The sequence below is a fragment of the Hyposmocoma kahamanoa genome, unplaced genomic scaffold (genome assembly GCF_003589595.1).
Source record: "Hyposmocoma kahamanoa isolate Upper Pololo Valley unplaced genomic scaffold, ASM358959v1 62, whole genome shotgun sequence".
NCBI lineage: Eukaryota > Metazoa > Arthropoda > Insecta > Lepidoptera > Cosmopterigidae > Hyposmocoma > Hyposmocoma kahamanoa.
Genome location: NW_020653850.1, coordinates 13,318,054 through 13,390,142, shown reverse-complemented (window position 1 = coordinate 13,390,142; position 72,089 = coordinate 13,318,054). Strand labels below are relative to the sequence as shown.

The 72,089-nt window shown below is 37.7% G+C and overlaps 2 protein-coding genes across 3 annotated transcripts in view; one reads left to right on the top strand and one right to left on the bottom strand.

Annotated features, from left to right (window-relative positions):
* LOC113229491 (protein TAPT1 homolog) overlaps positions 1 to 13,140 on the top strand; it is a 16,763-nt gene extending 3,623 nt beyond the window's left edge. Inside the window, exons 5-10 of the mRNA XM_026463095.1 lie at positions 557 to 795; positions 3,714 to 3,902; positions 4,123 to 4,272; positions 4,499 to 4,619; positions 9,333 to 9,482; positions 11,969 to 13,140. Coding sequence (XP_026318880.1) covers positions 557 to 795; positions 3,714 to 3,902; positions 4,123 to 4,272; positions 4,499 to 4,619; positions 9,333 to 9,482; positions 11,969 to 12,133 — 1,014 coding nt within the window. The 3' untranslated portion in view covers positions 12,134 to 13,140. The remainder of the gene's footprint in view (positions 1 to 556; positions 796 to 3,713; positions 3,903 to 4,122; positions 4,273 to 4,498; positions 4,620 to 9,332; positions 9,483 to 11,968) is intronic.
* Positions 13,141 to 14,664: 1,524 nt separating this feature from the next.
* On the bottom strand, positions 14,665 to 64,637 carry LOC113229544 (early growth response protein 2-like). 2 transcript variants are annotated; one of them, XM_026463176.1, is made up of 2 exons: positions 64,353 to 64,637; positions 14,665 to 18,396 (listed from the first exon to the last, which is right to left on the bottom strand). In XM_026463176.1, the coding sequence occupies exons 1-2, from the start codon at positions 64,615 to 64,617 to the stop codon at positions 17,480 to 17,482; spliced, it is 1,182 nt and encodes a 393-aa protein (XP_026318961.1). In that variant the 5' UTR covers positions 64,618 to 64,637; the 3' UTR covers positions 14,665 to 17,479. The 2 variants fall into 2 exon arrangements, with proteins under 2 accessions (XP_026318961.1, XP_026318962.1); XM_026463177.1 differs by lacking the exon at positions 64,353 to 64,637 and adding an exon at positions 19,700 to 20,121 and having other exon boundaries at positions 14,668 to 18,396.
* Between the last annotated feature and the right edge of the window lie 7,452 nt (positions 64,638 to 72,089).

Genomic DNA, 72,089 nt, shown 5'->3' with positions numbered 1-72,089 from the left:
TCCGCTTTAGTCTTCATTTGTTCTACGGACAGCGCGATACTGCGATGACATAACAATTTGAATTTCGAATAGGTTGACTTGGGACATTTTTTTCGTGGTTTTTGTATTAGACCCGTCGTCCATTTATTTGTAAGTCAATGATGATAACACAATATATTTGTTTAGTGAAAATATGATACAAAATCCTGTTTTCACACTTTACTGCAGTAATTTTTACAAGTTATTATTTGTACTGCATATATTGGTACTACATGATTGACAACCGCGCTGTCACTCGAACAAACGAAGACTATTGCGCAATTGACGCTCTGTATGCGATTTTAACGCCCTACAGGTGTGGACACTTTTTAGCGCGAACCCGACGTCCATTTATTGGTAGGTCAATGGCAAAATGTTAAAAAAAGTTATTATAGATTATTGACAGTACCCCATTATGAACAAATGATAGCTATATTTTGAATGTCTTTTTTTGTAATATTCATTAAGTTATGGTATAAATTACCTTGTACCCTGATTAAATAATAAAATTGTTCAAAAACTGATCTGTATATTGCAGTTCGTGGAACTCAAAGGCAGTGTGTTCAAGAAATTTGACAAGAACAATCTGTTCCAAGTATCTTGCAGTGACGTAAGGGAGAGACTCCACCTTTCTGTTCTGTTGTTCATAGTTGTTCTACAGACTATGAAAGAGTTCACTTGGAGAGAGGAGCGTTTCTGGATTCTAGCACCAGATTGCGTGCTTGTACTTACTTTTGAGGTCATCATTGATTGGGTTAAGCATGCTTTTATTACTAGGTAAATTATATATAATTATATTTTTTAATTTGCCCAACATCTAGCACAGTTAAGTTTTAATGAAGTTTTGAACATCCAATGATGCTGATAAAGCATATACTGAGTTCTTTAATTTATTCAAACTAATGTACGATTTATGCTTCCCTTTTATGAGAAGAAGAATTAGTACTCAATTAAAACCCAAGTGGATTTCGGAGGGCATAAATAAATGCAGTAAGCGTAGAAGAAATTTGTTATGGAAATATCGAATTTCAAAAATCAAACATGACTTGGAATTATTTCGTAACTAGGTACTCTTCTAAATTTAAAAGAATTTTAAAATTAACGCAAGCATCTCAAAATAACTATTATATACTTAATTCTAAAAATAAACCAAAGGCAACATGGACCGTTATTCACTTCACTTTTTATTTTTATGGCTCCATCAATATGAGAACTGATGATTTTGCCAATGTCACAGTTGAAAGAAAAAAAACGAAACAAAAAAAAAATTTTCGCTAAGCTCTAATAGGACATTAACCGGTGTTGGTAAGTTGGACTACGGGAGTACTCAGTTGAGAATGTAAAACAAAACAACAAAACAATATTTATAAATATATGTTATTTAAGTGGATAAATTTACATAATAGTACTAAGCAGCAGATGCCAAAGTATGACATTACGAAAATAACTGTAAATAGATCAAATATTACAAACCCTACTTAGATTGCTCAAAATTTCAATGATTATTTTATAGATCAGGTACAACCAGTGAATCGTTGCTCACATGATAGTGTAAAACTTTGTAAATATGATGGATACAAATAATTTTTTTTTAAGACCTGTTAGCCCGGAAGAGGTCAGTAAAATTATAAGAGATCTTAAGAGCACAAACAGTACAGGATATGATGGGTTAAGTACAAAGATAATTAAATTTGTATCTGAATTAATTTCACCTATTTTAAGTCACATTATTAACTTAAGCATAGAACAAGGGGTATTTCCATCTAAACTAAAAACAACCATTATTCAACCAATTCTTAAAAAAGACGAACCTAATAATATGAAAAACTATAGACCTGTAGCGTTAACACCTGTATTCTCAAGGTTATTGAAAAGGTTATTTCTAAAAGTATTTATGACTACCTTGAAACAAATAATATATTCTGTAACGAACAAAAAGGATTTCGTAAGAATAAATCCATTGATCTTGCAATATATGAATTTTTTAACATTATTTACAGTAGAATGGACAAAAGAAAACCTGTAATGGCACTGTACATGGACATGTCAAAAGCTTTTGACTATGTGGATCATGATATATTAATGCAAAAATTGGGAATTTATGGTATACGCGGAAATACTCAAAACTTATTAAAATCATATCTGAGTGACAGAACACAAATAACACAAATCAGTCGAATTTCTTTAACTACAAAAACAGAAACTATTTACGAATCTTCTCCTAGACCAGTAAAATATGGGGTTCCACAAGGTAGTGTTCTAGGTCCATTGCTGTTTATTATTTATATTAATGAATTGCCTAAATCAATTCCAAATCACATAACTTTATTCGCTGATGACTGTACTATTTTATTTGAAAATGAGACTGAAATAAAAAAATCCCTAACAAATGTAATGACATGGCTTAAATTTAATAATTTATTACTAAATCTTGACAAAACGACATTTATGAATTTCAAGCAAAGGGGCAATAACTCTTTGACAAACAAATTAATTTATAATTCTCGTGTTATCGGTGAAACATCGGGAACGACTTCACATTGATAGGAAAATGCAATGGGAGGAACAACTTCAAATAATATGTAACAAGCTATCGAAACAATTATACGCTCTCTTTAAATTGTCTAAGGTGGTAAACAAAAACGCTTTACTTGTAACTTACCACAGCTACGTAGCTGCAACACTCAGATATGGTATCTTATTTTGGGGTAATAGTAGCAACATAATACAAGTTTTTCGAGCTCAAAAGAGATGCATAAGGGACATCTGTGGACTGAAACAGACCGACAGTTGCAGAAACTATTTTCGAGAACTAAAAATTTTACCCTTGCCTTCATTATATATCTATGAAACAGCCTTATTTATACGACGACACCCACAACTTTTTCCTGTAGTTACAAGAGCGGCGCGACGTCCTAACCAACTACGCCAAATAAATTGTAAAACGTCACTATTTGAGAAGAGTGTAATTGCAATGGCACCATAAATCTATAATAAATTGCCATTACAGGTAAGGCAGAATGAAAATTTCGCGGAATTTAAACGCACATTATTTGAATATTTAATTGAAAAATCATTAAAGGAATTTAAAGGAATTTTGCTAACTAATTTCACATTAATTAATTTATTATTTATTATTGAGACGAACGTGACTGTATGACATTGATTTATTTACATTGATTATTATCTTAATTAAATTACTTTTGTTTTGATGTCCTAACTGTTGTAGATTTTAAGACTAGGTCCTGTGAAGGTGGAAGCCTATAATCAGTGGTTTATGACTATTTAATGATAATTATTAGTGTTATTTTATTATTATTATTATTATTTGGAAGTATTGGATAAGTATAATTAATAATAATAGTATCATTCGTATGCCTTAATGGTACGTCACCATAAAACGGCGACCATAAAATAAATGTTATCATCTCTATTGCACCCATGATAACGAATAAAATGATTTGATTTGATATTATTTATTAGCTTCATGTTATGTACATATTTGCCTTAAATAAGTGTAGTATTATTATACCATATTTTTAAAGTCAAAATAAAAATGCTGATGATTCTTTAAACAAATTAACGAGTCACGTACTTAGAAATAAATGCAGTTCAATCAGACATATAATAAAGTCCAAAATAGCTATTCTTTCGTCGCTTATTAAGCAAGACATGTATTATATAACAAATTGCAGATTTAATGAAATTCCGTATGGAGTATACAGAGAGTATACAGTTAGTTTAGCATATGACGTCGCACAAACTAGACAGAAATATGCCTTCAGTGACCATTCGGATCTTGTGGCTAGAAGGATGGGATTCATACCACTACCTTTGGGAGTTGTTATCACAAGGGTATTAGTCCATGCTGTTAAAATTGATGGGTGAGTTGAATATGCAGTTTTCATTGTACTTTGAATACATTGCTTCTGTCTGTTAAATGTAGTAAAAACAAAAGTATATTTTAATTAAAATGTCATATTGTGTTTTTAATTGTAGACTAAACTTTTGGTGAGATATTGATTGATTTAGTAAATATTTTTAAATTATCAAATATCACGTAACATTTAAGTGTGTCTGACAGAACAAACAATTTTTTTACAGTTTTGCTGCTGTGTTTTTAATATTCATAGCTTATATATGTCTAATTTCAATAAGAGTTTTGGTGTCGATCGTTATACTCGGCAAAGCTTGTGACTTGATATCTCAACACCAGACAGAGAAGAATGAAAGTCATCATACTACACCCAAAAAGTAACTATGGATTGAAAATATTATATTGTAATAAATAATATGTACTTGTAATAATTATAAGTAATTGGTAAATCTCTTCTACTAATGTGGTTTTTAATAATTTCGATGTTGCATAAATTAGGTTGATAACACTTATATTTGTAGTCTTTTAAATGGAAATAGTTAATTTTGTCAATAATAATATATACCGGATGGATTATATAATATAGCTCTGATTTAATTTCAGAGAATCGAAAGAATTAAGCACAAAGGAAATTCTGTATCCTCACAAAACTCTAGAAGCGAACTCTACACCAGTAAAAAAATCCGTTCAGTTGAAGTTCAATATACCTGAAGATGTTGTGTTGGTAAGTGTCTTATTAACCATGTTACACGATCATGTTAAAACTGCAATTATAGAATTTGATAATATGAGATAAAGCATTCATTTTCGAGCCGAGCTGTTGTCCAACTTGGGAGCATAAATTCTTGATCCCCAAAATTAATTCATTTACGTAAAAGTGATTTATTCGGTGTTAATTAGTATATAATTTTATACATACTACTTTCATACACAGTGACATTACAAAGTGCCAGTGAAGTCCCTTGAATACACAATAATATCTAAAAGTGCAATACTTATGCATAAAGATACCTACATCAAAAGCGCTTCACAATAAAGCGTTTCAAGTCAACGCGCAAGCGCCGCGTATTCCACGGCGCTTACGACCTTCTCACGGCAATTGCACTACGACAGCGTCGGGGTCTTTTTTAGTGTGCGCATCATTTATTTAACGCGAGAAACATTAGTGGGAAGACATTTATTAGTGTGCCCAGAAATATTATTTATTGCAGATATATTTTGACTTTGTCAATATGATCTGCGCAGGTTGTGAAGAGCGATTACTTGATAATAATCGTTTAAAGTGCAATGCCTGCAATATTAAATATTGCTTGGCCTGTCTTAGTATTGAGCAAAAAAGTGTCACGGAAATGGATTCCAAACAATTGGTGAAATGAAAGTGTCCATCTTGCGTTAATGTGACTAAGAGAAGAAATGATGACTGCTCCTCTGTACGTCAAGCACATACCGCCGGAATGCTCAAATCAATAAGTAAATCCCAACCATCTCCGCAAGGAATTAATGACGCGATCTTGGAGGAGATTCGGCACCTGAGGTCGGATATGATCAAGCAGTTTGAACCGCCAAAAGTCAGCCTCGAAAAGACTAATTCTAGTCTTTCAAAAATGCAAACAGAAGTTGCAGACCTTAGTACCAAGAGTTCTTCAATTGGAGTTGATCTTGACGGGGCAATCGATTCCGTACAGTTAGTGGCATGATGATCAGGTCAAATTGAACAAAGAGACGAAAGGTACAGTTCAAAAGTTGGTTAAGGACAATATTCTTCTAAGTGCCCAGGTAGCAGACTTAAGTCTAAAACTAGGACAAATGGAACAGCAGTATAGAGAATGTAATATTGAAATACAATCTGTACCTGAATTTAAGAATAAAAACTTGCTCAACTTCATTCAACAACTTTTAAGGACTGTAACGTGCAATTTTCCTGATGATGAAATTTTGTCTTCACCATGTGGCCAAACAGAATTCGAAATTGGATCGACCCAGAAATATCATAGCGAAGTTATCCATTACACGTACACGCGGTACAGTCTTGACTGCGACTAAGGTCTTTAATGAGCATAACAAACAAGACAAATTGTACACATCGCATCTTGGAATAGCTTCCAGCAAGAAGCCGGTGTGCCGGAACATTTATCGCCAGTAAACAATCTACTTCATGCAGCAACACGATCACTAGCAAAAGAAAAGAGCTATGAGTTTGTATGGGTAAAAAATGGTCGTATATTCATTCGCAAAGACCAGAAAGACTGCTAAGCTAGTTAAAAATATGGATTTCCTAAAAACCTATAACACATTATTTTTAGTATTAATATGAAATTTTTAGTCGATGCATGTTTTTATACTTTTTTCGTTACTATGTCTTGAGAAATATATTAGGCCAATGTTAGGGGATTAAGAACCAAGACCGAGGACGCAACAACTACGACGACATAGCGTTGACCGAGTCTTGGCTTAATGATACCGTTTTTGACCGTAAACTTCTCGACGATAGATATAATATATTCAGAAGGGACCGGTGCACCACTTCCTCTCACAAAACTAAAAAGGACGGTAGAGGTATCGTTTTGGCTATATGTAAGTAATATAAGTCTCTTAGACGAACAAACTGGGAATTAATGTGTGAAGAATTGTGGGTTACTTTGAAATGTTACCATGGTCGTGATTTGCATATTTGTGTAGTTTACGTTCCTCCGCCTCCTAAAGTCGACTACCTAGAGGAGTTGCTTAGTAATATAACCCATAACATTCAAAACAATATATGCCAGACTTCTTCAACATTAGTGTTGGGAGACCTCAACTTACCCGGTTTGGAACGGGTGGAGAATGCGGATGTTAGTCACTTGTCTTGTTGTTTTGTTTTAATAACACTTTTCAGTATAAAGCTATTAAGAACAAAAACGAGAGAACACTTGACTTGATATTTTTTTAATAAACCTGACCATCTGACCACCGTTACAGCCTCTGATACTTTACTTGACAAAGTAGATGAACATCTCACCCTTAGTAATTAACATTCATTTTTCTAACCGTAACACATGGATGAAGCCCAAACACAATACTAGTTTAAAGTTTAGAGCAAGTAACTTCGAAGCCATTAATCATGAGTTAAGTCTGCTAGATTGGAACGTAATCTGGAGTGACAATAAAGACGTGAATGATATGGTGGACAAATTCTATAAATCCATTATGTCAATAATACATAAATTTACACCTAATAAAGTCAGGAGAGACACTGGATATCCCATATGGTGCCACAGCCGGCCGCTTATTAAGGTTATTAAAGAAAAGGCAAAGTATCACTCCAGATATAAAAAATATTATAATCCATTAGATAAACTTCGTACTAGTAAGTACTGCGATGCGATGTTTTAATTAAGGAGTGCTATGCTAAATTCTAAGAGCAGGCTAAAGAACACCTACGTGACAGTCCAAAGTACTTTTGGCAATTCATTAACAACAATTGGATGTCTATTCTTAACGAAGTAAGATTGATAAATGTGACTGCTACTGGAGGACAACAGATGTGCTACTTATTCTCACATTATTTCCAGACTAATAAGAAAACGATGTTACAGCTTGAATTGTTCTTAGTCGTGGCATTCTCGATGGCAATAATATCCCTGCGTTGAGTAGTTTTTCGGTATCCGAAAACGAAGTATTAGAATATTTATCCTCTCTAGATTGCTATAAGGGAGTAGGGCCCGATTTGTTACCACCAATTTTGTTCAAGTACTGTGCAAAACAATTATGTGAACCCTTATGTGTGATATTTAATGTCTCTCTTAGTTCGGGAACATATCCCACGGTTTGGAAGACTACGTGTCTTACTCCGATTTATAAAGGCGGTGCTCTTGACGAAGTAAGTAATTATAGGCCAATATCTCTTTTATCAACAGTTGGGAAAGTCCTCGAGTTCTTTGCACATAGGTGTATTTATAACCATGTTAAGGGTCTTCTAAATGCAAACGACCATGGATTTCTGCTTCTGCTGCTTCCAATTTAGATGCATACGTTGACTATGTCTGTGATGTGGTTGATAAGCGGGCAGAGGTACATGCAGTGTATAATGATTTTAAAAAGACCTTTGACCTGGTAAACCTTAACCTTCTGCTTCTGAAACGGGAACGGATGGGTATTCATTGATCCCTTTTGAGATAGTGTGAGTCATACCTGAAAAATCGATCTCAGTTGGTGGCCATACGTGGTTGTAAATCAATAACCAGGAACGTTCCTTCCGGCATCCCACAAGGATCCCATTTGGGACCTTTATTCTTCCTAATTTTTATTGACGACGTAGCCAAAATGATTACATCTAAATTCAAAATGTATGCAGATGATTTAAAAATATACCGCTCAATCAACAGTTCAAATGACATATAGGTATGATATATATGATGTGGATAATATAAATGATTGGTGTAATAAAAACGGCATGAAACATAATTTATATAAATGTTTTCATATTAAATTTAGTAGGAAGTCCTATCCTACCACAGGTACTTATTTTATTCAGGGCAAGCCTTTGATGGAGGTCACTCAGATTCGCGACTTGGGTGTAACTATAGACAGTGCTCTTAGTTTCAGATATCACATAGACTCGATCATTTCAAAAACGTCTAGACTGTCTGGGTTAGTATTCGACAGATAAAAATATTGAAGGAGCCTCAACTCACCGTAATTATTTACAACTCCTTAATGCGAAGTATCCTGGAATATTGTAGTCCAGTATGGAATCCAGGTTTACCAGGTCTATTCCAATAGATTGGAGCTCGTGCAGAAGCGATTCTTGTACCATTTGGCGTACTCTGATAACATGTGTAAACAGCTTCTCTCTTATCAGTCGCGTGTCAACCATAACGGTCTTTTTTACATATGCGCAGGAAAATTGCAGACATCATGTTTTTATATAAGTTAATCCATGGCCACATTGATTCACCGGATATTTTGGAGCATGTTAAGTTTTCTCTCCCTCGGATAGGTAGCCGATTACAAAATCGGAAAACCTTTGCTCTGCCTGCATGTAAGTGTAATCATTCTCCTCTGTATAGAATGTGTAGTGACTATAATTGTATTCGAAATGTTTTCGATATTTTCGGTGGCTCTTTGTCCTCAGCCAAACGGTGTATACGTAAAATTTATTAAAAAAAATAAATTATCAAACACGTTTTTTTTCTATTTATTTTTTGTTTTTAAATATTTAAGTTACATTCCGTACTACATGCCGTATAATAGGCATGTAGTACAAGAACTAAAATAAGTACAGCTCTTAACTAAAATTATTATAGAACTTCTTTTCTGTTGGATAGCTGCACTGAACAGTTTAGGTCCATTTGCGCGATTCGATACCAACGATATAATAAGTATAGCAAGTGTATAATACACAATAGATAAATCGCTTATCATATACAATTTGATTTACGGTTCGGTTTGTTTGCAGGTCGAACCATTAGTGGACGCGTCAGTGGGTGCAGCCGCTATATTCTCCAACAGCGCCATCGATCTTAATGGTGTGTGTTACCTGAACGACAAGATGAACGCACAAGTTAAGCAAGAGCCTACAGATTACTTATATGCTGAACCAGATTTGGTAAGTTATTTAACCGACTTTAAAAAAGGAGGAGGTTTTCAATTCGTTTGTATTTTCTTGCGTGGTTGTTACGTGATTACGCTTACATTGTGAATAGCATTCAATGATTATTTTTTATTGGAAAGGAGAGTACCTCAGTGGTGTTCCCATGCAAATTTGAAGAAAATATACCTCTAAGGGTGGCAAAATTAGGTGATGAATCTGGTTTATTGGATTTCACCCACTTTCCGGTAACCGATTTCAATAAACTTGGTAAATAGATGTAATTCCACAAACTTTAAAGGGCAGTTTTATTTATGCAAAAAAGTTATGATTATTAGCATAATGCTAAGAATAGGTCCGAGCTAGTAACGAAGACAAGAGACGCAATAAAAATCTATGCATGCAAAGATCACACTGGAGGAGTCTTTTATTAACCGACTTCCAAAAAGAAGGAGGTCCTCAATTCGACTGTATTTTTGTTTGGGTAACGCGATTACTCTGGCATTTGATGGATTTCTTTGTTAGAAAAGAGAGTAACTCAGTACTGGTCCCATGATCTCAATAAAAATTGGCAAATAGATGTAATTCCAGGAACTTTTGAGGTCGTTTTTTTTAGTACTCTATACTGAGATTATTAGGTTAAGTTTTTGGGATAATGAGAATTTACGTATCGAGTTCTTAGGTTTTCGCGATTGTTACACATAGGAAATGAAACTATTTTTCCGGATTTAAATCGCGTATATTTGTTTTTTCAAATTTACGTTCAGAATTTACGTTCTAATATAGTAGTAGGATATAATATTTTTCATGCAATGAGTGGTACATTTAAGAGCTAGTGTACCATATGGTTTTTTTTTACCGTGCTTGTGTATTTTATCTATCTTAGCTCTTTTTTAAATTTTTTGTTAAGTAAACTTATAAACTAAATTTAATTTAATTCATTTATTTTCGGTCAACGTAAATCCATTTATTTAAATTAGTAACAGACTTATAAACTATGTTAGTAAATTATTTTAAACTAAGATCACGTAAATTCTTTGACTTTCCTTATGAGAGGTCCCTCCACTTTCTCAGCAATCATTTTCAAGATGCTGTTGCCACTATTACGAAATCAGTTTAAAAGAGAAGCGATTTTCTACCGTATTATGGCAGAAAAGCATGGTTGTATTGGGTGCGGGGAGCAATGTACGACTTTTGTGTATGTCGGCACCACAGGCTGTTCGCGTAAAAAGATGAACAGAAGAACAGAGAGGAAGTTAGCCTTGAAAAGAGTTATCTTAGCTGCAGCAGAGCATCGAGCAAATCTGTGAACCAACATACTAGGCCTACATATTAGCCCTTACTGACAAAGCTCTACGCTCCCTCTCCATGTCATCATTGTCTCTGAGATCAGGCTTAATTAAACGCCCTAGATACTTAAATTAAAACTCTCTATTAACAGCTACCCCATTGACTGTGATCGGTAGTACAACGGTAGGACATTTATTTCTAAAGAAAATGTGAACTAACTTTTATGTCTTTATACGTAAAAGAATGTATAAATGTAGAATACTAAGCAATGTATATGGCATTTGATTAAAATTATTATAAATTGTAATTTCATACAGAATAGAAAAAAATGTTTAATTAAAATAAAATTGTACGTCGTAATCGTAATCTGATCTTATTACAACGACGAACAAAATCTTAAGGACGTGTAATCTCAAAATCCCCCATCATTTTTATAAAATTGTTACAAAGCCTGTTCTAACTACTTCACTTTTCCAAAACCTTATCCTAGCATGTATACCTTTTCGTAGGTCCAGGTCCTGTTGTCAACTAATAATAATTTATTGTCGATAATCGTGCGGGATCAATCAAAGAAAAGGGTTAAATGAAAAATTATTTATTCTTACTGCTTCAACATAACATAACGTCGGCATCACGTCTCGGCGCCGTCCATAAAAACAAAAGTCCCGCGCGCTCGTTTTCTCTTCTTTAATTTCGAATCACCCCTCGCTCTTGCACACTTCTTCCCTCTCACTCTCGCGTTTAGGCACGTTCACCCATCGCCTAAATTATAATAATGCATTCGTTCAGATCTAGCATTATTATATTATTATATTATATTATAATGGTATTTTTTTATATGATTGTGAACCCACAATCATATAAAAAAAATATCATTATTATTATTAAATAAAATTGTTATCACTTATATATTTCTTTATTAATTACATCATTACTACATTCATCTCCTGATTTTATCCAATTATAAAAAAAGCATTGTTCGTTCTTTGTACTACAGCGTGTGGGTGTAGTGGTTTTATTCTTTATACAAATATTATAGTGGTTATATTTTGTATTTATATTATATTATTTATCTAAAACACAAATATGAGTAATTGAAAGGGTGGAATTAACGTATTGAAAATGCTCAGTTTTTTTTATTTACAAATGCCTTGAGGAACTGGTTATGTAATGTACTATTTGAATCGCTTATGTCCTAATGACACTTGGTAAAGGTGGACGTGAGCCGCAGCGCGCCAGACATCAAGGCGGCGGCGGCGGCGGGTGATGCCGCGCAGCCCGCGGAACCCGACCGGCCTCACTCGCCCGACGCCGATGGCCTCAAGCGCCGCTCCGAGTCGGAACCCAACCTCGTCAAACAAGACGAGGAGGCCCCATAACGATGGTGTTGCGCGATACTCCTACTCTTTCATTCGCTCTAGTCTCCTGTTGCGAGTGTTGCCCCTCGACTATATCGCACTCAAAGTACACGCAGTGGAATTGTAAATTGACGCGTACCCGGCGCCTATAGAGTATGAAGTATATTTTTGTATGCATAGTCTATGTTAAGTAGACATTGATTGGTGACTAGACTACCTTGCTTAAAATATTAAGACTGAACACATTTGGGTGCTTAGGTTCGCAATTAGGGATTCGATATGACAAATTATTATAAGAAGTTTAGTTGTGGTATCTTTAGTGTTTTGTGATTTTCTTTATAGTCATGATTAGTGATTGTATCATTCCAGTGATACTACAATTGAACTACTGATATGATACGGCCGGCTGAAATTTTATTCGTATTTATAATTTGCCTTGTCCTCGAGGTTTTGCCATTGTACATAGTGCTATTAGAAGGTCCTTTTTTAAGAGTTTTATTATTCCGTTTGTAATTATTATTATTATTTTTATAAAAGTGAGTGCTATATGAAGTTGCGTAGAGACGAGTGTCTATAAAATTAAAGAGCACGTGACTGGGAGGGACTGAGTGGCAATTTGTTACGATTTCATAATTCGCCGTGTGAATATTATATTTATTTTATTTCTAGTGCCCTATACAGGTGATTCTTAAATAAGGGTTATATTACTTATCAATCATTATTTTTACTAACGTTTATAGTTTATACCTACTCGACCCTAAGGAAGAGCAGATTCATCCTACAGTAAAAGTTATTCGATTGACAGGTACAATCCTCTCTATGAATCTCGCAGACATTTACGGGTCACCTATATATAACTTTGTTCAATAAATGTTTTGCAACTTTGTAACCAACATTGAATTTATTTTTATTTGGTAATGAAAGCGTTTATTTTAACATGTACTTTCTATTTTATTTGATGAATTTCCTTTTATTTTAACATTTTCGGGTTAAATACCGTTTGTTTTCTGCTTCTAAAACTATTTTGTATTTTTAATGTATGATCCGAGAAGATTTTGTTCATGTGCTAATTTTTTACGAATTAAATTATTATTTGTTGGATAATCTTTTATTTTATTTTTAATTGTAAGATCTATTTTATTTAAAAAATCTACATGGTTAATTTGTAATTAGATATCATTTTGACAGACTAAATTTATAATTTCTTTGTAAAATTAACATAAGTGGTGACGTACGTTAGTCAACTATTCTACGAAAAATCTCATTTGGAATTCAGGTATTCCTGGGTATTCCCTTATTTTCTTTTGCGAGTGTTATGGTAGTGAGTGAATATCTCAAGCTGTGAGTAGTTATGTCTATGTGATCGTCATACCTAATTTTTAGTTAGCACGCCATCTACAGTTTTTTGCTCGAACTAACTCCATTATCTTGCTACTGTCGGAAGCCATGTCTCCAGAAATGCTGTTTGTTTTAAAGCAAGCATGTTTAGTATCAAGTCTCGTCTGTTTTATTTTGTGGAGCTTACCTCAAAGTTCGGTAGATGTCGCTAGTGGTATTAATAGTTCTAGAGAACGTTTTATTGTTTGCTCTACCGCTCTCTCGACGATTTTGTGAATCCCGATCATTGACTTACAAATAAATGGACGACGGGTCTAATACAAAACCACGAAAAAAATGTCCCAAGTCAACCTATTTAAACGTAGTGACAAATGTAAAGGAATATGGAAAAGCTAAAACGTTAGATTTAAATTGTAATGTCATCGCAGTACTGTCTAATTTTGCTTGCTTTGCTGTCAGTCGAACAAACGAAGACTAAAGCGTGAATGACGCTCTGTATACGATTTTAACGCCCTATAAGTTCGGACACTTTTTAGCGCGGACCCGACGTCCATATAATTGTAAGTTAATGATCCCGATGAACAAATATTAAAATTTGACTAAGCCCAATGATAGCCTTTTATTCGTTGCAGATATAAAATATCGACATGATTATTTTTAGAACTAAAAGTAATTTATAAATTAATGAAATCGTGGTAATTGTCCGAAAGATTTATAAAAGTTTGAAAATTTTATTTAATTTACTGTTTTCGTCTAGTTTCATTTTAAGTAAATTGGTTATTATAATATTTTTAAAATATACATACATATGAGGCGCTCAAGTGTAAAAAATTTTTCCAATTTTCACGTCTGTGGTATAAAAACAACAGCACAACAAAGTTTGATGTTAATATCTAATACCAGAAGGTAGGATTTTTAGTGACAAAAGTTGAGACTTTTCCACTTAAAAATAGTAAATACGAGCGGTATTCAATACGTGTGCCAATAAAATATTGTGTTCGTTTTTTTCTATATTTAATCAAAGCAGTAGCCTAACCACTTTGTTGCCAATTTACGACAGTTTTACTAAGAATTAAGGTCGCTCTGTTACTCGTAACTTTCATTCTGGTACTTGACACTTAACATAATATATATGTAGATAGGGGGTGGTAAATATAAACAACGAAGTCAAAGTTTTTCAACAATTTGTATTCTCACCTGAGGTGATTTTCATATTAAATAAAAATTTCTTTTTTTCTCTTATATACACATTAAATCCAAATTTAGTCAAGGTGTATTTACAAATATATTAAATAGAATTTAGTAAAAATTAGTGAGATTTAACAATACCTAAATTTTAAATTTTACATCAACTATTTTAGAACATCAACAACATCTTTCACTCTGGTGAAACACGTAAGACAGCTTAAATAATAACCATGCACAAAATTCGTAGAGTCCCTATTTAATCTTTACAGGTGAACACCACCAAGTAATAATCGTTCACAGAGTTGACTAAGTTCTAGATAGTGAAATGTATAGAGCTCCCGCACCGGGGCACCAGCAGAGGGCCACTAACGCTCCGGTGCGCGCTCGCAGCTTAGGTAACAAACAATGGGTAGGTCGCAACACGTAACCTAAATACAAACGTCGTATATCAATAAGGATAACGCGATGCAACATACGTAAAATGTTAAGAATTTTTAAGTCTTCTTCGTTACAATCGTCACTCGTTTGACTACTAACATGAAAACTCTTTAATAAAACCTATCTACGCTAGCCTTGTCTATCGGAGACTTTTGTCTCTCCTATAACAGTAAAAACATTATAAACTCGTACACCACATTCTTAAAGTACCTTGTTGTTTTTGTGGCGATTTGCTTTGTAAGTGAATGAAGTGAGAACGGTTACAGTGGCAACGTTTGAATAGTATGAATGTTGTACAAGTGCAACACGAAGGGTCGTATTCTAGAACTCTACTCAATGCTCAAGTCAGGATTGCACTTGAAACACAAGCACTGGAAATACGACCCTAATGGCAGGGACTTGAGCATGATTTCGAGTGCTTTAAACCATACTCATATCCTGACTTGAATAGAATACGACCCTTAGAACTATAAATAATGCCCATGTAACTTTGACACTAACGGATAGCAATGAAGCGAGTCCCGCTTTCATATACAGTAAGAATTGTTGGCGCAAGAGTTAGTAATATTATTGTCAGATATCCTAAATTCATAATGACCAACATTGCTGAAAGGCCCACCCTGTTGTATTTATATCACTGCTTGTACGGTGACAGTTTAATCATAACTTTTTTCTTTTGTGTAAACAATCAGTTATTAATGCGCAAATGTTTCAAATAAATTAATTACATTATGAACAATGACATCTAAAATTGATTCATCGTATGAAACTACTGAACATCATAATTGCAATAGTGTCATAACTAGAAGGCAATTTTGAAACATTCATTACACTCTAGAAATAGGCGTTTAATAATCAACTTTATAAGCAATTTGTGCTTTACTTTGTACTCTTGTAGGAAATTATTAACGCCCAAAACGATTGACAAATGTTAAAGAAACTCACGAATCTCTAATAAGTATCTATAATAAATAACGGTGGTCACCTACCACTCAAACGTTAAATCCTGAATTGCGCAACAATGTAATCACAGTGACTGAATCCTAAAATGAATCTTACACTAAATGTATCTATACAAAACTTATGAGTATTATAAATAGGGCCCTTTGCCTACCTCCAAAATAATTAATAATGATTAAGAGATCATAAACGCTATACGCTATTATTTCCTAGATTAGTCTATAATAATACGCTCAATACAAAAGAATATGCCACTGAGGGAACGCAACGTTAGTGAAATGACATGGCAACAAGTGCCTCAACGCGAAGTGGAAAGAATCTGAAAGCCAAAGGAAAATAATATATAACAGAAACGCGAACGTAATTAATCTAAACGAAGCGGAATTGAGCAATTTAGTTAAATTAAATTTGAGCAAGAGAAAACCATGACAGCAGCTGTCGAAAAACATTGTAAAGATGTACGCACATAATCATTATTACTGTAAACATAATACGAAGTAGTCGACATTTCACACCCTATAATCTTCGACTAGAAATACAAAACAAAATATAATAATAGTTATCACTTAATCAGCAGTCGTGTTATCTTAGTATTAAATAAAAACTGCAGTGGCACGTTGTAAAGTTAAATAATGGCACAGTTTCACGTTAGTTTTGTCAAGTATAAGAATATTAATTATAAAATATGTACTTATGACAGACAGAAGACTCCGTTAGGAAACATTTACCATTTCAATTTTGATAACAATCTCTTGAGTTACATAAACATGTAATTTTGCAGATTTCTTGTTAGGGTGATAAATATTCCCTAACTAGGTTTTGCTGTGAATAGGCTTATTCATATCACTTGTCCACCATCACTTAATAATGCATTCACATCAAGTTTTTAACGTATGAATGATCGACGTAATACGAGAGTCAATTTAAGCTTAGCTACTGGACTATCGCCAGAAGAAAGATATGTGTTCACGCTACGTTACTTCAGAGACTATAGCAACGTACGGTTGAGCTGAGACTCGCGCCGCGGCCACTAAGGGTGCGCGGAAGACGTGTCTGTCCTCTCTCACAGAAACAACTACGACACTGGACACTTAGGCCGTATCGCTTCATATCTACGTTTGTTCCCAGTCGAGTTCATTCAATTAGCCTATCTAAACAAAATAAATACATCGAGCGGATCATGTCCTAACGTAATATTTACAAATATGTATAAAAAGATATATAAAATTCAGTGAATTTAGAGTTAATAAAGCTTCGTTAAAGACGTTCTTTTACACCTAAGCGATGAAATTATTTGATAACTTCAACGTGAAAAAGTAGTAAAGTTCAATCTTCTGCAGATTGGGAGGAGCGGAGTGATGGCTCGGCCGCTAGCGGGGAGGCCGGGGAGCCAGATACGGTGCTGGCGCCGCTGGGGCCATCCTCGCCCGCCGGCACCGAGCGCTAGAGATGCCCGTGGTCATGTTGCGAGGCACCTCCGCGCTCGCGCTTCAGCCGCTGCTTCAGGTGTACCTTTGCGTGCCGCTTCTTCTCGTCTGAGCGCGCAAACTTTCGCCCACATACGTCGCACGCGAAAGGCTTCTCCCCCGTATGCGTTCTCACATGCGTCGTCAGGTGGTCCGATCGGCTGAAGGATCGCATGCAGATTCGGCACTGGAACGGTTTCTGGCCGGTGTGAATGCGAATGTGCCGCGTTAGTTCGTCCGACCTGGAGAATCGCCTGTCGCAACCTTCAACGGGACACGCGTAAGGTCGCTCGTGGACTGGAGTTTTGCTGGGACGATTAGGGTACTTTCTGGGCTTGACTGGGACAAGGCGAAGCGGCTGCGCGCTCTGTTGGTACACCTGTGATAGGATCTCGTGGCCCTTGCTTGTGGAGGGGTTGTACTCGGCAAGCTGAACTGGCCGGTCGCTGACGGGGCTGGGATAGGGCTCGCGCTTTGGCAAACCCGAGGGTCCAGGTGTGGGCTGGGGTGGGGCGGTGTACTCCTGGGTATCCCACGAGTGCTGTGGCTGCGGCTGCGGTGGTGGTGGCCGGTATTCACAATGTTGCGGCGCGGGACACTGTTGTGCAGGCGTGCAGTATACTGGTTGGCATTCGGGCGGCAGCAGCTCGACTCGCTGCTCGTACTCGTCCTGGAAGTATTTGTCGACACTTCCGGGGCCAGGTCCAGGCGGCAGTAGCCATTGCAGCGGCGGGCTGGGTGCGCGCTTGCTGCCGGCCGGTGGGCCGTACAGCGAGGCGCTCGCGCTCGATGTGTTGCTCGCATCTTCGGCGCGTGCGCCAGGAGATAACGAAGATTCGTGTTTATGTCTTCTGGGAGAACATCCTAACGATAGTTCATCGCCTGGTAATGTACCTGTAACAACCGAGAGACATTTGTAAATGCTATGTAGGTACATTCTTACGCACATTTACCCAGATACAAAAAATGTAAAATTAAAATAATAATTATATAGTTATATAAACAACACCAAGTCTATTACTATATTGAAAATTACTGAAGAATCTGTGTGCCAGATAAGTATTGGTTGTTAAATTCGGTAGTCTGCGGGGCTACGGGCCAGGAGCGGCGCGCGACACCGCGTCGGCCGCCGGGCGGAAGGCAGCGCATGCGCGATAACCCGCCGGAAGCCGATACGCGCCTATCGTTACACTATCATCGTGGCAAGTGTCCAGTGTCGACAGTAACCATTACCTATACAATTTATGCGTTTTTTAAAATTAGCGTTCAATTAAGTTTTATCATGCCCAAGAATATTTTTATAGCCCATAAAAAATTTCGAGTATTAGATTTCAACAAGATAATTATGCATTTTATGGTAAGCAATTCGTGAAAAATATTTAAAATTTTTGTTTACTAAACATTGATATAATTTTATTAATTGTTTATATATTTTGTAGTAGAGAATAATTAAATATCACTTGTTTGGAAATACGAACAGTTTTTATCTCTTTAATGAACCAAACCGCTTTTATTTCTAGAAATGTTTTGTGACATGACAAGCTACGTCGGGCATTTATGGGCAAAGTCATGTAAAAGCTATATCAATACTGTGTAATATAGTCAATATATTTTGTGAACTCTCCCGAATAAATATTCATTCAAATAATACAGAATTATAAGTAGAACATTTTTTTGATCAAAGCGTTTGACATATTTACCCAACTGGAGTCAATGTTATCAATGAACGAAGGTTCAAGAAACACCTGAAGCACTTAAGTGGACGGTATGAGCACGGTAGACTACCCGGGTAGATGGCGCGTCGGTGAAATCACAATGAAATTTCATTCAGGTTTATGTATCGATCCGGTCATATGGCACGGGACGACGGACTTTCCATTTCACATTAAACTATAACCACACAAATTTTGCTCCTAACTTTATCACTTTATTTTGTTTTATATGTATTAAAACGAATATTTCCGTTTACTTTTACGAGTATAAACGGAAATCACAGAACGGTGCACTGTAAACCGTGAAGGGCGTCAAAGGACGCGAGGCCGCAAGGAGAATAATTGTTTATTTACAGCGTTATCGGTCGGCAGCCAGTGGGGTGAGTTCCGCCTACGATCCCGTATTGCGATAGAGTGTGTGCCACGCGGGGCGGCGAAGGCAAAGACGTGGTACAACCACGACACCTGATACACGCGGCACCCACCTGATATAGGCGGCGGCTCGAGCAGGCTGGGGAAGAAGGCGGGTAAATCTGATGTGGTGACGGGCGTGTTGAGGTCCGTCGGCGAGGTTCCCGAGCTGTGCAAGGGCGCCGGTTTAAGAGCGCAGTCGAATCCTAGCACACCCACGTCGGCTAGCGAGAGCAGGTGCGGGCCGGCCGGGGGCTCCGAATCCGTGCCCATCCCGTCCGGCACCACCTGCTCTTCGGCCCACGGGCCAAGCGGAATAACGAACAACGCCAGCGTGAAGACGGCCTCTCGCGTGGCCGGTGCGAAGGGGACTGGCGCCGCGCGACCCCGCACCGCAGTTTTATCAATGGAGCCGCGGTCCCATATTCGGTAGCAGCGCGCGCACGTCTGCCAATCGCGCAGCTCTGAGCCCCCCCGCGCTGACGTCACCGCCCGGTGCCGCCCACCGCCCGCGCCGCCCCCCGGCCTCCAACCTCCCGCCACGCGGGCGACCAGCTCGGCTCGTGCCGAGGAGCCTCCCGCTGCTCTTTGACTCGTGCCAATAGGCGCTGCGTTTCCGGGCCCGCGTACTCTCGCAAATTATACAAACAGAAACGATTCTGTGCTACAGCTTTAGTTTCCGTTTTAAACTTACAAGGACAATGAATTTTTAAGTAGATGTTATTATTATTGTAGTTTCGTCTACCGTTTATTGACTAAACGACTTGTTAGAGATGGACTGCAATATCCACAGGTTCGATAACATAATTGAATGATAGAGTTCAGGATAGAGAACCACCTATTTTTGTTTACATAATTCTGGATTTAGTAGATTTTGATTTTGTGGGTCTGTTTTAGTAGATTTTGTGCTAAATATTATTGTTAGATTTAAAGCAGGAATTGTACTATGTCAATACATAAGGAAGTGTATCTCTCGAAATATATTATGGACAGGTATTCATGTAGGCAATGGTTTTCACGTAGGCGTCTTGTTTATCTGCAACCACAGACATATATCTAGATAGATGCTGCAAGTACAGCAATTTGTATGAAAACCATGCATGCCGCATTTTTTGTATCCACTATGACGTCACAAGAACTATTTAGTGATGGAAACCTCCTTCCGCTCGCTCTAAATCGATTGATTGAACGGAATACTCGTAAACACACGTTCAATTTTTCAAGTTCAATTCAATTAATCGATTCTAAATAGAATAATTTTTGTTCAAGTATTTGTTGATTATAAATACTCGTAGTATGAATATAGTAGAAATTAAAAAAAAAAATTACAAGAATAAGATAGTTAAGTCCTTTAATTTACTTATTAAAAAAAAATGTTGATTACTTAAATAAAATAGAGACTTTAATTTTTAATCGACTTCAAATGTTAAAATTATTGTTCTTCCAATAAAATGAGCTTATTATATAACATCTTTTTATAATAGAAGATCTTATCGATTAACTTAAACAATGAAAACGCACGTCAATGCACGCAAATGGAAATGCCTGAATTAATGTTACTTGATGCATTTCTGTTAATAATTGATCAAATTGATGAATGGCAAGACAAATGAAAATGTTACTGCTGACAAAATATGGTAAAATCTTATTACTCAGAAGAGCTTTGCTTAATGACGGCCTCGTGCGAACTTTTTACTACTACTCTGCATATTTGGATAGCATCTTAGGTGGGATAAACTAAACCACCTTCGTCCTCGAAAGCAACGAACTCATACGTATGACCAACTCCAGGTTTTTGTAAAGACAGCGCACTGTTAATTCTTTGCATAAATATATTTTTATCGTATTACTTGTACTACATATCCGGCGATGTATGTAATTATTTGCTCACTAGGTTCGGACTTTCGAGGCAACGCGCTGCAAAAATTATCGAAATTACAGATACTACTGATAATATACGTATACTACAAAATTGAAAAAAAAAACGAAACGTTACTAAGTGTTATAGAATATTTTATAATATTGCTAAGGTCACAATAATTTTCGTCCCTTTGTTTTCAAAATCGATCAGAATCGAGAACGGTGTTGCCTAACGTATACATCACTAAATGTTAAATTTGGCCAAAGAAATGTACAAGCGGCCGTACCACGAAACTGAATGCATTATACAAAAGTGCGTTAGTTCGATATTCATGGGCGTATTAACAAAGGATCACAAATATATCGCACGAAGTAAAAGCCGCAATGTATTACAAACATAAGGTATACACTCGGTTGCATATTTGTTTTCTCGTTGTATTCATATAAAACCAAAATAATTGTTTTTAAAATAAATTGTGCGTCTTCTGATTACAACATCACTTGCCTGTGGTAGGAAACGTCCCTGTTTACCTGTTTACCCATAGTTATGGTGCCTTTGCAGTTTATAATGTCACAATCATGCATTTTTCGCGTTTTCGACTGGTGGTTTATCCACGATAACGGTCAAGCGCGTCCTGAAGTGTAGCAGCGGCAACTAAGTGAATTTCACTTACTTTGGCCACGCGAAGTACACGACGTACATTTGCGGCGTCTATCTAGATAAATGTCTGTTTTTGCAACATTACTTTTGTTGAGTTAAGCATTTACACACACTGAAATGAATGTCTCCTACAGTAATAAATAATTATACCTAAACATGTTTTATTTTATACTTTGTAGTTTTTTGTAGTTGTTTTTATTTTTGGTAGGTCTATGTTACTATTGCATATTTATTCGATATAAATTCTTCTAAATTGTTGCTGGTACAAGCTCAGAACAGCAGTACTTTGACTTTCATTATATGTTGTCATAATAATTAGGTAAGCCTTTATTTTATGTAATTCTTTTTTCTATTCAAACTTTTTATGTATTTTCCTTCGCATAGCAAAATACATACTGTATGAATGAATGATATTTAAAATATGGTTTGCTTAAAATATGGTTTACGAAAGTTGGCACAAGTAGGTATACCTAATAAAACAATCATTATATTTTACCGATATTGACGCCAAATCTTTGGATATCTACATTTTGACGGCGAATTTTAAAACAATTGCTATTAATTATTAAGTTTAACATAAATTATAATAGTAAGTTATTGTCTTATCATGAATATGTTAACAATATAACAATTACATATCCTATTTCATTAAGCGATACTGTAAGCGGTATGGAATACCTGTAGTATTTACGAAAATTTCACTGTGTCTCACGGTAGTTCGACTTTATAGTTTGTAGAGCCTATTCAACTGATTTTTTATTAAATGAAATTAATGATAATAATACTACGTAGAGATTATTGGAAATAAATATGTGACACTAAATATATGATTATTCTGCTAAGATGTAAACGTGTTAATAAGCAACAGGCTGTAATAACATGTAATTGGCCTAGTCATGGCGTAGGCACCGCGTGTGGGAGGCGACCACGGCCACATTTGGACCAAGATCAAGGCACTAAACGGTCGCCACTATTTATGCTAAACTATAAACAAAGTGGACTCGACATTAACGATAAAAAGACAATAATCGCCAAGAGATACCTTCACCTATGAAAGTTAGACGACGTTTTAAGTGCTGTACCATCGGATTTCTGTTTACCGTCCAGTTAGTTAAATCCGAATCATATCACAAAAAAAAACCCTATATTGAATCTTATTTCCATTGTCCATTAGATGTATTGTATGTAGATGTTTACATAAGTCTACGATTTAATAGAATGTTCCTATCATATATTTATTTGCATGTAGAGCCCAAGTAAATATTTAAATTTTATCGTAAATACAAAAACTTCCCAATACAGGCAGTGGTGTTATTTCAATATTCATCTGTGCAACTGATAACGAAGTTATTCAAGAAGTAATTCCTCCTTGAGATGCTTACTCAGAAAGGTTGAGGGGATTGATAGACATGCAGGCAGGACAATGGCCGTGCGTGGTGGTGGAGTGGCGAGACACGCCGACGCCGCCCGGGCCCACATGCAGCCGCTAACCCAATTATCGCGTAACGGAGACGATAAAGAAAAATAACAAACCCACGATTTCACCGCCGTCTAATTATAGCATGCTATTTGTGGGTGCGCGGGCGCAGGCGGCATAGCGTGGCCGCGATGTCAGGGCTATTCCTGGCCGTCAGCTGACGCTCCTGCGCCGCGCGCCGCTCTCGCCGGCCATCGTAAACACCACGCAACCGATTGACGTAAAATGCGAACAATCGAGTTTTCAGCAGGTGAATCACCGGATGAAAACGTCCCTGCGGGAATCGCTCTAATTTTAACTTGACTGCTTTTGGTCGCACTCGGAGGCGGGGTTCTATTTCGGCACATTCTACCTCAAACTCGTTGTCTATTTTGACCGCGCGGCTGTCTCGTCTAGGGAATTGTTTGTTATCCTAGTTTATACCAACTCTTTATTTTCGGAAAGAGACGCTTAATATGAATAGTTGTTATGGTTTAGTGTCGCTCCTTATTGGGAAATTGATTACGATTCCATTTCTTTACTTTTTAGCTTTTATTATGGTCTAATTATGAGCCCGAATCAGGTATAATATAGCAGAATCCCGCTATGCGATACAGGGCGTGTTAGCTGATGAGTTTGCGGTATCGGGTGAGTCACGTGCAGGTCACCTGCGAGAATAAACAAACAATCTGGTTAGCCGGCTCCCACGGCCTAGCGCCGGCGCCGCCGCCGTTGGTGGGTGGACAGAGGAGTGGCCGACCATCACACGCTGTCGACATTGAAGCTCATCACATTTATATATGTAGTTTAATGCACAACGTAAATAAGAACCATCAAAAGTAGTATACTTTAAATCGATGTAGGTAAAGATTTGATACTCCAATTAAAATGGTGGAGTTTATGGTGTATACGGAGTAAGGACAGCATTAATACTTATACTCAGCGTATGCGTATGCGTAAGCGTATGGAATTAATGTTGATTTTAAGATACTTTACAATAATATGAACCTCGACTACTTTTTTTTAAGGAGGTGTAGTAGTTAAGTAAGTACGTATCTTGTGACACCATGTAAACACTCGAATTATATAGAGTTAGAAAGCAACTGAGAATGAGCTTGCAGCATCTTGGCACTTGGGTGCAAAATGGTCTAAATCACATATGAGAGAGTTTTGTGAAAGGTCAAACTTTGTCTCATTACCTATGTTTGAGTAAGTACAAATATGTACGACAGTCTTTGTGAGATATTGAGTATCTAATAACGGCTTTGGTGCAACCGTTTAAAGAGCTTTGAACTTTGTAAACTGATTAAGCAACAACGTGGTTAAGTATATTATTACTGACATGTTTTTGTAACATCAACCTTACACAGGCAAATTAAATAAGTAATACAGTATTCCTAATATTGCTCTTATTCGATTAACGATGAGTGTGATGCCATTGCGCTTGCACTACGTTATTAATAAATGCGGTTACACTATCTGCAATTAATGTTCTTGTGAATCATACGATGACCTATTTGACTAAATATATTTAGCCCTACGCAGCAAGCATGCGAGATGCGTAGGCGACCTATAATTCACATGTCTTCAATTAGGAAATTTGGCTCGTATAGGGTACTCATTTACAGTAACTGGTGCATGACAGTAGCGCAGTGTACATCAAATTAATAGTAAGTGACGGAACGAACAAGTCGTTCATCTGGTGATCAGCTACACGCCTGTCCATAACAGTTGCAGTGTCACCCAAAGTTTAAAATCGCGAAGATCTGAGGGGCACTGCCATTGCACTCGTCACCCTGAGACATAAGTTGACAAGTCCCGTGTGCCGTAATTTCACCAGCGCCCTTACCCTTCAAAACCGGAACACAGTAATGCTGACTGTTTGGCGGCAGAAATAGGCAAGGTGGCAGTACTTCCCTGAACGAACTCTTTCATAGGGAGCTCTACTGCTACTGATATGCAAAATATACAAGGGTTTGTTTGTTCTTACCAAAGAAGGCCAAAAAACAATGTAGTTTCTACAGCTTGCAGCTTTTGGCGACTTACTCAACGACCGATAACGCGTGATAAATATCTGATGATGCGAAAATTCCTCTAGCTATAATATATGGTACTCGTTACCTTATCGATTTTGCCACCCGCCGCGTCTCCAACACACGCCGCGTCACCACACTGTCACGTTTATAATTACTATCGCACTCGAAACCTCTAATCTAGACCAGATTCATCATCACCTAATGACGTACACACCTGAAAGACGAGCGTTTATCTCGTTTCATTTTTAGAATTGGTGTAATCGGTGCTCGAACGTAAGCGCTTTTACGTAGTTATTGCGTATGAGCCACTACCATGAATGTTTCTAACTATTTCAGCTCTCACAGAAATAGAAATATGGCCACGTCTCATAGATATAAAGGCATGCCGCATGGTTTTGTACATATTAATTAAAGTTTGTAGACAGTTGTAAAAGTTTCTAAATGTATCCTTAATTACTACAGCTTGAATGAGGTAGTGCAAAGAATAACTTTGGCGTTCTAATTTACTTTTGATGGGGATTGTTATTTTTTGAGTTTTGCTAAATTCAAAGTAATTCCGGCGATTTTGCGATAATATTGTGGTAGAGGTAGAGGATTCAGCTTGTTGTTGTAAGCGGAAGGGGACTGGGGTGACGGCTAACGTCACAATGGTGGCCGCCACCCCTCGCGGGAATTATACCCAGTGACGCACAGAGTTACTCCTCAATTTTATTTCGTGGTACCACTGGCGTCTACTTACACAGTGCCCTATCATGTATTTGCCTCCGACGCCTTTCGAATTACTTGTGAATTGGTCAAGAATAAATCGGTGATTACCGATTACTACTAATGAAGAAACCCCTCGTTGTAATAATTTTTTTTGAAAGAAATTACTGTTACATAAAGCATTGGATAATTTCTACCTTTGTCAGTTGGTGAGCATTTTTTATAAATTAAATAAAAAATATTTATAAAGAAAATGTAGTGACGAAGATAGAGAAAGGGATGTTTGGATGGTTTGGAAATGTGAATATGATGGATGTGGAAAGATTTGTTTTTTACGATACCTAGGGACACGCCTGCCCTGTCCATAACAGTTGTTGTGCCACTCAGAGCTTTAAATCACAAAGATCTGAGGGGCACTACCAATGCGCTCGTCACCCTGAGACATATTATTATGGTTAAAAGTCTATGTGCCATTACAATATATAACAATTACAATTACAATATATAACATAATTCGTATTATCTACCTCGTGGTAGGGAAACCTGGTCTATTTTCGTTTGTTATAGTAAGTGGAACTAATTTAGTTTGAGTACGTTGTTTTTTATTGTGTTCATCAACTAAAATTGAACTCCTGGCAAAGGTACGCTTAAAATCACATTTAGGTACACATGCAATGACAGAACACACCATACTATTTTCACTTTTAGGTAAAATATCTTTATATCTTTGTTATAATATCATATGGTATTATTTTTTACGAAGTCATTGAAATTTTTAATATCCAATTGAAGTTATTAAGCCTAAATTATCTAGGTATAATTTTCTTGTGCATCTAAATCTAGATTCGCAAGTGTTGCCGCATCGTACGTCATTCCACTTATTTGTACGTAAGTTATTGAAGAGGTTATACATAAATTACTGTGGGCCCATAAGTGGATAACATTTATCAAGTGTTATGACGTCATTGCGCAATTGACAAAATTCAAATGTCGGAAAAGTCCAAGGGGGTAGCGTGCGTCAGCCGGCCACCTGTTGAAAAGCAACGGCCGCAACATTGCCCTTGTGTGTTAACCTTAACGGTCGGCCCGATCGATACCTATGACGTACGTCCTCATTCATAAAAGGGGAGGCGCCCCCAACTCCTTTCTTTTGACTCCCTTCCCCACACTACTCTGTCAATTCCATGAACCGATGAATTTCATGAATGGCACCGCTTACACCGCCGCCGGTTTATGTATATACTAAGGTAAATTCTATACTATTTTTGTATATTTTATGAATGTTTTATATGCTTTTAAGGTTCCATTAAGAAAAAAATGACGATAGAAAATTTTATTACTGTGGTTATTTTTTTTGGTGAAGAAAGTTTAATTTTTTTAGTGAAGAAAGTTTAGTTTTTTTAGTAACAGTAGAGTTCCTTGTGAAAGAGTTCGTTCAGGGAAGTACTGCCTACCCTACCTATTCTGCTGCCAAGCAGTGACGTGAGCATTACCGCTTTCCAGTTTTGAAGGGGAGGCGTGCTGATGAAATTACGGGCACATAGGAATTATCAACTTATGTCTCAGGGTGACAGACGCAGGGGCAGTACCCCTCGGATCTATGCGATTTAAAGCACTGAGTGGCACTGCAACTGTTGTGGACAGGCGTGTCGTTTATAGCATCAGGCTCACGACTTGTTCGTGCCGTCACTTGGTATCGTAAAAAAAAAATGTTTGCCAAGAAATTATGTAAAGAGACTATATAAACCTATTATGCAACTAAATCTACAAAAATAGTGCTCTTAGTTTTGAATAGTAGTTTTAATCCAGGAAGTATGGAAGGATTTCTTATGGTCCTGTTCAAAACAATTTACATTTTGCTTGTGGAATTAGATGCAGCAATTGATTCGTATTTGCGAGTTAAGCTGTAATGAAGCTTACATTACAGCGACATATGGCCGCGACGCTACACACGGCGCAGCGCAAGCGACTTCGTGGCGTGGGCGATTGCGATTTGATACGCGCTCGCGACACTTGCTTTCGCAATCAGTGCAACACATTACGTTGCAGAGACTTCTTCTCACATCACATCTTTTCTTTGAACTCGAGTATTAATTTAATTAGTATCTCACAAATTCGACTTGATGGTAAAATTTACGGACATAAACATACTTATTGTAAGGCTTGGCTTTTTTAAGTTATTCTCGTGCACTGTATATGCAATATGTACAGTTTGGTAACAGCAGCCCCATTTCGTTCCACATAAGTTTTTTTTATGCTGACCCTCCCTACCAGTCTCTTGGTTATGCGGGAAGGGCACTATGACCTGTGCGAGCAAGTCCGCACAGGGATCATCTACATCAGGTTCTAACCCCAGATCAGCTCTTTGCACGGACTTCTTGCTTTGAAGCAAAGCTTGAACCTTGGGTGAGCCGCCACGGGTGCAGGTTCAGCACACTATTTTCCAGTTAGGTACCGGAGCCGTAGGTACACTCACTTCCCGTCGCACTCTGAGCAACTAACGATTGCCATCGCTGAGCCGTCGATTCGAAGACCAAATCTTCGCATTGGTGGCGGAGCTGTAAGGCACGCCCACTTCCCGACGCCGAAAAACGGAATCTCTCCAGTTCCCAAATTCCTTCGCGACTGGAGGGACCAGAAGATGTCTAGCTCATCCTCTACTAGCTCTCCGGGCTAGTGCCGGGAGATACCGGTAGCAGTGTCCTGGGACAATGTCCGGATATAACTCCCGACTTGAAGGGCAACTCACATGCCCCGCCTTAGGCCCTCGTCTAGACCGCTATTAAGATGCGCTAGCTGCGCGCGGAACAAACGCCCCGGCCATATGCTACCGGGGTAGACGAACGCGTTCATCCCTGTAGCTAACCACAAACCCCGGCGAGTCAATACGTAAGTTCAGGTCTGCCAGAGACGCCCGTGGAGGCGTATCACTGGCGGAGGGCTCGGACCGGACGCCCGCCGTACCCGGTATTACAGGGGAGCCCGTAGTCTCCCCTGAACTCCCTATATCGCGGCTCAGTAGATTGGACCAAGTTAGGTGGCAGCAGACTCAACAAGTTTAGTAGCAGTAGAGCTCACGCGGTGAGTAAGTACTTCCATTTTACCTATTTCTGCCGCCAAGCCGTAAAGTGAATATTACTGAGTTCCGGTTTTGAAGGCTAGCGGTGAGCGCACCGCTACAGCTACGCTTACAGCAACAAAATGTGCGTGTTCAGACGATACAAATTTAATGTCATCTCTCCAGGTGCAACTGAACCCGGGACTGGACGCGACTCAAATTTAATTATTTTTGAAAATTAACCTGTCACGGGATCATACGATACGATGCTCGCATTTGGGCTGATTCGGGTTACGTTGCAACTTTAGATCGACACCGGGTTCAGATGTTACAAACCCGGTGAAATTACAGGCACATGGGACTTGTCAATTTATGTCTCAGGGTGACAGGCGCATCTTTATGATTTAAAGTTCTGAGCGACACTGCAACTGTTATGAAAAGACTCGCTGCTTACCACCAGGTGCGTAACTTCTTCGTCCCGTCACTTATGATGTGAAAAAAGAAAAAATGTTCTTTATCGTACCTATTATTTTAAAAGTTTTCAAATACCTATTTGATTTTCTTTAAAAAATAATAATGGGAAATCGTTTATTAATTATTTCAGTATCTTTTTCTTGGCAAAAACTATTACGTTTACATCTTTTATTTGAAATTGAATGTGAACGTTGACGCGCATTCGTACAAAAGACAACAAAAGTTTATTGAGTTATTTAATTAATATTAGAGGAAGTTTCTTCAGTTACTTAATGAGTAAATATAATGGGAAGTTTATTGTTCTAAGTAAACTTAGAACAAATATTAATAGAATGACGAGTATATTAAATATTATTATTATTACACGTATAGTATTTATTTCGTATACTAATAAGAAGGTTTTCATTCTAAATCCAGACGTTTAATTAAGAATTCTATTTTTACGGACGCATTCATTCGTCTTAACGAGCAAAATTATACTTAAGACTGACGTATTTTGCTAACAATCGACTCTACAGGTAACTAATAAACAAATCAACAAGACAGGCTCTTTATAGGTTTCAAGATCTCATGGTCACGGATTTTGTTCGTCCCGTCAGTTGATGTTATAAAAAAAAAGATCCAACAGAATAGTTTCCTAGCATAGAATAGTAAACCTAAGAACTCTATCAAGTTTAATGTATTTTTTTTCGTTCTATGTGTTCTAGCCAGAATCTGATTGCTAGCCAATCTAGCCAGTTTGTCTAGTCAAACAGACGTTATCGCAATGCGTCTGGCTGACTCGACACATTCTACTTCGACTCAAAAACATCTACGTATTAATTGTTTATTTTTCAGTTACCAATTAATTTAAAACTTTGGCTAATGGAAGTCCTGTAATAAGTAACGTTTATAACAATATTTTTGGAGTCAAGTTGTAAATAATGTTATTGGAGGATGCGGTTCGTATTATATAACAACAAACGACATATTTTTAGTCGATATAACTCTCAACAGACACAATTAATTTATGGTATACAAACAATGACATATTCTTGCGTATAATAGACGATTGATATAATAATTTGCAATCTAATATACCGATATGGCATAATGTTCATTTTATATAAACACTTCGGATATAACATTCGCTGAGTATAATTGAATTAGGTCCAATGGTGAGTGAACCGAATTTGTTTGTTGTTTTCTAGTTGGTTCGACCTCCTCCTATAGGTTTAGGTTAGGTTAGTATATGACAAAGCTGCACGAACCGAGCGAGCGCAGTGAGCGTGTCGCAACAGTGGCCGATTAGTGCCAGAACCGAATTTGTTTGCATTTGCTAGTTGGTTCGACCTCCTGTGGGTTTAGGTTAGGTTAGTATATCACAAAGCTGCCAGAACTGAATTTGTTGGCATTTGCTAGTAGGTTTGACCTCCTGTGGGTTTAGGTTAGGTTAGGTTTTTGGTCGGCGCGTGGTGCGCGGGCGCCGTACTGCACTGCGGTTGTTGCGCGACGATGGACGTGCCCGGCTGCGCGCGCCTCATTGCCAAGGCCGCTTGCTTTCTCTATGATCTGCGAGCGGTTACGTGACACGCAGATAACGATTACTAATTTAATGTAATATGAATTTGTTTGAATCTCATTTATATCTATAAATTTAAATTAAACCTAAAGTAGTCAATCAAGGTTACTTTGCATTTGCTAGTTGGTTCAACCTCCTCCTGTGGGGTTAGGTTAGTATCTGACAAAGCTGCCAGAACTGAATTTGTTGGCATTTGCTAGTAGGTGGCCATAGAAAATTTCTATGGCCGGTTATACGCTGCACATGTTCCTTGTACCCTACACGACAACTACGATCCCAGAGCCGCCTTGATGCGACGCAATACCGATGACCTACTAGATATCAGCCAAGACGAGATCGTATTGGCCCTAAAACAGCTCAAAAACGGAAAAGCCCCTGGTGAAGACGGAGTTTCTTCAGAACTTTTGAAGTCCGGAGGAGTTCCAGTCATCAAGGAACTACAGAACCTGTTTTACTCCGTCATTCAATGTGGGAGAATTCCTAAAACGTGGAAAAAGAGTATTGTAGTTCTCTTTTTCCAAAAAGGAGACGAATATTTACTTAAAAAGCACAGACCCATCTCACTCCTGAGCCACGTATATAAGCTGTTTTCTAAAGTCATTACGAATCGTCTCGCCAGAAGACTCGACGAGTTTCAGCCACCGGAGCAGGCCGGGTTTCGACGGGGATACAGCACCATAGATCACATACACACAGTGAGGCAGATTATACAGAAGTCAGAAGAGTATAATCGGCCCTTGTGGACTATCAGAAGGCTTTTGATTCCATCAAAGCCTGGGCTGTCTTGGAATCCTTGCAGCGATGCCAAGTGGACTATCGTTACATCGTAGTGCTGAGATGTCTATATAACGCCGCCACTATGAGTGTCCAAGTACAAGACCAGCAGTCTAAACCCATCCAATTACGCAGAGAAGTGAGACAGGTGGATGTTATATCCCCGAAACTGTGCACAGCCGCATTGGAGGATATGTTTAAGACGCTGGACTGGAAAAGTATGGGCATTAACATGAACGGCGAGTACATCTCACACTAGCGATTTGAAGATGTCACAGTTCTAATGGCGGCGTCGCTGGAGGAACTACAGTAGATGCTGAATGGCCTAGCCTCCGCCTCGCGACGTATTGGTCTCGACAAGAACTTGGACAAGACCAAAGTCATGATCAATGATCACATTGACCCATAGTCGTAAATGGCCACCTTCTTGAAGTTGTTTCCGAATACACTTACCTCGTGCAGATTCTGCAGTTCGGTAGAAACAATTCCGAGAAGGAAGCCAGGAGGAGGATTCCGCTTGGATGGCCAGCCTTTGGGAAGCTACGTTGAGTCTTCTCGTTACCTATACCACAAAATCTGAAAACAAAGGTTTTCAACCAGTGCGTCCTGCCTATTATGATTTACGGAGCCGAGACGTGGACACTCACGATACGGCTAGTCCACCAATTTAAAGTCGCTCAGCGAGCTATGGAACAGGCTATGCTGGGAGTTTCTCTGAAGGATAAAAATCGTAATGAGGTTATCCGACGGAAAACCAAGATCACCGAGATAGCTCGTGCAATAAGGAAGCTGAAGTGGCAGTGGACTGGCCATATCTGTCGAATAGCCGATAACCGATGGGGAAAACGAGTTCTAGAGTGGAAACCGCGACTTGACAAACGTAGTGTAGGACGCCCTCCAACCAGGTGGAGTGCCGACCTGCGAAAGGTTGCTGGCGGAAAATGGATGCGACAAGCTGAGGACCGGGCGAAATGTTGCACATTGGGGGAGGCCTATGTCCAGCAGTGGACTGCGATAGGCTGATGATGATGATGATGATGAGTAGGTTCGACCTCCTCCTGTGGGTTTAGGTTAGGTTAGTATCTGACAAAGCTGCCAGAATCGAATTTGTTTGCGTTTGCTAGTTGGTTCGACCTCCTCCTGTGGGTTTAGGTTAGGTTAGTATATGCAATTCAATTTTTTGCTTAAAGTTTTAATAAATATATTTCACTACACAAAAAGCACTTGAAGCACAAAAACAATCATATTTTGCGATTGTACATTTTATGAAATAAAAAAAAATATCAACATAACATCCTATATTATGTTGATAAATTCACTTCAACTATTCGTAAAACGACATTTTGTGTTTTATTATTTAATACATTATACTGGTATTACTTATACCATTTGTTCATTATGTCACCTAATCATTACATCTAATGTTTGTTATGCTGAAGGTTTATTATACATATTGAAATTATTTCATTTTTATTTTTTATTTTCATTATTTTTGGAAAACTTACAGCTAGGTAACAAGTATAGAATAAAGTATAATACACGCCTGATAGGCCAGTGCATGTATGCTGAGGGCTAATTAAAAGTTATATATACCTTCTATTCGTGCGGAATACACATCACAATGAGGATTCCACACCTCTGAGGCGTATTCAAGATGGCTACGTACTGTAGTCTAGGCTCTACTCTATGAGTAGAATCGCTGGAGGAGTGAATATAGTTTTGTATTTAGAATGTGTTTGAAAAAATGAAATAGAAAGAATAGAACATCTAGAGAGTTCGTAATGTAACCTGCATTAGAAAATATGTGAAAAAGTACAATAAACCAAATTTTGAAGATTATCCCAGTTTATATTCATAAAGTAGGTACCTCTCGCTACGCAACACGAGTTACGCTCTAGCTTACAGTACGTAAGAACAAAAAAGCGTTTTAAAAGTTTTGATACTTTTAAATTCCGATGACATTCTTAACATATAACCTAGCTAATGGGATGCTTTTTTGACTATATTATCAATATGCTGATCAAACAACTCTATCGGCCAATCTCGCTTCTGAGCCATATCTATAAGTTGTTTTCGAGAGTTATCACGAATCGTCTCGCTCGCAGGTTTGACGACTTCCAACCTCCCGAACAAGTCGGTTTCTGAAAGGGTTTTAGTACCATAGACCACATCCATACGCTGCGGCAGGTTATATAGAAGACCGAGGAGTATAACCGGCCACTTTGCTTAGCGTTTGTGGACCTGGGCGGTGCTGCAGTCTCTCCAAAGGTGCCAAACAGACTATAGGTATATAGAGGTGTTAAGGTACTTATACAAAAACGCCATTATGTCAGTCCGATTACAGGATCAGAGCTCTAATCCTATCCAACTACATCGAGGCGTGAGACAGGGAGATGTGATATCTCCGAAAATATTCACTGCTGCGTTGGAGGATATTTTCAAGTTTCTAGACTGGAAAGGACTTGGCATTAACATCAATGGCGAGTACCTAACACACCTTCGATTTGCCGATGATATAGTTCTTATGGCTGAGACCTTGGGAGACCTGAACACAATGCTCGAAGATCTCAGTAGTGTTTCCCAAATAGTGGGTCTTAAGATGAACATGGACAAGACGAAGATCATGTCGAATGTCTATGTTGTACCCGCTCCAGTTAAAATTGGGAGCATTACACTCGAAGTTGTTGACCATTACGTGTACCTGGGGTAGACAGTCCAGTTAGGTAAGTCCAAAATTTTCATGTCGGCATATAAAAGTATTTTAGAGTTCAGAAAACAGGAAGCGATATCATTTACAAAAATTATGAAAAGTAGGGGTCCTAGTAATGAACCTTAAGGCGATGTCCATACGCAAAGACGAGAAACCACCTAAAACTACTGTTTGACATCGATTTCGGACATAAGAAGATAACCATCTAAATATGTTTCCTCTTATACCTATTTTTTGTAGCTTTCCTAACAATTTAATATGATCGATTCGAACAAAACAGTTGGAATAATCCGTATATATTGCATCAACTTGTGACGGTTCAGACCTATACCTATACGTAGAAAGATTTATGCCTTTTGATGTTTATATCTTTTGTTGATTATATACAGTGAGTGATTATATCCTTAGAAATGATATCAAATGTTGTTATACAAAGCGAAAACAGATTATTTGAGTTGATGTGACATTTCCAACCGTTATTGGAGTCTAATAGAAAAATATAATATAGAATTTACGATATTTTACGGAAGCATTCGTGGTGGACTATATGATGTTGACAGTGGGCATATGAATATGAATATGAATGTGAATGTGAATGTGAATGTGAATGTGAATGTGAATGTGAATGTGAATGTAAATGTAAATGTAAATGTAAATGTAAATGTCAATGTCAATGTCACTGTGAATACGAATGTGCATGTGAATGTGAATATGAAAGAATATAAATATTTTATTTTTTATTTTATTTATTTATTTGTGTTCAGGTTACAAATACACATAAATATATATCTTATAGACTAACATACATAATAATACAATAATACACGCATATAATGTATACCTTAAGGAATAACATACATACAATATAATACAATACTATTTTTAACTAATCTATACGAATTTGACTTTTTCGCGACATGTGGCGCAATCTGGTATCAGGTAACCGGCCACGGAATCGCCGATACATGACACCCTTCGGCCAAAATTCTTCCTTCATGAAGGTCGATAGATGTTCGATGGTCGATAGATAAATATAAGAGTAGGCTGTAACTACCACTGTAATTTTTAAAAACCGAGATTAATATAATTTTTGTTGTATATAGTAATATAATTTATTTTTGTTAACATACATTACTTTCCTTGATTTAAATCTTCGCGGGGTTCGCGGCTTAGGAAAGTAATCTTTCCATTTTTATTATCTAGGTTTTTCAATATTTTTTTAGTTTATATTATTTAAAACTCATAAATACTTACATATAACCTACTTTAGGATATAGAGTAAAAAAAAGTAACAGTTTCAGTCCAACCACTGCGTGATGATAAAGGAAAAAAGCTATAATTTTTCTGTTCGCACATGTTTGAAAAAGTTGGCGACTCAATGTATGCCGTAGTGCGTCCATTGCGATAATGTAATCAGAGATGCACACGCGTCCCTTATTTACGGCGGATTACGCACGCAATCAACTCGCTACACCACGAAAATGTATGCAGGATGAATGCAGAATTATTGGAAAAATGTAAGGTGAATTTATATATATATTTGAAATTAGCCTCAGTGTACAGTATTTGAACGATAGTGAAACACAACGTTGTGGGATATTTATGACATACTTTTCCCATTTTTATATTGAGAAGTTTAAAAAGGATTTTCGTATTTTCATGAAGTAACAAATTACTAAGTACCTCGTCAATCTAATGTTTCTTTCCCTCAATGACAACTCGTCTTTACTGTGTGACCTATATGTTATTACCTAATTATGTGCATAGGACAAACTAAATATCTATATAACTAGAGTAATCCGTTTTTAACTGATCTTAGGCCGATACATACAAAATGAACGTTGCGCAAGTTTAAACCAGAAATTATGAAGTGAACCCAAAGTTTAATTTAAAGGCAAAGTTCGTTTTGGGTAATTTTCAGGTAAGTTTTTTGTACTGATTCTTAGTGACAATTTCTTTTTATTTAAACATTTATAGGATATCATCATGAAGCGTTATTTAATATTCGAGTGTGGTAACCTGAGATATACTTTAACATTTCGCGATGATATATTCGAGTAATTAAATAATAAAAATTGTCACCAAACTTGAGTACAAAAAACTTACCTGAAAATGACTGTTTTGTAAGTACGAAAAACATGCTTAGCTCGCCATTTTAGCTTAGCCCAAATCAAAGTTCGTTCTATACATGCCAGCCTTAGTGCACTACGTCGATCCCGTGTGAGTTTGATGAAATTACTTTACGAATCGTCTCCGTACTTTAAGTTCTTCACGAAATGCGTACTACCAACATATCATAGAAAAATATTTTCATAGAGGTAAATGTTTGTCATTAGGGCGATAGCTGTGTTTTACAGATCGATGAACTTATAAGGCAATAATAATAACATCGGTACCTTGTTGTGACTACAGTACTAGTTTTTAAGTATGGGAGTCATTCTATTTGTTCAGAAATTAACTGTTAAGTCTTATCAGTGTCAAGATGCGCCGTGGGTTTGCACTCGAACACACTGTATATATACCCAAAAGATGCACTCCCAGACAATGTGTCATTATTCTTCTGATTATCTCATTTATCAAGAGTGTCTTGCCCCGAATTCGACTTGGTTAAAAGGAAAGAATTTTAAGTTTTTGTTCGTGGCTAAAGATAGTAAGGTTTTTTAAGTAAGGTTTTAAATAACTGAAGCAAATTATATTAATTTTCGTAAACTTATTTAAAATGTTGTTTAAGTGGATTATCTTTACGATTACAATTCAACAAATTATTTTTTTCATTAACCCATTCAGGCGTCATTTTGCATGGACTTCCGTCCATGTTAATAATTTGACTTTTGATGTATTTAGGGTCTTTGATTATTATTGAACCTGTCGGCCCCATTGGAAAAACAATACATCAAGAACAAATTATTTATGGGTAAAAAATATAGTAAGACTATACGTAGATTAATTATTGTTCGAAAACGGAAAATTACACAGTCAAAAATATCCATTTTCTAATAGACTTCTGTTGTAAATATAGAGGGTGTAACGACAATAATTTAGCTGATGATAGTTCTCATGATAATATTGAAACTGAAAAAATATTATTTGGTTCCCCTTACAGACTGAGCGCAGTCAATCGGACATAAGGAGGAACAAGTGTTGATTCGTGTATTTAAATTATTATTTTTTTGAATAATGTCTTGAAGATGATTTTGACTAATTATTTTAATAATTTTATATAACTCTTAAAAAGTTATACCAAAATTTAGCGAGGCTTCTGATTATACAATGCTTCTTACTGCAGGCTTCCGTCACGACATTGGCAACATCGATTTCCGGCAGCAAAGAGCGGCGTCCGGCCGTGGCTCGAGCGACGCGCCACTAAGCGATCGATGCTTCGTCCTTGAACCTGGTGCTCATCGCGCACGCGCCGCTAAATGTCGGACGTCATCCCGTGGCCATGGCCACTAAACGCGTGCCGGCGCCCTCTACTCACACCCGACCCATCCCGACCCCACATGGACTTTCATTCATCGCACTCCTGCGGCGATGTTTCACCTCCACCGCACACCGTTTAATCTAATTCACAGTCAACTCTGCCATTTTATAACGATTCCGACCTTTGTAAGACGACCTTCTAAATGTTTTATTTTATACCGAAATGTTCATCTTCAACCTTGACATTTTATCTTTAAAAGCGGCATTAGGTACGTTCCGAAATTTACTTATGGAAGAAATGTGATAAAGTTCATCGACGTTGAAAATATTTTAAGTTGGAAAGTGTAACATTCGATCACGATATCGTACATTTTTTTATATTTGAGTAGGTACTCTAATATAAAGAAATGTTGTTAACATTTCTTTGGTAAGATATCTCTTCTTACTTAATATTAGGTATAAGTGGTAAAGTTTGAAAAAATGCTTTGGGTAGCCTGGTTTAAGACGACGCACTTAAGGTATGAGACCGTATAGAATGAAAACAAAAAGTGTTGGAAAATCAGCTATTGTTTTATGTTATAGTCTGCTTATCTGACTCTTACATATTAACGTGAAAGGTAGTAATATTTCATAGTGTGGTTGTAATTGGTAAAAAAAGTTTAAACAGTTTAGTACAGTTACTATGGGTAAGAGTACGCATGTGTGTCGGCAAGAGTACGCAACACCTTTTTTGAAAGGACTTCGTTTATCGGTTGCACGAATCACCTCCATACCTTTCTGGTATAGTGATTTTTTTGTCTGGGTATGCATGGGCCTTTGCTCATGGAGAGCTGAGAAGAGTCGGCTTGTGGCACGGACATTCCTCAGTTAGGGTGGTGGTGGTGCTTCAGGCGCACTTGCAGTCGATATTTCAGACATGTTCGGAGCATATGCCTCAGGTCTGTTAAACCTTCAAAATACTAGACTCTCGCAAAAGGTTTCAGTTGATTTAGAACGAGGCACAGCGACAGAAATTTATTCAGAAGTACACTTTAAAAAAAAAATGGTGTGAGACTACGCGCGTACTCTTGCAACACGTCGAGTTTGCGTACTCTTGCATACTTCAGCCATTTCAGAATAAAACTGTTACCAACCCCATATGTTGCAAGTGACCAGTATCGTTTGCAGTTTGACCTCTAGACGCGTTTTTGGGAGATTTCATAAAAAGTCAGTTTTAAAAAAATATGCTTAGTTTAGTCTCAGTAACAATTAGAAAATACCAAAAAGTTTTATGCAAATACATCAAAATGTTCAGACTTAGGTAGTTTCTTAGTTTTCAATAATTTTTGATAATTTTTCCGCATAACAATCTCCACTTCCTAGCACTACAAAATGACACTGAACTTAGTTACGTATTGTAAATAACTTCTCGGCAATCTACATAGTGTACTCTTATCGGATGCGTCATCTTAGACCAGCTACCCTATATGTTAGCCGTGTTGTACAGGTTCGGTCGGAATTGAATGATGAAGTTCATGTATTAGATTGACACATCAAGTAACTTTGGTTCCGGACTCTTAGGGAGTCGAGGGCAACAGCTAGCTTACGTTTTGGCTACGTGTAAGGATGCAGGTCGATATAGAGGCTCGACAACGGTAGCGGCATTGATCGCCGCGACCACGCAGGGCTAAGCATGAATGGAGCCGGTGTGGGCGTTAGGCGAGCACAGCCCATTCATTCATTAGCTCGGAGGCCATTCCTCATGAATAATACCATAACAAAACCCGTCAATGACACTAAAACTACAATACACTCGATTGACACAAATGTTTTGTAGGCAATAATTTTAACAAAACGAAGACAATTGAATTAGTTACAACGAACATTGCGACCGTTTGTTGCGTTTTACGATGTCTATCAAATTTAAATATAAATAATGCTACTATACATGGCAAACAAACGATTTGTTTACAATTCTTTGGAAAATAATGACAGTTTAATTGCGGTTACCGTACAACTACGTTTTTATTCACCATTGCATATAGTTCTAAACATTAGCTTTGACGTAGACGTGCGTATTAAAGCATTAGTCGCTCAAGGTTGGGAGTAAAAGGTGTAGCAGAACAGAGCGTAGGAGTCAAGGTAAGGCCTGCAGGTTTGAGCCATTGTCCCGCCAACACGTTGATGTTGCCATCTGCCGGGAAACGACCGCTTCACGTAACGGGCAGGGTGGCGAAATAACGCAGGGGTTGTTTTCTACGTTAGCGTGTTCTGTGATGGTAACATTACAAAACAATTATTACAGTAATTTGGAAATTTTGCCTAGAAATTTATGTTTTGAGGGTGGAAAATTATGAACCAGGCTTTCGTTTAGGAGGAAAAAGCTTTCAAGGTCAACGATAGCGATATCTGCGATACACGTGCTACCAGAGGTGCTTATTCACGTAAGTTATATACGCAATAAGTTACAATGTTCGACAAGGTACTACATGAACATTGATCATGTCGAAGTTTTGTCTTACATAGGCAGATAACAACATCGTGACAACCTGCCTTGGCTTGGTGAGAAAAAAAACTCATAATAGTATCGACTATTATGTAGTATAGAATGGCATGTGGGCAAGACGGTACTTGGACGTAGGACGAGATATAGAAGTGTGAGAAGGTAACACACGAGACGGATAGACGACCTTGCACGCATTTCAGACATGGAATTGAATGAGAAGACCCCACGAACGCAAGGATTAAAAATACTCAATTGATTCAAAGTCAAATCCAATACATTCTAACAGTATTTATATTGAAGTTCAAAATTAGTTCGTAATTAGAAACAGAACATTTGAAACATTTTATTAAAGTCTTCTACAATTTTTGACCCCGTGTAAGCTTGCTGTGATTAGGTTTTGTATAAAAAACTGCTTTTTTTAGTCAACGACTTTCCAGTGCAAAGACGGTGCTTAATTTTTGCGAGTCCGCCCACATTGAGGGAAAGACTATTGCCAGTTACCATTATCACCGACATTAGCATACATTTATGGAAAGTGACTATACAATGCATGCATATATTCATTCAGATTTATGAATGCGTGGTTCAGAGTCACAGAGTCATTGGTCTGTGATTTCGCAGGATAAGGCCCACCGTGGATGACGTGCAACCGTGGATTTTTTATCTGCTATAGGAGTGACATTGAAAACTATGCTTTTATTCATATATATATATATATCAAAGTATGACTTGCGATTATATGTTTGTTACAAAAAGAAAATGTGATGTATATGCACGTCCTTCCTTGGACTTGATTATTGCGAAATGTGCACGGACGCTCTGTGCAAATTCGCCTTTATCATCGCAACAAACTCAATGGCTTCATGGATAGAACTATATAGGTATTTTCCGTACTTTAGTAGTAGAAGAGTTGCTTGTGAAAGAGTTCGTCCAGGAAAGTATAGCCGGCTTACCTATTTCTGCTGCCAAACAGTAATGCGAGCACTACTGTGTTCCGGTTTGAAAGGGTAAGGGTGCTGGTGAAATTACAACCACATGGGACTTGTCAACTTGTATCAGGGTGACGAGCGTAGTGGCAGTAACCCTAAGATCTTTGCGATTTAAAGGTCTGAGTGGCATTGTAACTGTTATGGATAGCCGTGTCGCTTTCCATCAGGCGCACGAGTTGTTCGTCCCGTCTCTTCGTATTATAAAAAAGATAAAAACAAACCATTTACCTAGCACATACACTTAAATTAAAGGTATGCATAACATTATACATAAAGGTTATTATTTTGGAAGCACAAAAGTATGACCAGCCTAGTTATTGCTTTCTTTAGAAGAAATGTAACCAAATTTGCATTCTACATACTACACACTGTGATACTACAAATAGCAAAAAAATAAAAATCAGGCAAAAAAAAAACACCGAGCTAACATAATATAATATTTTACTTCACTAGTAAAATATTTCTGGGCGACCCACCTAAAGGTAATATCACACCTTTATCAATAGTTCACAATTTTCAAAAATTTCATTGTAGGTGTCTTCTCATAATGGAGCAAGGCGGACAATTATGCAGCCTAGTAGAGATTCCAGGTATTTGTAAGTTTGTTTGAAACAGCAGCATTTTATTATTCAATATTTAAAAAAACGAAAAAAAAAAAATTGTGTTTATTTCAGATCGAAAACTTTCTTTAGTTGCGGATAGGTGATAACGATGTTATCGGATTGGCAACATTTTAAATTACCCAAATACAACATTAAGGAAGGAAATATTTTTCTGAAATTTGTGAGAAAAACGAAATCAAAAACTTGGTTATATTCCACAGTAAATTTTTAAGTCAGACTTTCCCATAACGTTCTTTGGAATGAAAAATGTTTATGAGCAAAACAGGAAAACGAATATAAAAAGTAATTGAAATAATTTTTCGTCAAATGAATATTGAAAGTAATTAGAAACTAAATAACATATAGGAAATGAAACTATTGTTCCGGATTTAAATCGCGTATAGGTATTTGTTTTTTCAAATAAACCGGCCTTGTCGGTTTGTTTGAAAAAACAAATATACGCTATTTAAATCCGAAAAAATAGTTTCATTTCCTATGTTTAACAATCGCGAACCTAAAACCTCGATAAATAAAATATTTTTTGTATTTGTCAGTTGTATTTTTTTCTTATTTAGATTAAGATCTTTTGTAGCTTAAATAGCGTTTGAGCATATTATCAAGTACAGGCCATGGTTTAATGCGTTATAAAAGATTTTTTACTCCGAATTAAAGCAAGTACTTACATGAATGCATCAAATTTTAGATCAAGTGAAAGACAATGCGAGTAGTATTCGTATGTATTGAAACCGACAGAGATATGAGTACACGCAATGTTCTGCATTTTAAGAAAAAAATCACATTGTTATTTTTTTATTCTATAAAAGATGTTTTCATACAAAAGTGTCATACAAGTGAGTGTCAGCTGGTTGAACCGCGTAAGTTCCAGTTAAGCCTAATTAGATATACGAGGCGTGTGTCGCGGGGTCCTGACCGCAATTACACAGTGCACGGGCAGTCCGTATATAATCTACTATATGGAACGCTACTTGCGCCCGCGCTGACTCACAACCACCAGCTGGGAGAAACTCAAACTCGCAATTTGTACTACTTATATAATACAAGGATCTCATAACTGAGATTGAAATTCCTGTAAGGAGATGGGATTAAGCATTGGACTCCACCACTCTGACCCAATGTGGGTTGGTGTTTATTTCTTCGCGTACTGCTATCACTGACTGCGGTTCTGTTATGTGTATTTGAACACTAATGTATATACTTAAAAGTCCATCGTTTAACTCGTGGTAATGTTCCTAATCCGAAGCCGAAAAATATTGGATTGTAAAAGTGGTCAATGCTAGAAGTAGTCATTACAAGAAGTGATCACTTCAAGAAGTGTTCTTTTGTAGAAGTAGCATTTAAAGAAATGGTAATTTGAAGAAGTGGTCATTTGTAGAAGTGATTATTTGAAGATGTTGTCATTTCTTATTATGGGCCTCAACCGCCGGAAGTAACAAATGTACGTGAAGGTGACTAATTGTTTTTTTTTTATGGCGACGCGCCTGTCCATAATACTTGCAGTGCTATTCAGAGCTTTAAATTGTAAAGATCTGAGGGACTACCACGGCGCCCGTCACCCTGAGGCATAAATTGACAAGTCCCATGAGCCGGTAATTACACACGTAGTAATGCTCACATTGCTGCTAAAATAATATAGATTCCACACATTCCACAAAGAAGAATTAATTTTAATAACATGTCACATTTATTATATTTCCATAGCTGCCTTCGTGTATTTAAAATAAACGAAACAATTATGCCCATAGTGCGTCGTTAAGAAGTACTCGGAAGTCTGCAAAAGTATTTTACGGCTCTCTTAATGAATGTTTAAGAGTGATGGCATGTCATCTTGAGGAAGTAAATAAGAAGACGTCGTTCTTTGGTAATAATCAACACGGCAAGGTCAGCTGTCTTGATGGGCAATTGATAATGGTGAACTCCTTTGAATTTGGTACGCATTTTAGAGATTGTATAATTTGTTCCAGAGAGACGCCCGGTCAGGGTCTCAGTCCATTAATTAGTGTATCCGGTTTTATTCTACTATACTGTTTATTACATTAGTCTTCTGTCACGATGAGTCAAATCCGAGGACACCCGTCTGTGGTAATTAGTTTAATGCGTTAATCTAAAAACGCGTTGTAGCCGTCGCGCGACTCAAATCTTCCAGAGCTATTGTGTAAAAGTTACAAAACGTATTCCAAGTGCTTCCCGTTTCTTATGAGAACGTGTCGCGTGCAACTGTTTCGGTTTAGAAAAATAGGACGATTGCACAAAACTTAAAACGAGTTAAAACGTTGGCTCTCATCCAGCTTCACAACACCGATACTATTAAATTGTCGTCTTGTCTTAAATTTTAAAAAGCAGCTAAAGATAAACGCGAATGTATTTTGTTTTGCTTTGTACTGTTGCCACCCATACTTCGTTATCGTGATTTATAGCTGTCGTAGTGAAATTTTAGATTCGGATTTTTAGTCTAATTGTGGGTTTCTAATGATTTTGAGACAGCTTTCGTCATTGCATAAATTTCTTTTAACGTAATGTTTACTTTTTGATCAATATTTTGTTGTTCTACGAACTGCTGTGTCGTGTAGTCGGTTAGGCTTATTTGAGTTTGTCACGTATCTGGGACGCAGGAATTCTCGCGTTCACAGGAATTCACTCAAGATTAGCATCTTCAAACCGACAAAATGTGCGGTTGAGTAGACTATATTGAAGACTTATGAGTTTGCCTTGTAACTTTTTGTGTTTTAATTGTGAGCTTTATAATGTTCCACTGCTGGATGCGAGACTCAGGATGACTCAGGAGGACTCAGGATGGAGACTCAGTTGGCTCAGCATGGTGCACTATAGTGCACTATAGTGCACCATGCTGTCAACTGTCATTACAGTCATAGAAGACCTTTTTTATTAAATTTTACTAAAATGTAGTTATATAAATAAGTGCAAAGTTTAATAATTTTATTGTTTTTGTGATTCTCATTGTGAGTGTTGGTATATTTATAGATCTTATAATTTTATACAGAAAAACTTGTAAAAGCACTCTCTTGGTCATAGATCTTATTACACCGTTAGAGCAGAAATTTTTATCTTGATCACCTTCCGGCGCGAGATAAGAGACATTGCAAACTGATTTGAATGCTTTATGTCTTTTACGATTTTCAGGAGTCTGTCTCTTACACGTTATTTTAATTTACTATAATTATGAGCCAGCTTGTAAATACTTACAGGAAAAATTGTATTTTCGAGTACAACAGAGGAGGCTAATCTTACCTAACCGGAGCGCTAATTGCGCTACTAAAAACAATGTTTTATAGTTCAGCCGATCGTTTGGAACGGGCCGGTTGACTCAACTGTAATCGATACAGCGTAATTGCAGAGCATGTATCGAGCAAGACAATGACTGGGGACAGCGAATAGATCGTATCGTATGCATTTACACGCGTTTAAGTAATTGCGGGAACTGGCATTGTTAACCGGTCGACGCAAATTGGGCATTAGCGATAATTTATTGACTTTGAAATAAACTCGCATTGTCGTGCGACTGTTTGAATATGTATCGTGTGGGCTCGGCGGCCAATGGTTCCTAATGATAGCAATTGTTCCCCATCATTGGTGCAGGTGCGTCTGCGCCGCCGGCTTCGCGGGAATCTCGCTGTCGCTAACACAATGGGGATTGACAATTGACTTCTGCTTGGAAAGTACTTCAATTGTCACTATGAATTACTCTTGGAAATTGTAGAGAATTAACGATGTTTTGAAAAATATTCAGCGTACTGTTACTACTTATACAGTGCCTATAAGGATTTCCTATACCCACACTCAGGTTGTAGTAGAAGAGCAGCGGCATAAAGCTTCAAAGCCATAATTTGACTCATGTGAGCTTTGAGACATGCAGGGTATTCCTACGTGATGAATGGGTCGGCAGCTTGTTTCGGCGATGCAAAGCGCCTCGTAAAGGCCAGATTGTCAATTTATGTGTGGTGACGTGAGACGGCGCGGCCTATTCAAAGGCACGTGTGTGACCTCAGTGTCACAGCGGCGGAACAAAGCTGCAGTATCAACCATCTGGGAAAACAAGAGGTGTAATCGGTAGCTAGCTCCTTCGTGTATATTTGTAGACTTAGGCGCAAATTTACGGAGATGAAAAGTTAAGGACAGACGTTACAAAGGCGCTGCTATTTCGTTATATTAAAACTCTTTTTTATTACAGCCGCTTTACGAAAGAAAAAAGATGTAGGCGTAGAGTCGCCTTACTAAAGAATGGTAAAAAACTATTCAAATGTCCTGATAATTCCAAATAAAGGAAGTGAAAAAGAATTCTAGGATCGCAGAGCGTGATTCGTAGTCACAAACTTAACCCACTGAGAGAAAAGGGTAATAAATAAACAACGATATCTATGATACTAGTGAAATCTTTGGTAATACGATATTGGCTATTATTATACAGAGACCACTCCAGAAAAGTCGACAATTCGAAGTACCGTTTTCTGACATAATCTGTACACCATCACCAGAAGCTTTGTTTCATTTTTATGAAACCGTAGACATGTTGGCGTTCAAACTTCTGAGCCGTCAAGACAAAATTCGGATCTATAAGACCGTCATAAGGCCCATTCTTACGTACGGTTGTGAGGCTTGGACAGTTGTATTTAAAGAAGAGAGTAAACTCTTGGTGGCTGAGAGAAAGATTCTCAGGAAAATATTAGGGTCAGAGATTAACAGAGACTGAGAGAGAGAGAGAGAGAGAACTGGAGAGTTCGCACTAATGCTGGAATAGAAGAGCTCGTCGCCCAGCCAAACATCATTGGCGAAATCAAAGCGCACAGGCTTCATTGGCTCATCCATTTAGAAAGGATGGGAGAGGATCGGAACGTATGGAGAGCCTATCGGGGTTGAGCTACTGGACGAAGACCGGTTGGTCGTCTCAGGTATCACTGGAGCGACGCCGTGGAGGCGGAGCTGCGCGAACTACAAGCCATCAATTGGCGAGAGATTGCACAGGACTGAAGAAAGTGGTATCATCTTATTATCAATACACACCTGAAACAGTACTTGAAAATGATACAACCAAATTATATTTTCATTGAGCCATTCTGACAGACCGAACCATCTACTACAATAGACCAGCACATCACGCTAGTAAACAAGATTGACAAACCCGGATTTTCAAAAGACATTGCCGTACCAAACACCCACAACTTACAGTCTACAATATCAGAAAAACTCTCTAAATACACAGAACTAAAAGAGAAAATAACCAGAATATGGCATTTAAAGAACGTAGTAATAGTAGCAATAGTTATTTTAACTACAGGCGTCATTCCCAAACAGCTACACAAGTCATTTTTGGTACCACTTGTTACAGTAGGCAGCCATCCTTAATACTTGTCGCATTGTCAGAAGGTTCTTGTAGATGAAACTGGACGAAGTAAGCTTTTGTTTGCACCACCACCACCGTCCACATAGACATGCTGCATTTGCTTGATTACGGTCAGCAAGTGTGGTTCAAACCAGCAACAAAGCGGAGAAAAATAAAGAAATAATAATAATGATAATAATAATATTAAGGTATGTCACATGCCTGTCTGTTTTGATCATACGGCGCACAGCGTCGATGTTTTTGTTGTTCACAGCAGTAGACGGGCGACCATCACGAAATTGGTCAATGAGATTCACACGACCGCGTTTGAATTCTGCAAACCAGCTATAAATAGTCGTCTTGGATGGTGCTTCAGCGCCAAAAGCAGTGTGAAGCCGAGCGAAGCTCCGCTTAGCTGTTGCATTACACTTAAAGTCGTAAAAAATCATATCACGAAAATTTTTACGAGTTAAATACATGGTGATGTAGACAACCAATTTCTAAAATGACGCCACAATGTCAAACAAGTGACAGTCAGATCAAACAAACTGTATTCTACAGCCAAGGAGTTCCATTTTCAAATGTTCTAATTACTTTTTAAATATTGTTTATGCAAGTGGTCAGTTCCGGAAACTTATGGTCACAAGGAGTTCTTTCAATGTTCTCAATATTGACGACACGTAGTTAGGGGTCATAATAAAATGGTTATTATGACGCCCGCGTAAAGAATTTTGAACAAAAATTGTATGTATTTATCGTATATACGTGTTGAAACGTAAACTTTACTTGAGTATGATAATTGTGAACGGTTATTTGAAGCGTAGTTGAAAAGTAGAAGAAAGTTTTTCTCTATTCGTAATGCTAGAACTATTTTCATTCGTAGCAATTCCTCAGGTCTGGAAATCTAATTTATATCCCATTGGCAGTTAGTGTTTCTGCCACTTATAAAGTTTTTTGTATATACATTTTATTTGTATATAAATATGTATTTATGGTGAACTTACAGGCACAGGGGACTTGTCAATTTATGTCTCAGGGTGACAGGCGCAGTGGAAGTGAACCTCAGATCTTTGCGATTTAAAGCTTTCAGTGGTACTGTAACTGCTATGGACAGGCGTGTCGACTTGTTCGTCCGCCTAGTGTACGCATAAAAAAAATCATGAAAACCACATTCAGAATCTCAAAAATTTATAGCAAAGTTATTTTTGCTTTTTTGTTCGATGTGGCGGTGATATATATATACATTCGCCAATTACATGCATTCTTATATTAGTCGTATATAGGATGGAGACGGATTTCGGTAGTATGCCTCGCAGGCATCATACCGTGATTAAATAAAGTTTTATGATCTTCAATCAGTAACTGTTCCCAAGTTTCCTTTATATGTCGTGGTGTCAAGCGCAGAGCATAAAACTAATTAGCGTAATCTTATTAAGGTAATCCATGTAATGTAGGTGGTCATGAGCCTTGACATTTTGTTTGTATTTGTTCTTTTGCTTTGAATCTTTTTTCACTCTCTGAAAATGATAAGATTGATAAAGAAACAGCCAAGTTGCAGCACAGAATGATATCCTATCACACATACCGAAATATTCGATACTAGCAATTAACACTACGCTAAATCGAATTTAGTCTAATTCTAAATGTATTTTGTGTTTTCAATGCCAAATTATTCAGTTAATTTAAATTAAATTCAAAATTGAGAAAACAATACAAGAAGTGATAGTCATATGTGATTAGATTATATAAATTGTAGTTAAAATATATTTTACATCTACTATTTTTTTTATTTGATCGATTATTTTTAGCCAGAAATCATTAATATATGTATTTGAAAATTAAAAAGTTATCGCAAGTTTCCTTTCACAGTACAGTTCTATTTATATCTGGTGCAAAGTTGCAATTTTTAAGTTAGCGTAGTGTTCATTGCTGGTGTCGAATTGTGGCCTAGACTTTCTTTGCGTCAAAAAATAATTATTTTCTAGTCGTTAATGATCTTCACCTAAAACTAAACATACTATTAACTAAGAAATAAATAAAAAAAAATCTATATGAATCTGACCATACTCGGAGACCAAGGTTTTGTATTGTAATCGCTGGATGAGGTGATCCCAGGTTTGATCCCCGGAAGGACTCATTTGGAAAATGAACTTTTCTAAATTTGGTCTGGTCTGGCTACTCTGATTCAAATTCCGTCACTCTGGTTCCCTTGGTATAGGGAGTTTCCTAGTTTGAGACCATTACTAACACTTATTAACACTTATTAATCCATCCCTTTTGCTTATCCTTATTAAAACCTTTTTAGTAGTAAGTCCTATTTAGGGACAGGTATTTATTTATAGGTAGTCTATAAAGGCTTTCACGGGATGATAGGTTAGCAGATGGTTTATTCTTAGGTAATCTATTTTTAAGACACATTTTTTTAGCTTTATGTGTCGGTATCGTGCAATATAATAAGATTCGTTCCATAATATAATGTGAATAAACGATTTTTAATAAAAGTAACAATTTACCATATTTTAAAATGTAGTAGATTATTGATAAAACTTTGCAGGGCAGGGCCTCGCGCTGATTGATTTATTTTCCACTCTGTGTTATTATCGGAAAATTGTTTTCGATTTCGACCTTTAAATTGTTTACACGTGTTGCCTTTGCAATTTTTTAGTCGTGTCAGCAGAAATTATTTCTTAAATAATTAAATTGTAGCGCTTTCGACACTTATGTAATACCAAATACATGACAACAATCTATTAAATATTGTTTATTATGTGCTAATAAAATTAGTGAGGTTAAAGTAAAGTTGGAGTAAGTTGAAAAAGTTTCGAATGAAAAGTTTGTCAATTGAGTTAGGCTAAAACAGCCTAAAGGGAAGGCAGTTTAGTAGCAGTAGAGATCCTTGTGAAAGAGGTAGTCCAGGGAAGTACTGCCATACTTTACCTATTTCTGCCGCCAAGCAGTAAAGCGCTCCGGTTTTGAAGGGTAACGGTGCGGGTCAAATTACAGGCACATGAGACTTGTCAACCTAAGTCTTAGGGCGACAGGCGCAGTGGCAGCGTCCCTCAGATTTTGGTATTTAAAGCTCTGACACATTTAACACCAAGCGCTCGACTTGTTCGTTCCGTCACTTGGTATGAAAAAAAAAACCGTCAGGTTTTAAGTAAAGGGTATTTGTGAGGATTTCTTGATGTTAAAAAAAAGTTGATAAGCCAGTCTTAGAGTGACTTTAGCTTCTTTGAACGTTTATCGTACTTACCGACTTACAATTTGCCGAAATATAAAAATGTACATGGACAAGGGGTTACATGCTCCCTGATACGCTAAACACATTACCTAAACACCTTATACAGAAAATTAATATGTAAATGTAAAACAATGTAAAAACAGGTTGAAGGCATTTTTCATCAAACAATACTCTAGTACTGTAGGATGAAAAAAAGTTTTGATCAAGTATTAATATTGTTGGTTATCGTTTTTAGTACAAATGTCAGTTCATAATCATTTAAGGGGCAATGTATACGCTTCCATAACAAGATTCCGGTTGATATATAAAATTTGCCTTCCACGAGGTTTAAAACCTATAGTTTTGAAACAAAAACTTTATACTAAAGGTTATTATACAACTTCTGCGTACTTGGACGACAAAAATCCGTGGAAGTAACTCGTTTAGCTCATGGAGGTAGTCTCGATCTCTGATGTTTCAAATAAAAAAATAAATATTGTAAATGTTGAATGTTTACAAATGTTATTTACAAAGAGCAACCCCTAGAGTTTCTTGCTCATTCTTCTCAGGGGAATCTGCCTTACGAATGAGCGGAGTTTAACCAGCGTTAAGATTTCAAGTGTAATAATGCTTACCTATGTAATAAAGATTGTTTTGAATTTGAATTTGAGTTAAGATAATAAAAATTTAAAATATTACGATTAGTAGTAATAGTTAAATTTCTCTTGTTTAACAGTATTTCTCTTAATTTAGTTTAATTTTTATTTCACTTTCTCAAAAATAATGCGCTATAATGCTGTGCGATGACTATATGCACCTATGTATAGACCCGTGTTGCGTGAACCTTGTTTCCTTTAAGTTTAGTCATCGAGTATATAACCAGAAATAGAGACGAAATGTCATTTAATTTGTTTGAAAACTATTCTGCTATATCATTACTGTCACAACTGCGCTCCGATTGGCCAGCCCGAATTCGAAACATATGACGGGTGTCGTCAATGGGTGTCGTCAATTGTTTCACTTCAATTCGACCAGATAACTTGAGCTAATGAACGAAAATTGCAAAATTACATATTTAATTACCGATGATATTTGATTCTGTATGTTTTGTAATTAGATGTTTTGCTGTTTTTCCTCACACAATCGAATGGAACACCACGCCATTGTTAGAGATATTGTCATTATTACAATAAATACATAATATTTTTGGAATATACGGAGACGTACACACAGGTCAGTTGTTGACCTGTTTTTATTTCAGCGCAAACGAGAGTTGATAAGTGATGTATCACTGATGAGTTACCAGGAATGTATGACCCTTATTTCGTCTGTATTTCTGGTTATATACTCGATGGGTTTAGTACATATTTATGTAGCTGGTATAATAATAGTAGTAATGATATCTATCTAGCTGTGTATCTATCTGCACCTTTTTGTACTTACGGCTACAAGTCCTAAACGTAAGGTCCATTTTCGTTTAAATTCGAGTTTGTAATGGCTTTCTAGATATATGATAGATCTGGGCCAAAATTATAAACTAATGTAATAGATTTGAAAAATATGCATCGTTCAAAATTTCTCAGTGTTTCCAATTGACACTTTTCATTAGATTCACAGTACATAAATAAGGTACTTCATCGACCATAAACACCTACCTACAACGGTCAAAGGTTAATTCAAAAGAATTAAATAAACAACTTCCTCTTTGTACGGAATGGAATTGTTTACACTATACTCGCAAAACAGCGATATGGAAAAGCGGTGCGGTTCGACATTTATTTATTATATAATTAAAATTAATATTAATAACGTAATTTCGTTTAAACAATTTAAATACTAACAGCCCTTTTTTCTCATAATCTGAGTAATGCATGCAAACAAGACTTCCCTTCAACCTTTTATCAGTCACACTACGCGTTGACGTTACAACTGCAAACGTTTAAAGTTTAATTTGTGAGTGGCTCCATATCATCCTTGGAAGAGATTGAGAACCTACTATGCTGCCACCCATTGGATGGTTTTGCTAAATACCAACTTACCACTTTGGATTCTGTTGAGCAGCGTGTCAAGAGGCTTATAAGTGACTCGGAATTAGTAGACGTGAAGCTGCAAAGCCTTGAATACCGCCTTGAAATTGCCTGAATTGAATACCGCCTTGAAACACGAAAATCTAGTGTCGAATTTAAGTTTTCGCGATTACTACACATTGAAATGATTTGGAAACGGGAATAAACGCGTTTAAACATGGATAGGTATTTTCACACCTATCTATTTCCCTGACGTTTCAGTCAGATGCTAAGGCCGTGGTCACGGACTGACTGGTGATGTGGTGTTTACATGTCTATCTCGGCGATGGAATCTTCATCCACTCGAGCTATATTTTACAAAATACCGCCACATACAACACTTTTGAAAAATATAGCGCGGTTGGATAAATATAGCAAGGTACAAAATGTTTTAATCTCTGTGCACTGCATGTAACAGTAGAGCTCCTTGTGAAAGAGTTCGTCCAGGGTAGTAGTGCCACTTTACCTATTACTGCCGTCAAACATTAATGTCAGCATTACTGTGTTCCGGTTTCGAAGGGCTTACCCTTCGAAACCGGGACGAATAAGTCGTGCGCTTGACGGTAAGCGACACGCCTGTTGCAGTGCCAGTCAGAGCATTAAATCGCAAAGACCTGACGGGCACTGCCACTGCGTCGGTCACCTGAGAGACATAAGTTGACAAGTCCCATGTGCGTGTAATTTCACCAGCACCCTAGCCCTTCAAAAGCAGAACGCATTAATGACCATATTATTGCTTGGCGGCAGACATAGGGAAGGTGGCAGTACTTTCCAGGACAAACACTGTCACAAAGAAAGACCTTTACTGCTACTAATCTGTTTCCATTCATTACATTTCTAATAATTTATCTGAATAAGGTTTGTTACGGTAACGGTTTATGTTTGTCTGAAAAGTCATCTATGACAGTAATCAATTAACAAAGCAAAATCACAAAAGACATGACGTGGTCAACATATTAGCAATGTTTACTGTGGTCGCGGGCGATAGCGGTGGTTGCGCAGACGCAGCCGATTAGCTCCGTCCGGTACAGATAACGCTATGCGGAACGCTGATCCTAACTTAGGGCCTGTTTGTACTTAGAATACTTAATTGAGAGCATTTATGTTGTTGTAAGCTATATTGTATTTCGTCTCAGAATAAAGATGAGGATTTGATATATTTCGTAGGTATACCTATGTACTACTGTACTATATGCCTACCTTGTTCGCAAATAATAGCTTTGCAGTTTCCTACCGAGCACACAGAACAAAGAAATGTTGCTTCCAACGTACTCGTATATATATTTCTTAATTATTTTGTTATTGGATAAAGCACGGAAGTGAGGTTTATTCATCCTAGACGGAAGTCAAAAGATGAAGGGTAACATGCCTTAGATTGAATACTGGAGACCTGACACAAGCAAGTACCGCCGCCGGAATGTTTGAAAGATGATACGGCATGTGCCTCAATTAAGACTAGACTTGACCAGTTAGCATCACGTCATTTTGATGTCTCGTAGGGGGTCATCAATTTGATCAATTATAAAGTCACATTAGTCGTTCAGTATATTCTGCTTAAGCGTTAGCACGCTGTAAGTATACTTTAGGAAATTTGAAGTCAATCGTCTATTCAATTCTTTAATTTCGTTATTAGTGTAATTGTACATGTATTTGTTAACATTCATCTTTAGGCGTGTTACACTGTTAAATATATTAGCTCATATATGTCCTGTTGCTGGGCACTGGTAGAGGGTTGCTGGCTACGTATGCTGATGCGTAATCATCAATAAATCCCTTACAAGTCCATTTTATAATTTTCTTTTCATGTAAAATTGACGTACACTTAGTTACCATGTACGCGTTTGTCTAAAACGTTGATTCCCAAAGTGGTTTATATCGATGCCCACAGGTTCGTTCCGACCTTTAAGAGGTCTACGGCGGTGAATTTTTTTTTATAACATCAAGTGACGGAACGAAAAAGTCGTGCGCCTGATGGTAAGTTACACGCATGTCCATGACAATTGCAGTGCCACTCAGAACTTTAAATTGCAAAAATCTGTGGGGCACTGCCACTGGGCCCGTCACCCTGAGACGTAAGTTGACAAGTCCCATGTTAATGTAACCTCACCAGCACCCTTACCCTTCAAAACCGGAACATAGTAATGCTGACATTACTGCTTGGCGGTAGAAATAGGTAAGGTGGCAGTACTTCCCTGCACGAACTCTTTCACAAAGAGCTCTACTGCTACTAGAAATTGGGGGTGCATGAGACGTTAATGGGGAACTCATATAGGCAGATCGTGACTAAAATTTTGACTTTCCATAAATATAATAATCCACATTGCACAGATACTACATATGTAGCACAGTAAAATACACAGACAAGACATATAGACACATACATAATTACCTATGAATCTAATTTTTCATAAAGAACACGACATGGTGCTATATTCGGTTAGATAAATATATAAAATTCAACACAGATCTGAAAAATGTTTAGTATAAGTAATTGACAAAAGTGGCGAAGAGAAATTGAATGAGGAAGGTACAAGACTGGAAGGATGGCGTGTATTGGAAGACACATACAATCAGCATTGGGTGGATACAGTTTGAAAAGAAAAAAAATTGACAAAAGGGAATGATTTTTTAAATCTGAGTATCTTTTAAAAGTTAATATAAATGAATTTAGGAGAAAAAGACCAAGGCAAAGGGATGGATTGTATGAATGTCGATAACTGGATTAATAGATTCGTGATTGAGACGTATGGTAGACGAAGAAAAATTGCACCGACCCCAAATAGGTAATAAGGTCTGGGTGATGATGATTTTCTGCATGATAAATAAAGCATATTGATGTGCCACAAGCACGCAAACCTCAATGCTATAGCATTCACTATGTATACAATACATGAAAGAAATACTCATTTCTTTCACTTATTGTTTCTTCATTTATTACATTGTTTTTAACCCAGACGCAAAAAGAGGGGAGGGTTTGTTTATTTGAAAGTTTGAAGCCTTTGTCTATGCCTGTCTAAGGCATCGTGGCATCGTATCTCCCAAACGAATGGACTGATCACAATTTTTTTATATGAAGGCCAATTTAATCAGGATGGTTCTTACCTACTGTTGATGAATATTTGTTTATCTTGGTCATAATTTCTTTTTGCCATTTTTTGCCGTTGCGTGTAAGTTCACACATTAACAATGTTAGTTTTTTTGCTGAGGATCGTCAAAGGTAATATTGATTGTCCAGAATTGTGTTACATATACAGCTTCGTACTAACTTGTTGCAGTATAGATGGCGATCACTTTTGCAAGTGCCGTTTGCGAGCACTTAGGCAAGTACCTGGTGCGTGCATTGAGACTTCTTCATAATACATCACAAATTACTCTGATTTAATTTGTTCTGTACAAACATAGACACAGTCAGGAGGGAAATGACCGAACGTCACTTTGACCCGTCACGTGACTGGCGATGACACACTAACTTTTGTATATTTGTCTATTATTTTGTTTTCATTATTTGTTCAATTAATTACTCAGTATCGACTTCTTAGGTTTTCGTGATTGTTACACATAGGAAATGAAAACGTTTTTCCGGATTTCAGCATTTCCGGATTCCGGATTCCAGGTCCCATGGTCACGGTTGACTTTGGTACATGGGATCTGTAAAGGGCCCGAAACGTCGGTTTGTTTGAAAAAACAAACTTTGGCGATTTAACTGCCTCCGTAGCCGAATGGATACCACGCCGGACTGCCACGCAGAGGTCCCAGGTTCGATTCCCGGGCCGGGAGAAATAGTTGTATGCTCTACAATTATGTATCTCGTGAGTTTGGGTGTAATTTGTGGTTGTCTATGTGTGTGTCCATGACACCCGCGACACAGGATTTCCCTAGTGCGGGGCTATGTTGAGTGTGTGCGTTATAACAAAAAAAACAAAAATCCGGAAAACCAGTTTCATTTCCTAATTACTCAGTAGTTTTTACGTAATTGTGTTTTTATAGATTTTTTCTTTGTTTTTATAAACACTTTATATTGTTTGCTAAAGACGGAAATTCGTAAATGGCATTTGATGACTCATATTTAAATATAATATAATTGTATAAATTCACGCCCTCTGCTGGGCATAGGCCTCCCCCAACGATCTCCACGACGATCGGTCCTGAGCTGCCCGCATCCATCGGCTTCCTCGCGCGATCTTTACCAGATCGTCGGTCCACTGAGCGTTCACTGAGGGCCTACCCACTGAGCGTTGCCCGGTGCGCGGTCGCCATTGAAGAACCTTTCCACCCCTACGGAAATCGGTTCTCCTATTCTCCTAGCTTTGTGCCCCGCCCAAAGAGCTGAGCAATTTTTCGAGCTATGGCGGTTACCTTAGTTCTCCTACGGATTTCCTCATTTCTGATTCTATCACGTAGGGAAATATCGAGCATTGCTCTCTCCATTGCCCGCTGAGTGACCTTGAGCCTTCTTATGAGGTCCATAGTGAGAGACCACGTTTCCGATCCATATGTTATCGCTGGCAACACACACTGGTAAAAGACTTTCGTCTTGAGACACTGAAGTAATTTGGACGCAAAGTTTTTTTGTAGTTTCCCGAACGCTGCCCATCCGAGCTGGATTCGACGAGAGATCTCTTTCTCAAAGTTGGACTTAGCTAATAGGACAGTCTGCCCCAGGTATACGTAATGGTAACAACTTCGAGTGTAGTGCTCTCAATTTTAACTGGAGCGGGTACAACATGAGCATTCCACATAATCTTCGTCTTGTCCATGTTCATCTTAAGACCCACTCTTTGGGAAATACTACTGAGATCTTCGAGCATTGTGTTCAGGTCTCCCAAGTTTTCAGCCATAAGAACTATATCATCGGTAAATCGAAGGTGTGTTAGATACTCGCCGTTGATGTTGATGCCAAGTCCTTTCCAGTCCAGAAGCTTGAAAATATCCTCCAACGCAGCAGTGAACAGTTTCGGAGATATGCAACCTCCCTGTCTCACGCCTCGTTGCAATTGGATGGGATTAGAGCTCTGATTCTGTAATCGGACTGACATAGTGGCGTTTTTGTATAAGTTCCTTAATACCTCGATATACTTATAGTCTATTTGGCACCTTTGGGGAGATTGCAGCACCGCCCACGTCTCGATCGAATCAAAGGCCTTCTCATAGTCCACAAACGCTAAGCAAAGTGGCCGGTTATAGTCCTCGGTCTTCTGTATAACCTTTTTTTTTGACGGTGGGAGGGGGCGATCTTATATAGATACCCCTGATCCCAGGGAAACTCAAGGGTTATGTGGGGACTCTCCCTACCTGCAGCAGCGTATGGATTTTTTTTTTTTTTTTTAAATACTGTGATGTGGTCTATGGTACTAAAACCCTTTCAGAAACCGGCTTGTTCGGGAGGTTGGAAGTCGTCAAACCTGCGAGCGAGACAATTCGTGATAACTCTCGAAAACAATTTATAGATATGGCTTAGAAGCGAGATTGGGCGATAGTTCTTCAAGAGTACTTTATCACCCTTTTTGAAGTACAGGACGATCTCGCTTCTGCCTTCGGCATGTGACATTAGACGATGACAGAATTGAAAAGCTTTATCTTTAAGTTTCGGAGGACTTTAAGTATCGGCTTACCGCCCGCTCATAGAACTTCTGTAGAACTTCCATCATCGCCCGCCGGTTTGTTGTTCTTGAATTGTTTGAGAGCTACACTAATCTCATACAGGCTGACGTCCGGGATGTCTTCGGTATAATGTCGGGTAAGCTTGGCTCTGGGGTTTTTAGCCTCGCTTTCAACAGGTGCTTTTGTGGAAACTCTTTATCTCCCTAAGGATTTCAGGCTTAGATGAAGTGATGCTACGGTCATCAGTTTCCAACTTCATCAGTTGGCTTTGCTCAATAAACAGATCTCTCGCGAACACCTTGGACTTTGTTCCGCTCAATGGCCTCTTTAATACGCTCTGTATTAAATTGGCGCATGGCGCAAGTCAAAGTCCTCTGAGTTCTGTAGTCTCATTTCATGTCTCTGTTCCATGGGTTGGAGTGTTTTGTCGGAGAGTTTGTTCATTCTGGTACGGTGGGTTTTGAAAAATTTATTGTAAATAAGACAGTGAATTTTCCTAAAATGTATAATAAGTTAAAAACCAAAGATCTGCAACAAGCACATACAAAAATTTGTAAGGTCCGCTAGTTTGTTCCTTGGCTTGGTTGGCACAGCGTTTGGTACGGTTTGCTAGAAGATGTTGGTTCGAATCGAGCCGGATCGTAGGAATTTTTGTTAGTGTTCTATATTTGTATTAATAATTATAGCAAACTAGTGGAGTAATTTCACAAAAATAATTGTATGCCATGGTGGCCAAACATCGTGATATTCAATAAACTTAAAAATATATAAAATAAATAAAAATGAAACATGTATTTTACTCCCATTTGTCCGATCGTCTTGAAGGTATAGGATATGGTATATTATGGAAATCCGATGATATTAAAATAATATGGAAACTTTGAACTGATGCTACAACCAAGACAGTCAGCAGACTACCTAATTCCTCACGGTAGAACTATGATGTGAGCCCAACACATTAAATTAGTCTCCACGTGTTGTTAGCTTACGGATGGTGATTTTATTGACTTTTTGGAACTTACATTGTTTTGTTTCCGGATTTTTTCAGTTCTAATTTAATTATATCTTTAGTAGGGTTATTTCAAAAATTGCAGTGTGTACAAAATCATTGTATCAATCAGCCAATATTGGTATCTAGATCAAGAAATTCGCCAATGTTTGTGTAAACCATAGTTTCTCAAAAGCGATCCCTACCGCCACGAACCCATAGAACTTATCAGCTCCCACTGGGTCTCGGAAGCAATTGCCCCCAATTGCGTTGATGCTGTCCAGGAGCTGCTACTGCTAATTATCTATTTACACTACACTACATATATATTTTCTTTCCTTGTAATTTTTTGTGTAAAGTTAATATAAAAATACGTGTTTTCATTTATTTTTTGTGGTAGTGGGCGTTGAATTTTTTTATCTCGCCTGCGTGGGCGTTGAGCTAAAAAGTTTGGGAACCTATGATCTAAACCTTAATTCTGACTGTAGGCAGGGTTACGATTTTTTGTCGTTCTTTTCTAAACTTATTAAGTTTAGAAAAGAACAACAAAAAATCGTAACCCTCGTTTATCGTAGCGACCTTCTAATTGTTGAGGTAATGATTCTTCGTAGTTTCTTTATAAGAACTTTGTTTTTTTTATAAATTTTTGATATCTGTGTAGTGTCAACCCTCATAACGGCTTCTCAGGTATCCAGTGATCAAGGAATGCAAATTTCTTTAAGAATTCATAAGTCTAATTTAGAAATAGCGTTGATATTTTCGATTTTGGAAACAAAATATTTTTTAAATATTTGATACGATCTTACCACGTCTAGTAAAAGAGGTTACATCAATGCCTCAATACTTATATCTAATTCCATGTTACGTATACATAATTTTGACGTATACTTCCCAGTAACAAAAATAATGGTTGACTATACTTCGTTCTTATTTAGTACTATTGTAATACCTCTAGAATAAAATTTATTCTTGTCTATGTATTACCTCCAGAACGAAATTTAATTTCGCTTATCTGGTATTTATCACCCAGGGTATTCTCTAATTTGAGACCTGGTAATTTTTGTGGCACTTATTATGTTTTTCTAAAAGTTTATTTCGAGTAAAAACGGATCGATTCTTTGTAAGGGCTACGTGAGCCCAATACGTTGTGGCACGTTCAAGACTTTAATTGTAATTTGTAAGAGATGCACATGGCGGGTAATGAAAAGCATGCGCTAGCAATATATAATATTACATTTCTTATCAGAGCTTTAGTAGCAGTAGAGCTTCTTGTGAAAGAGTTCGTCCAGGGAAGTACTGCTACCTTACCTATTTCTGCCGCCAAGCAGTAATATCAGCATTACCGTGTTCCGGTTTAGAAGAGTAAGAGTGCTGGTGAAATTACAGATGGGCGCAGTGGCAGTGCCCCTCAGATCTTTGCGATTTAAAGCTCTGAGTGGCACTGCAACTGTTGTGAACAGGCGTGTAGCTTACCATCAGGGGCACGACTTGTTCGTCCCGTCACTTGATATTATTAAAAAAAAAAAGTTACCTACGTCACAATTGGCTGCTTTGAAACATTTCAATTTACATCTAAATTAAATTATTTACATATTAAAAGTATTTCACATGTGTATGTAGTTGCATGTACACTACCTATTATGTCGGGTTTCTTATCTGTTTATTTATTTATCTATTCATTGTTGAGTTAAATATGTATTGTAGTCAGTGGCTCACTCGCCCGGGCTTGCTGAAAATCAGCGCCACGAAACGGTTTTAAAAAAAAACCTTTTGTGGCTAAAGCTGAACAAGTCCCGATTGCACCAGACGCATGACGGTGAATTAGGTACTGCGTTAATGTTTCAATTTTTTATTTTTTGTTTATTTTATATTTTATTATTATTGTATCATTATTTATTTTAGACTTTCGCTTCTCCGAGAGCCTAAAAGATTAATTTTGAATTGTTATTATTATTATTGTTTCTATGTTGTGTTGTTTATATGCGTGTCTGTGGTTGTGTAATAAACTGTTTTCTTTCTTTCTTTCTTTCTTTAAATAACGTATTAATTTAGATCATGTGAAGTAATTGTGTCGTTCAGCACTTCAAAATGCTTTTTCGGTAATATTGCCTTGAAAAAAAATAGTGACAGTAACGCTAATGCATAATAATGCTCATGATTAAGTCAAACGTCTTTCAATACATTTGCATACATATGTATATTAAAGTAGCAGTAGAGTTCCTTGTGAAAATCAGAGCATTACTATGTGTGCGTTCCGGTTTTGAAGGGTTCATTCAGGGACTTGTTCATTCCGTCAATTGGTAAAATAAAAAATAAAAACATTTTGGATTAGATCATAAAGAAAGATTAGTTGATTTTTTTCTCTTCCTTTTACGCCCATTTCATAACTACAATTCAATGGTTTCCGGGTATTTTCAGGCTAGTTTTCTCTATCTAATTTCGGTGGTAATTCTTAATTGAAATATTCTACAATATGAAACATAATTTCATATTCGAGTATAATAATCTGAAATATTATTTAATATTTCACGATAATATACTATACTTTGAGAGTCGTCAAATTAGGTGGAACAATGAACCCGTGAAGACCTCGAAGATGCAATATTCTGGACAAGAGGCTTAGCTTTACTCTTAGTATAGTTCGGTTGATGACGATTCATGCCTTAGTTCAAAGTACTCCAGGTTAGTTGCTACAAAGTTTCTAAAAAGATGCAACGCTGATTGTGAATCAATGATTCCTCATTTTTTATTCGAATTTGTTGCCGTTTATACGAGTATATGCCGTCATACTATGCCTTACGTAATTGTTTAGAATTCCGGCAATGGAAATACTTAACCAGCACACTTGACTCCTGTATTAGCCACCATACGTGCCAATATCAAATCCTCTTTAGACATTCAGCCACGTCATAGTGCATGCAAATAAACACTGTAAAGCAGAATAAAGACGCACGTATCAAATATGTATAAATAAGTTTCCTAAAACCCAATGCTATTCATATAATTTAATCCTAGTTTTACTTTGTAGTATGTAGGCTTTTATTGTACCTTATGTGGGAGGTAGAGAGCTAGAAGGTCGGGGTGGAAAGAAATTGAGAGAGAGACGACGTGGTAGAGTGAGCAATATAATTGTAGTGTGAAGGTGAAGATAGGAGAAGACGGAGACATGGGGTTGGAGGCCTCTGCTCTCGATACTTGGTGACTGAGAACAGAGGTGCTGAACCAAAAAGCAGCGAGGTTGTAAGCTGGACAGCGGCTGTAGAGGGGAACCAGAGGGCAGCGAGGAATGATGACGAGACGGTGGTGGTAGTGCAGCAGTGTATTATATCACTTTGTATTAGGAGGTGAAGTTCTACTTCATCTTGAGCGTGGGCTTCAGTTACTCCTGCCGCTCCAAACTCGCTAGGTGAAGGTGAGGTACACGGTCCAGGTAGGAGGAGCATAAATGTGAAGACCAGGTTTAGCGTGAGGCGATCGAGGAACTGGTCATCAGGCAGGCGCGTAAGCACGGTAGGAGTAAGGCCAGGTGTAGGGCTTCGAAAAGGTGAGACTTCGTAAATTTATTAGATCTGATGAAGATCAGATGCCTCCAAGGTCGGTATAAGAATGACGAGCGTTTGTTAGAGCGAGACAGAGCATCGAAATTCGAACAGCCAATTTTGAATTTGAAACGAGAAGCCAAAATGTGAGTAGCGGAAACGATTCTACTGCTAAGATTGCATATCAAAGGAAGAGTAATTTATAGCATAATCTATGGAAGAATAGATTGTAAAGGGGGTAACATATCTGTCAATCAATGTCAACATATAAAAATACCATACGAAATAAATCTGTTTATTTGCCTAAAAACATCACTTCCACTATTATTCGTTTGCGCTTAGGCCATGTTTGCACACCTGTATTTTTGCGTAAAATCAGAGTTCGAGATCACTCTCTGTGCGAGTGCGGCCTAGAAGACGGTACCTTGGAACACATTTTTTTCAATTGTCCTAATATTGCTGTTCCACTTTATAACTTACTTTCTCCAAAATTCCCCCGCCCCATTAACATAAACAACCTCTTAACTTTAGTGTTCTCCCCCCATATTGTTACTCTATGTAAATTTATCCACTTAAATAACATATATTTATAAATATTGTTTTGCTGTTTTGTTTTACATTCTCAACTGAGTACTCCCGTAGTCCAACTTACCAACACCGGTTAATGTCCTATTAGAGCTTAGCGAAAATTTTTTTTTGTTTCGTTTTTTTTCTTTCAACTGTGACATTGGCAAAATCATCAGTTCTCATATTGATGGAGCCATAAAAATAAAAAGTGAAGTGAATCTGTTTATAAAATGAAATTGATAAAATAGTACGTAATTAGTATTGGAAAAACGAATAGCAAAATTCAGAGATACTATCACTACGATAGAATATGCCATGGTCGGGCGATCAGACATGAAAAGTGAGTAAATTGTCAAAGTGCGCGAAATAGCTTACAATAGCAAATTTAAGTAATTTATATACTAATATTATAGTAAATATTAGCTGGCACTCTTTCAGAAATCAGGAAAAGTAAGGGCGTTTCCTAGAAAACGTATAATAAGAGAGATGAAGATGATGGGGATCCGTAGTTTCGTACTACATTTACCTGTATATTACGAAAATAAAATAAATTGATTGATAAATTCCACCAATAATTGGAGAGGGTAAAAATATACTACCGTGTTCACCATGCGAGGTAGGTGTGAAGTAGAGCGCGAAGAAGTCGTCGACAGACGCGTTTGTGGTGACAGGGGGATGGTGTGCAGGCGGCATCACGTTTGGCTGTGGATGCGCCAACGGTGGCGGAGGCCCGCCGTAGTGAAGCCCGCTGGGGCCCGCCTCCACCAGGAGCTGCATGTGTGAAATGTCCACGAATTCGTCGCCGTCGTCGCGTCCGCCCAACTCCTCGTCCTCCGGCCGACGCATCGCGATCACCGAGAGCATGGCACGCGCGCATCCCCGCACCGGCTCCAATTGCTGCACACCACCATGCGCGGCCCCGCGCGCCCCGCACCCTCACCTGCACTGCACTCGTTCCTAGCGTCGTCGCCACACACCGGCGCGCGCGCACTTCACACAACACTACCCTGGCAATTCACAACAATTATTTTTTATTTACTTACGTCCTAACAAATTGACGCAATCACAGAACATTATACGTTTAGGAAACTACGGTTACTCGGCACGGCATAATCACACTGGGAAGTCATGAGCATCTACTGGTAAATGAACACAGATTTCGCACGCGGAGAGTGTCGTCGCGTGGAGAACGCCACATGCTCGACTGAGGCGCGATCGGGCGTGAGGGCGTGCAGCGCGGCAGCCGCCCCCGTCGAAAGCCGCGGCCGGTCGTCGCCCGCCGCGCGCCCTATCAAAGGACGCTAGCCACCCGGTCGAGGTCGGCGTTCATTCACGACAGCCGCGTTAATGGCATGCGAGCCGGGCGCCCTCGTTCGCTGGCGTCGCCCACGTGCGCGAGAAAATGGCGCGGCGTCGCGACGTCGACAGATCCGCGCGAAAAGCGCGGAGCGCACAAGTGTAGTGATGCGATGGTAGTGCGGCAGGCGGCGTGTAGCGTGGGCGCGGAGGCTCGCCGCGGCGCGCTGCTCGTGCTGCCGTGTGTCGCGCCAACCACGCCGCCACATCACTTTCTCCACGCGCTGAATCACGTACCGCTTTCGTACGCTACGCGCAACGAGCGGCCGGCTTGCACCCGGCGACCGTTTTGGTTGTGCTACAATTAGCTTAGTTCCACGCGTGCTCCTGTGACGTCGTCATCTAGCCCGGTCCGAATAGCTGACGCGTTACGTACGCCGAATAAATCATTTGGTCTTGTCTAAAAATACACATCTGGTCATACGTGTGTCTACGTAATCTGTACCGTTGTCTTATTTTTGCTTATTATACCATCATTGACGTGGTTTAATTTTTTTTTATTAACGTTACACCTACACAGATAATTCCTGCTGAAATGTCGATAGTTCAAGCATTATGGTCCAGTTAACATTTAATTAATTTGTAACGTAGGTAGAGAAATTAGTCGTCGCCTACTGCTGACTGAAGCTGTGTTCCTTCGGTGAGGCTAGGATTGAAATCTTCTTCTTTTTTAGCGCAATTTCGGTGGATGTAATCTGGTTTTTTTTTTCTGGTTTGACGAGAGAAAGAGAGAAAGAGTTAATTAACTCTGCAATGCCAACACAATTCACGCGACGCATGATCACGGGTGTTATGGCGCGTGCTTGTGATGATGGTTATTAATATTAAGTGCGAGATTGTAACCTACGTACGATTTTAAAGTTTAAAAAAAGCTGACTTTTCTGCAAATAATTTCATAGTGGCCTGCAGTCGAATTTTTCTAATTTATCAACTAAATATTCTATTGATATTTCAATATTTTTATTTTAAACCACGTATATGTTATTGTTATGGATTCCATTTAAAATGTAGATAAATGAGAAATTCCAACAAATTCCTCCACACAACGAGCAAAATGCCTGCCCTGTAGTCAATAATAGCAGGTAAGTAGGTTATAGTTATGTAAATAAATAAATCTGTATTTATCACAAAATTGTTTAGGCACTGTATCTTCGCGGTTTTTCTTAATATGAAACGCGAGCTCGGCATAGCTATTAATGGCAATTTTGATGCAATGGAGGTTTCAATTCTCGTCTTGACATTGGGAAAGCACCTTTACCTGCCTGCGACTCGCACAGCTCAATGAAAAAAAGGTCACGAAGCTTTCTTGTGTTGCTATAGCAACCATCTGTTGATTTTCGCTAGCGGCGCGGTGCGTGGTGGGTAAATGTCAAAGTGCATGGAGTTAGCGCTCGAGGTCCTTCCCCAGGCTAACGGCTACGGGCTGTAACTGGAGTAGATTGTCCTTTCTAGAAAAAAACTAAACCATTCATACTTTAATTCATATGCTATGACGGACTGTAAGTGGGTATATATTATGTTTAGTTATTAAAATATGTATCTGTTCTGTTAATATTATTTAAACCCCTATAAGATACACAGATAATTTAAAATTGAGCGGAATAAAAATCCATTAACTTTTAATTATCGAGAAAATAACAAAGTTTCAAGTTAAATCCAAAGTACCCAATGGTACGATGGATGGCCGTGCTGCAGTTATTGTGCATAAAATATTGAGCTAACCGAATTTTGCAAATTTTTCCAAACAACATATGTGTATATGTTCGGTGTCCAAAACATTAACGGATATATAGGAAATTATATGGAAATGTATCGACGGATGTCAGTGTAGGCCTACGCTTTCCGGCGCCCACGTTACCACTCGAGGCCGAAATTACGAAAGTTTACTGTCCCCCACTACCAACCTACAGTTCGTAAGTTTCAGTTGACTTTCTCCGGCGCTTGGTGTCTCGAATTTCTCAAGTTTGCTACTTTGGTTGCAACGCGAATAACTGGAAGGTTAGGGGGATTCAGCGGGGATTCTCCATTGTTATTGTCGCTGCTTAAAGGATTAGCATCTCAATTCAACTTGTACGATGTTTGAAACTTTTCTATACGTTTTCGAAAGTTAATTTTAATAATGAAAACATACATACAAACGTATTTTTACGAGTATTTGATTGTTTATTTAACTTCATCAACTTCAGTGGTATTTATTATCAGTTGTTTATCTATTCGGTAGAATAAAATGATATCATGGATCGGTGAAAAAGCAATGACAAATATTTCTTGTCATTAATTATTGTTATTAGTAATTTTATGATAGCAGGCAGTAATGTCAGCATTACTGTGTTCCGGTTTTGAAAGGTAAGGGTGCTGGTAAAATTACAGGCACATGGGACTTGTCAACTTATGTTCCAGGGTGACGGGCGCAGTGGCAGTGCCCGTCAGATCTTTGCGATTTAAAGCTCTGAGTAGCACTGTAACCGTTATGGTCAGGTGTGTAGCTTACCATCAGGCGCACGACTTGTTCGTCTGGTCACTTGATATTATTTTAAAAAATCAATTTCGTTACACACCAATATATAAATATCACATAATATTTAAAGGTGTGTTCAAAGAAGGCTATAGCTAATTAAGCTTAACCAATCACAAGCTTCAGCACCACGCTTATTTGCTACCACAGACAAATCCAAACAGACGCCGAAAGTGGGTTACCTTCTTCGCGTGCCCAATGTAATTTAAAAACGCTTACTTATTGCTGCTATGCTTCAAAATGCGCCCGGCCATTATTTTAGTAAAACACCTGTCGAAAACGTGAAAATGCCTAACCGTGCCATTAGAAATTGCAAAACACTGTAAATGAATAAACAGGAACGTTTTCTTATACAGGTAAGTCATTTTGTAATTAGAATATGCGTAATTTATTTTTAAATCAATTATTTTGATTTTGTATGAATTTCGAGAAAATAAATATGCAAACGAGTGTATGCCGCTTGATTCGTAACACAATGCAGCTTTTACTTGGTGCTGTACTTTTGTGGCCCTTCTATTAGGCAATGAATATCGAACGAGCGATACATTCGTATAATGCATTAAGTTGCGTGGTACTGTCGCTTCGTCATGTTTTTGGTCAAATTTTGCGATTAGTGAAGTTCACTTTATGCAACATACTTCTCGATTCTGATCGATTTAGGAAACAAAGTAATAACAATCTTGTGACCTTAGAAAATGTTCCATTCCAAAATTCCATTACGTTTTGTTGTTTTTTTATTTTTCTACATAACCCAAATTTCAAAGAGAAATAGATTGAGGCGACAGCAGTAACATTTTCAGTTATCTTGCCATTCATTAATCTGATCAATCACCAACAGCAAACCATGTAGTAAATTTAATTAAAGCAGTCACAAGTTAATACATCGACGAGCGTTTTTACTATTTAAGAAAGCATGCTTGCAATGCTTGAAAGTGAAAATTAAATAATAAGCTCATTTTATTACAAGAACCATAATTTTAATTTGCTGAGCATTAAAGTCGATTAAAAATTTAACAACAAATGTGAAATTTTTGAACGGAGCAACATATTTTCAACCGACTTAAAAAAAAAAGGGAGAAGACTCTCAATTTCATTCGTATTTTTTGTATTTGTGTTACGCGATAACTCCCGGCATTTTCGATGATTATTTTTTTGTTGGAAAAAGTACCTCAGTATAGGTCCCATATAAATTTGAAGAAAATATTTCACCTCTAAGGGTAGCAAACTAGGGGATTAATCCGATTTCGCGCACTTTCCGGTAAGTGATATCAATAAAACTTGGCAAATAGATGTAATTTCACAAAATTTTGAGGTCGGCTTTTTTAGTACTCTGTACTGAGTTTTAATAAAGGAAATTATCTTATTCTGGTATTATTTTATTGTATTAATATTTCACGGCTCCGGGTAATTAATTACTTGAACTACTTGAAAAAGCATTATTCTAAATTCATGCTGTGTCTGGGTCTTCGATTTAATCTATTTAGATAGTATATGTCTGTATTGGCTAGTTTTACTGAACCCTTTATATGAACGCTCACACATATTTTTAATTAAGAAAAGTGTTTTTCCCAGTAGAAAATAATTGAGGTAATGTAAAATCTGTATTTTCTACGAAATAATTTCTCAGACGGTACTCCATGTCTAATTTTAACTAAATGAAATCTAAGCTTGATTTCGGTGTTTATTTAGTGTATGTAAACGTTAACGTTTTAGTGTGGAATATCTCATAATTATGGTGAAATTTTTATTTATGGCAGATCAACTACAATAAAGAACAGAAAAAATATTTTCTAACTAGCACAAAATAAGCAAATTTTGCTCTCGTGCATATATCGTTTGTCACAGGCACTTATAATTACACGACTTTCTAGGAAATATCAATTTAGTTGCAAATTTTTGATTGCTTTTCTTACCGGTCAGGTTTTTAAAATATTGACTGTCAGGTGCCATTCAAGTTAATTACTTCAGTTCCACATTAATCTGGTTACACAATCGAGGAATTCATATTAACACATCGCTTCAGTTATGACGCACTATGTCTATATCTAAGTGTTTCGTCATTCCCTAACCCTCTATGACGTTTATTGTTTCATAACCAAGTAATGAATGACAGCCGATAACGAACAAAGGACTGTAGAACCTAAAAGAAAGTGACAGTCGCACACGTCCGCCAATGCTTTGACGTCATTATTATCACCCAGGTATTATGAGGGTATGTTTTTATTATTGTACGGGTCTATTTTTGTATGTAATTTTACGGTGCATGTCATTTTGCGTCATAGGATATGGCATTAGATAATGAGTATTAATTTTGTAGTACAATATCTGAGTTTATTAGGACGTATCATTTGCTATGGGTGTTATGTTTGGGTCAGAGTATGTTGCTGTATATTAAAACACAAATAATATAAAAATTATCATGAATCGATCTATACCAATTACGCGTTGTAAACAACTCACAACGTGACGTTCCTGATTTACGAGTCAATAATAATGTTCGGATTAGCATATTGGTAAGGTCGGGGAATCGGGCAGTTCGGTTCCGACAGCTAACTTTGTGCGGGGGCGAAATAGGAAGATCAGCTTATAAGGCAGTGCGCGCACATTGGCCGCGGCGTCACCGGTCGATCAAAAACAGCGATCACAAAAAACAATTTTCAAATAATTTTAAACTAAATGTTCTTAAGGTAACATATTTTCCTCTTGCTTACTCACCGTAATGACCAAAAGAGAGGGCCTGATTCGAAGTCAAGCTAGTGATCGTTATAAGACAACTGGATTGAAAATCGATCTCCAACTACGGAGCGCTGTTGTTTAGGATTTGTAAAAAACAGTCTCAATCACCTATACTTTTAAGGTCATATTATTAAGATTTAATTAACCCACGCGGCCCCAACAAGTAGAACAGACACCGAAGAAGGAAATAAACCTTTAAAGATCATGTTTGTTCACCTCACGTACTTTCAAGAATCGGGGAATATTAATGTAAGTTATTTACTTTGTATAATTTCTGTACGCTATAGCAAACATACGTATGTAGGTATTAGATTAATACAAATGTGATCTTCAAAACTACGATAGGTGAAATTTTAAATGCCAAATATTTTCACGTAGGATGGTTATGAATGAACGTGTATTAAATGTCAAGTTTCGTTAACAAATTACCCCTCGAAGCTCATAGGGAAACTATTTCCCTACTCACGTCCTAGGGGAGTGTCTTCCTTCCACCTCCCCGTATTAAGCGTAACATTATTCGCAGACGCTACAATTCTCAGGAAAATTAGAATACGTACAACATCCAACAATTAGGAAGCCTCATTGATACTACAAAGTGAATAAAAACAATAATACTTTTTGTACAAAGTATCTTTGATTACATTAAAAGGATCTACGTACTTCAGTCAGTTACCCGTACAGGTAATTAACAACAAGGTAACAAGTTTACTCCAATAGGAAGTGTATAAGTAGATACGATTTATAGGTGTGTATTAGGAAACTACAAACAAGAGGCGGGATAATTAAACACGAGAGCGGTTATGATTATTCACTTGGATACCCGTAAAACGGACTATTAATTACTATGACAGATACACGGCTCGTGCAATAGTAAGCAAAAGTAATATGCCCTTTCTTATGCTAATCTTTTCGACTCTATTCGGTCTAAGTACGAATATATCATTGGAATTACAGTCTACTCATTACAATTGCCTGCCCTAACTATTCTAATGGAGGCGTATAGCTTTAATGTATAGCTTTAGCCGGCTTAAAATCAGATGACCTTTGTGATACCTATTAACTATTGGTGCTTTCTCTATCCATAATATATCTTAAAATTGTATCAATATATTTTTATAAAACGTACCCTTGGTAAAATAAAGTCACATGTTAAGTCGTATTATTTTTATGCACATGAAGGTCATAAAAATAATACGAATTACATGAATCAAACTGTGAATATGTGGAATTTTATTACTCGCCTAAACAAACGTAAAAATTTCGTTCATATAATCTTTAAATCTCTCTCCTGAAAAATTGTCATTTTACAAATATGGAGTTATTACACTAATTAATGAATAATAATTATAATTTTTTAGGGGTAATTTAACAATGTCGTCTGCCCATCCCATTGCAGGACATTCCACAGTTGTGTGGCCACTTCTTAGCCACCATTCGGTTGTCACCTCAATCCATCTGTCATCACCACGCCGACACTTTCTCCCGCCAAGCTCCATTTTAACTTCGTTATCCGATCTCCTATATCCTGAACCTTAGTTCGTCTACGGATTTCGGAATTCGAAACTAGATCTATAATTTTGATACACGCTCCATGGCTCCCTGTGCGACTTTCATTCTGTACACAGCCTTCTATGTGAGTGTCTACGTCGCATTGTAAAGCAATATAACCTACCTGATAATTTAATATGTAATCTGTCAGTATTTATATTGGACCATCGTGGTGGACTAA

What these genes read in the sequence shown, in the direction of transcription:
- LOC113229544 (XM_026463176.1), bottom strand. Translation starts at nt 64,617, where the DNA reads ATGCTCTCGGTGATCGCGATGCGTCGGCCGGAGGACGAGGAGTTGGGC. An exon ending in TACCTCGCATGGTGAACACG is followed by an intron (nt 18,397 to 64,352) that starts GTAGTATATTTT and finishes CGGTTGTTACAG; the next exon opens with GTACATTACCAGGCGATGAA.